Below are 72,089 nucleotides of genomic sequence, written 5' to 3'. Positions count from 1 at the left end.
ACCTAAATATGAGGCAGGAAGCCATCAGAAGCCTAGAGGAGAACATAGCAGCAACCTCCTGACCTTGGCTATAGCAACTTCTTATTAGACTTCTCTCCAGAGGCAAGGGAAATAAAAACAAATATGGACTATTGGGACTTCATCAAGATAAAAATCTTCTGCACAGTGAAGGAAACAATCGACAAAACTAAAAGGCAGCCTATGGGATGGATGAAGATATGTGCAAATGATACATTGGGTAAAGGGTTAGTATCAAAAATATGGACAGAACACGCAGAAAATAAATAATCCAGTTAAGAGACTGGCAGAAGACATGAATAGACACTTCTCCAAAGAAGACATACAAATGGCCAACAAACACATGAAGAGTTGCTCAACATCATTCATCATCAGATAATACAAATCAAAACCACAGTGAGATATCACCTCACACCTGTCAGAATGGATAAAATGAGTAATTCAAGAAACAAAAGATGTTGGGAGGATGTGGAGAAAGGGAAACCTTCCTACACTGTTGGTGGGAAGGAAAACTGATATAGCCACACTGGAAAACAGTGTAGAGGTGCCTCAGAAAGTTAAAGATGGAACTACCCAATGTCCCAGCAATTGCACTACTAGGTAATTTCCAAAGGATACAAAAATACTGATTCAAAGGGGCATATGCACCCCAATGTTTATAGCAGCACTATCAACAATAGCCAAATTATGGAAAGAAACCAAATTCCCATAGAATGATGAATATATAAAGAGGTGGTATATATGTGTGTGTGTGGAATGTGTGTGGAATGGAATATTACTCAGCCATCAAAAAAGAATAAAATCTTGCTATTTGAAATTACATGGATGAAGCTAGAGTATATTGTTATGGAAAATAAGTCAGAGAAAGAAATATATGATTTCACTTATATGTGGAATTTACGAAATGAAACAGATGAACATAGGGGAAGGGAAGGAAAAATAAAATAAGATATAAACAGAGAGGGAGGCAGACCATAAGAGACTCTTAATGATGGAGAACAAACTAAGAGTTGCTGGGGGGGAGGTGGGTGGGGAGATGGGCTAAATGGGTGATGGGCATTAAGGAGGGCACATGTTGGGATGATCCCTGAGTGTTATATGTAAGTGATGACTCACTAGGGTCTACTCCTGAAACCAATACTACATATATGTTAACTAACTTGAATTTAAATCAAGTCTTAGAAAAAAATCCTTAAGTAAAAGCATGCATCATTCTTTGGAGGTGGAGTGATAAGATCACACCTGCAAAGTTTGACTTTCTCATACAGATATCCTTCCTTTTATTCAGTAACTACCAGTGGAGAAGAATTTGTTTATAGTGTTAACTCCCAGAGAAATTTATGACCATGTTATACCTTTATATTGTGCTGCAATTCTGAAGTACAAAGTAGATTTATACTTCCTAAGAAACTCAGTTATATAAAAAGAGTTCAGCTTTTCCTAAAACAATTTAATTTCTTAAAACTATCCCATGATGTAGTGAGGGTTATTTATGATGATGATGGGCTTGGGGTACCTGGGTGGCTCAATTGGTTAAGCATCTGACTCTTGGTTTTGGCTCAGGTAATGATCTTACAGTTTCATGAGTTCAAGTCCCCCTTCAGGCTCTGTGCTCACCGTGTGGAGCTTGCTTGGGATTCTCTCTCTCCCTTTCTCTCTGCTCCTCCCCTACTCACCTGTCTCTGCCTCTCTCAAAATAATAAATTTTTTAAAAAGTTAAAAAAAAGACATGGTGGGCTTTATTGTAACAATTCCCTAACCAAAATTAATGAATTCTCTAGAAAAGTATCTTGTTCATATCTTATTAAGATAGGTTGCAGTAGGAACATAGTTCACTGTGACTTCTGATTTATATTTTATGAGCAGGTATTTCAGTCCTAAAGACTTTCCTTAGGGCAGTCTTCATTTCCTTGTTCCTTAGGCTGTAAATTAGAGGATTACAGAGGGGTGTTATCACAGAATAAAACAAGGTCACAATTTTCTGCACTTGCACTGGGTGTCCTGATCTAGGACTAACATACATCACCATAATAGAGCCAAAAAACAGGATCACCACTGCCAGATGAGAAGCACAAGTGGAGAAAGCCTTGCGTTTGCCTGCTGCTGAGGGCATCCTTAGCACAGCCACAATCACCAGAGCATAGGAACAAAGAACAAAGAGAAAGGTTCCAATCATGAAAACAGCATTGAAAGTAGAGTAAATGAACTGTGTTGTGGTGTCTTCAGAACAGGACAGCATCATCAATGGGGCAGGATCACACAAGAAATGGTTGATGGTATTTGGGCCACAGTAGGGTAACTGTGAAATGAGAACAACTGGGGTTAGGAAGAGGACGAACCCGCACGACCAGCCAAAGATGGCAAGGCCAGTGTACAGCTGTTTCGTCATAATGCGTGGGTAATGCAGAGGACGACAGATGGCAAGGTACCTGTCAAAGGCCATGATGCAGAGGAAGAAGCCCTCATCACACCCCAGAGAGAAGAAGAAGTAGAACTGTGCAAAACAGTTCACAAAGGAAATGGACTTGCTTGAGGACAGGAAATTGGCCAACATGTTAGGGACGGTCGTGGTGACATAACATATTTCCAGGAGAGAGAAATTCCCCAAGAGGATGTACATGGGCGTGTGAAGACGCCGTTCCCACCGCACTGCACAGACAATGGCTGCGTTCCCCATAAGAGTCAGCGTGTAGACTACTGAGAAGAGCCCGAAGTAGAGGAGCTGCATTTCTGGGCTTGAGGGAAAGCCCACGAGGATAAAGTGGCTAACGGAGTTGGTGGTTTCTGTGCCGGACACATTCATTGGTCTGGAAGACATGGAGATGACTTTGTTATAGCACTCTTAATGGAGTATGCTGGTTCTCTCAGAAAACACCAAATTCTTGAACATTTTTTGATAAAGTAACAAACCATGAGTTTTCTGTTAAGCAACAAAGCTGTGATCATCACAACATGTTCTCCAAAGCATGACTTCATTTTGATAAGATGTAAGTAATAATATAAATAAAAACATGGTGTGGGACTATCATTAAACTGGGTCAGGAGACTGGATTACATATTAGTGCAAAATTGATATTTCTTTCTAAAGAATAATGTAAAATTAATTTATTGGAATTAGTAATGTTGATAAGAACAGTAAATGAAATCCTATTTATATTAAGACATTCCAAAAAGTTCTTTCTCACTGAGATAGAAAGTGAAAGGGCACAGGGAATATTGCTTTTTGTACTTGTTTGTGATGACCAAAATGGCTCTCTGGTTCCACCATAGATGATTCACTACATGACTAGACAGACATGTTTGGTACATAAAAAATGCTTTCTCTCTATCCAGCCTCTTGGATTGAGCTTCATAGCATGGGGAAAAGCCTTACACTTTGGCACCTAAAAGTCCTCCCAGTTTGTTGTTGAATCACAGCTTAACTTGTACATGTGTTATTTCCTTAGAAATCTACTCTTGGCTATCACATTTGGCATCTAATGTGGAAGGACTGCTTTTTATGTATACTTGTTGCCCATGGGGCTGTGTAGACTGTGTCAAGTCTGAATGCAACCTGGTGGTTCAGTCCATTTGTTTTCCATAGCAATCTTATGTCATATGGCAGTATAGGGCAGGTAGAGGAAATTCTCCAATTACAGAAGTTGTGTGTGTGTGTGTGTGTGTGTGTGTGTGTGTGTGTGTGTGTGTGTGTTTTCCCCCTGTCCTGGAAGACAGTGTTTCCCTTGATTTGTTGTGAATATATAGTAAGATTAAAAAAATTTTTTTAACGTTTACTTATTTTTTTGAGACAGAGAGAGAAGAGCATGAACGGGGGAGGGTCAGAGAGAGAGGGAGACACAGAATCTGAAACAGGCTCCAGGCTTTGAGCTGTCAGCACAGAGCCCAACGTGGGGCTCGAACTCACGGACCATGAAATCATGACCTGAGCCAAAGTCGGATGCTTAACCGACTGAGCCACCCAGGCACCCCTAGTAAGATTTAAAAAAAAGTTTATTTAGGATTTTTATCCTGAAGAATGGTATGATTTTCTCATTGAGTTTGTTGTATAGGATCTGAGAAAGAATTAAGCATCATCTTTTATAGAGACAGCAAGGTATGGAACTTGTGAGTCTTGGCCATTCACCTAGAAATGAAAAATAGAATTCCTTTAACTTAACTACATTTAAATTGTACTTAGGTATAGTGAGGACAAAATATGCAGAAGCAAAGACAAAAAGCATAATATTACTATTAATGTAACAGGCATTAATATTCTTATGTTTCAAAAATACTCTTACCAATGGGATGCCCACAAATTATTGTGCTGCATTCTTTTGAAGAAAAGACTCTCTAATATACCCATTGGGTCTTAGTGGTTATCTGCATAACTCATTCAACTGAATTTCTAAAACTATTTTTGTCCTTTTTACTCTGGCCTGTATCCTGATACATTGGTATCTTACTCTAAGCCATTTTCATTAAGATTTTGATTGACAATGGGACACTAACAGTGGTATATCAAATCAGTATCAATACTCACCCTATTTGTGTCTCCCGTTACAGTATTTTTTGGGAATACTAACTGTATAAAGTCGAAATCCAAAGAAGAACCTATAAATGCAAGAAACAGCACACAGATGCTGAATGGTTTTGTCATTAAAGGAAATTATTTCACATAAAATCAAGGCATATTAGTAAGATTGAGAGCAATATATGATCTAGATAGTGTATCAGTGGAATCATAGATTTGGTATATTTTCTCTATTGAACAAGCAACAGAATTCATCATTCACCTACCTCCAGTAGTTTATTAATTATACATTTTCACACAAAATCCTCAGGCCCCTCTTGTAAATAATACTTATCTGTATTTTAAAGGGATAAGAAATCTAGATAAATATATTTCCCTATGCTGGGGTAAACAAGAGAAAAATTAATATTTTCATACTTTTCCATCTGAAGTTTATTCTAATCAGATATTTTTATTTTCAGAGCAAACAGAAAGCACTTGCCAACAAATCCATTTCTGCAGAAAACTCAGCATTTGTAATAGGGAACACAATTTTAATTCCTTGGATATGTACTAAGAAAAATAAATGTGAGAGGGGAAATAAAATACTACCAGAGAGTGAAAATCCTGTGAAGAACTTTAGAACAGTTGAAGAATACAGGTGGTAACCTGCCATGAATTGCAAAGAGTAAATTTTAAAAGATTTTTTCTCCCTAGCTGCAAAACTCATGTTTATGGTTAAGATAAAGCCTAGGTGAAGGTATGATCTATATTTATTTCTTTGCATCATAGTCTTTTGAGATTTGGGACTCTCTCCCATGATATTTGTAGAGTATTTGTTCAACAGATGAGCTTGTTTTGAATTTTATTTATCTCCAATGAAATCCCAGCCCCTACTATTCCCTGAGGATTGGTGTATTGCAGAACTAGGTTCTTATCTTTTTTTATGCTTTTACTAAATAGGCATTGCAAAATGTTCCTGGGGACTAATTAAATAGTAATAGAGCTTTCTGGAATAACTATAATATGAACATGCACCTTTGAATTCCCTGTTTCTATTTTGAAGAAAGAAAATTCTTCGCTTGTCAGTATTAGTTCTCAAAAAAATTGTTAGAGACGTTTCAGTCACAATTTTATTATATCCATTAGTGGTAAAACTGGTATGAGGATATTTAACAAATATTTATTGAGTGCTTACCAGGCACTGGGAATATATCTAGGCAAACAAAATAGAAATAAGTTCCTACCTACATAGAACAATTCAATGGGGTAAGGAAAGAAATAGAAGACAAACAACATCAGTAAATGAACAATAATTTTTTTCATTTGAGAAGAATAGTGTGGGAATGGAATGGATCAGAAATAGGGCAGGACTTGTATTGTATTGTATTGTATTGTATTGTATTGTATTGTATTGTATTTTAGTTTAGTTTAAATTCTAGTTAGTTAATATACAGTGCAATATTAGTTTCAGGGGTAGAATTCAGTGATTCATCACTTACATACAACACCCATTGCTCATCATATCAAGTACCCCCCTTAATACCCATCACCCATGTAGCCCATCTCATTCCCAACTAGCTCCATCAACCTGCAGTTTGTTCTCATAATAGTCTCTCATGTTTTGTTTCCCCTTTCTCTTTCCCCCATCCCATATGTTCATATGTTTTGTTTCTTAAATTCCACATATGAGTGACATTATGTGGTATTTGTCTTTCTCTGACTTATTTCACTTAGCATAACACATTCTAGCTCTATCCACATCATTGTAAGTGGCAAGATGTCATTCTTTTTGCCGGTGGAGTAATATTCCATGGCATATATATACCACATCTTCTTTATCCATTCATCAGTCAATGGACATTTAGGTTCTCTCCATATCTTGGCTATTGTTGATAGTGCTGCTATAAACATTGGGGAGGATGTACCCCTTTGAATCTGTACCTTTGTATCCTTTGGATAAATACCTAGTAGTCCAACTGCTGGGTCATAGGGTAGTTCTATTTTTAACTTTTCAAGGAACCTCCATATTCTTTGCCAGAGTGTCTGCACCAGTTTGCATTCCCACTAACAGTGTAAGAGCGTTCCCCTTTCTCCACATTCTCACCAGCACCTGTTGTTTCTTTTGTTGTCAGTTTTAGCCATTCTGACAAGATGTGAGGTGGTATCTCACTGTGGTTTTGATTTGTATTTCCCTCGTGATGAGTGATGTTGAGCATCTTTTCACGTGTCTGTTAGCCATCTGGATATCTTCTTTGGAAAAATGTCTGTTCATGTCTTCTGCCCATTTCTTACCTGGATTATTTGTTTTTTGGGTGTTGAGTTTACTAAATTCTTTACAGGTTTTCTGTACTAGCCCTTTATTTGATGTCATTTGTAAATATCTTCGTCCATTCCATGGTCTGCCTTTTACTTTTGTTGATTGTTTCCTTCGCCGTGCAGAAGTTTTTATTTTGATGAAGTCCCAATAGTTCATTTTTATTTTATTTCCCTTGATTCTGGTGACCATGTCGAGGATGAAGTTATTATAGCTGAGGTCAAAGAGGTTGCTACCTATGTTCTCCTCTAGGATTCTGATGGTTTCCTGTCTCACATTCAGGTCTTTCATCGATTTTGAATTTATTTTTGTATATGGCATAAGAAAATGGTCCAGTTTCATTCTTCTGTATGTTGCTGTCCACTTTTCCCAACAACATTTGTTGAAAAGACTGTCTTTTTTTCCCCATTACTTGTAATTTTAAACAAGGTCTTGAACAAAGCCTAATGGAGATACTAATATTTGAGCAGATGCTTGAAAAAGTGAGGGGAAAAACCAAGAGTGTATCAAGAAAGATTCCAGGCAGAAGGAACAGCTGATGCTAGGAATATGTTAAGTTATGTCAGGAAAAGAGCAAGGTGGTCAGTGTGCTGCAGTTGTGTAAACTGGGGAGATGGTCTCTTTCTGGCATCCACTCCTGTTATCTGAATTTCTTCTTTGTTTCACATCTGTACTTCAGTGTAGTCTTTTTTACTTAAAATTTTTTTCACTGGATTTAGTGGGCTATATTTGACATATAATACATAGTAACAATATGTAAGTTTAACGTATACAATGTACTGATTTGACACATTCACATATTGTGAAATGATTACCACCATAATATTAGCTAACAGCTTCATCACCTTGCATAAATATCCTTTTTCTCTTGTGGTGAAAACAGTGAAGATCTACTTTGTTAGCAACTTTAATTATATAGTATGGTGTTGTTGACAGTAATCACCATGATGTACATTAGATATCCAAAATGTATTTATTCTATAACTGGAAATTTATATCCTTCGACAAACATCTTCCCCATTTCCCCTACCTCACAGCCTCTGGCAACCACCAATCTTTTCTCTGTTTCTAGTTCACATTTTTGAAATTCTACATACAAGTAATGTACAGTATTTGTCTGACTTACTTCACTCAGCATCACACCTTCACGGTCCCCCTGTGTTCTCACAGATGGCAGGATTTCCCTTTTTCTTATGGCTGAGTAATATTCCATTATATATATAACCATATATTCTTTATCCATTCATCTGTAGATGGAAATTTAGTTTGTTTCTGTATCTTGGGTATCGTGAGTAATGCTGCAGTAAACATGGGAGTGCAAATATCTTTGACATAGTGATTTCATTTTCTTCACATAAATACCCAGAAGTGAAACTGATGGATCACATGATAATTCTACTTTTTATTTTTTGAGGAGCCTTTATACTGTCTTTTATGGTGGCTGTACCAGTTTGCATTGCCACCAACAATGAACCAGGGCTCCCCTTTCTTTTACATTCAAACCAACACTTGTTATCTCTTGCCTTTTATTTTTATTTTTAATTTTTATTTATTTTTGAGAGAGAGAGAAGAGAAGAGAAGAGAGAGAATACAATCAGGGGTGGGGCAGAGAGAGAGAGGGAGCCACAGAATCCGAAGCAAGCTCCAGGCTCCAGGTTTCAAGCTGTCAGTGCAGAACCTGATGCAGGGCTTGAGCTCTCAAATTGTGAGATCATGAACTCAGCTGAAGTCAGACACTTAACAGACTGAGCCACCCAGGCACCCCATCTCTTATCTTTTTGATACTAGCCATTCTTACAGACATGAAGTATCTTTTATGGTTTTGATTTGCATTTCCCTGATGATTAGTGATGTTGAGTAACTTTTCATGTACCTGTTGGCCATTTGTATATCTTTTTTTGAAATCAGCCTATAAAGATCCTGAGCCCATTTTAAGTTTATTTATATGTATTTACACTTTGTTTTATAGTTGTATGAGCTCCTTATATATCTTGGATATTAACCTTTTATCACATAAACAGTTTGTAAATATTTTCTCCCATTCTCTGGGTTGTCTTTGTATCTTAGTTAATTGTTCCCTTACTGTACAAAAGCTTTTAGTTTTATATAGGTCCACTTGCTAAATTTTGCTTTTGTTGCCTGTGCTTTTTTTTTTTATTTATCAAACCCAAACCCCCAAAATCATTGGTAAGACTATGAGGGAATTTTTCCCTGTGTTATCATCTGTGAGTTTTATAGTTTCAGGTCTTTTGTTTAAGTCTTTCATCTGTTTCAAGTTGATTTTTGGGTATGGTGTAAGAGAGGGTCTGCTTATTCATTTGCATGTGAATATCTCGTTTTTCATTTTATTAAAGAGACTGTCTTTTCCCCATTAGGTATTCTTGGTACCCTTATCATAGATTTGTTGACCATATATGCATGATTTTATTTCTGGGGTATGTATTCTGTTCCAATAGTCTATGTGTATGTTTTTATGTCAGTACCATATTGTTTTGGTTACTATAATTTTGTAATGTAACTTGGAACCAGAGAGTGTGATGCTTCTAGTTTTGTTCTTCTTTCTCAAAATTGCTTTGGTTATTTGGGCTCTTTTGTGGTTCCATAGAAATTTTAGGATTATTTTTTCTATTTATGTGAAAAGTGCCATTGGAGTTTTGAGAGGGATTTCATTAACTAGCTTGCTTTGAGTAGTCTGGACATTTTAACAATATTGATTCTTACAATTCACAAACATGGGTTATCTTTCTATTTATTTGTGCCTCTTTCAATTTCTATCATCAGTATCTTACAGTTTTCAGTGTAGAGATCTTTTACCTCCTTGGTTAAGTTTATTCCTTTGTATTTTATTCTTTTTGATGCTCTTGTGAATGGAGTTGTTAATTTCTTAATTTCTTTTTTGGACATCTTAGTGTATAGAAACACAACTTGTTTTTTGTATATTGATTTTGTATTTTGGAACTTTACTGAATTATTAGTTCTGCAGTTCTACAGTTTTGTGGGATTGTAGTTCTATGGGATTTGAGCCAGGTCATGTGGCTGCTGCTGGGTCTGCAATGGAGTTTGATGTCAGGACTGCTTGCAGGGTTTTGGGCAGGTGTGGATCCTTTCTGATTCTTGGATGGGGGAGTCACCTCAGGACCATGGTCCATAGGGCTGGTGCTGAGACAAGTGCCAGATGCAGGGACAAGGTTTCTCTCACTGGGTCCCTGAAAGGGCCTCTGCCAAGTCTCTGGGTGGGTACGTAGGCAGGGAGGATTAATGTAAAAAAAATAGTAGAGAGGGTCTATAGCCAAATCACAGGGCTAATTCAGTCTCTGCAATTAAGATGGAGATAAGCCAGCAGGCCTCTGGGAGCATCCATGGGCATGTCTCCTGCCAGTTCCCTGAGCAGGCAGAATTGCTTTCAGACTAGCTGGGAAGAGATAGAGCTTTCAGACAGGCTGCCTCAGGTCCATATCCAGGATCATGTCGAGATTAATTTTCTGTGCCAGATGTATTTTTGAAGAGCAGCTTAACATAATCTAAGTAAATATTATGTAGACACTGATCTGTTCTTTCCCACATTATCAGAAAAACACAAATCAGAAAGAATTTCTACTCACATGGAACAGGTTACATGGCTATGTTCCTCCCATCTGCTATGACAGTATTGTCCAATAAGACCTTGAATGGTAGACATCCTGCAGAACATCACACTAACCCACTATGTCAGTGACATCATGCTCATTGGATTGGATAAGCAAGAAGTGGATAGTTTATTGGAAACTACAGAGGGTGGGATAAAGCCCTGTGAGGATGCAGAGTTCTACCATATTAGTAAAATGCATGTTTTTTTCTAAAATACTGGCATAAATAGCACCAATGCTGTCCCTTAGTGACATCAGCACAGCATCAGGTGGCTGGTATCCCCTTCTGAGAAGTCTGATTTTCAGCTTCAGAGCTGAAATAAATAAATAAATAAATGAATAAATGAATAAATGAATAAATAAATAAATAAATAAATGTGTGTGTGTATACACACACACACACACACGAGACAAAAGAAAAAAATAGATTATATAATATTTATTATATAAATATATAATTCCAAATTTTCCCCTTTGTTGCCCCGGAACTAAGAGTGGCATCTGGCTCATGCAATTTCCGGCTTAGTATTCCCTGTTTCCTTTCTTTTCTTTTTTTTTGGGGGGGGGGGCATTTCTTTATTACCTTAGTAATCTCTTCTTTTTTTTTTTTTATTTTTTTTTTTTTATTTTTTTTTTCAACGTTTTTTATTTATTTTTGGGACAGAGAGAGACAGAGCATGAACAGGGGAGGGTCAGAGAGAGAGGGAGACACAGAATCGGAAACAGGCTCCAAGCTCCAAGCCATCAGCCCAGAGCCCGACGCGGGGCTCGAACTCACGGACCGTGAGATCGTGACCTGGCTGAAGTCGGACGCTTAACCGACTGCGCCACCCAGGCGCCCCAATAATCTCTTCTTTATATTAAGTTATTTGTGTTACAATAATCTGAGGGTTTTATTTATTTTTTTAATTTATTTAAAAAATTTTTTTTAACGTTTATTTATTTTTGAGACAGAGAGAGACAGAGAATTAATGGGGGAGGGTCAGAGAGAGGGAGACACAGAATCTGAAACAGGCTCCGGCTCTGAGCTGTCAGCACAGGGGCCCTATGCGGGGCTCAAACTCACGGACCGCGAGATCGTGACCTTAGCCGAAGTCGGCGCTCAACCGACTGAGCCACCCAGGCGCACCTAATCTGAGGGTTTTATATCTACTGACTGGACCTTTCTGATGCAGAAGTTGGTGCCAGGAATAGTCCCTGGAAACATCCTCAACAGTGGTAGTTTGGGACTACTTTGGTTTTGTTTTGTGGCTTAACACGGTGCTTACTAACTTGTCCATTCTAGTAAAATTCTAGTAATCTATAGGTAGTATTTAATGACATAATATTTAATAGGGTTGTTTTCAATAAATTGTGCAGGGACAGTTAGATATTCACATGCAAAAGAATGAAATTCGTATGCACAATCTCACACTACATACAAAAATTAACTCAAAATGGATCATACCTAAAAGCAAAAGTTTATACTATAAAACTCATAGAAAAAAATTATAAATTTAAGTATTTGTTTAGGCAAATATTTGATTAGGCAGTGGTTTCTTACAACATTAAAAGCACAGGAGACAAAAGAAAAAATAGATTTGACTTACTCAAAATGGGAAATTTTTGTATTTCAAAGGATACCATCAAGAAAGTGAAAATACAACCCACAGGAGAAAATATCTACAAATCATATATCTGATAAGGAACTTATATTCAGAACATGTAAAGTACTTTTACAACTCAACAATAAAAAGACAACCCATTTTAAAAATGGTCAAAGAATTTATGTAGTTTTCTAGTGAAGATATTCCAGTAGTCAATAAGCACATGAAAAGTGCTCATTTTCATTAGGGAAATGCAAATTGAAACTATAATGATGCCAATTCACACCCACTAGTTTGGCTAAAAAACAAGTGATTCAAAATAACTGGTGTTGGCGAGGATATGGAGAAATTGGACTATCATATATTCCCAGTGGGATTGTAAAATGCCATAGCCAATGTGGAGAATAGTTTGTAAGTTCTTCAAAATGTTAAGCATAGACTTAGTATATGATGCAGAAATTCTACCCCTAATATATATCCAAGAGTATTTGAAATATGTGTGAATAAAAAGTTGGAAAAAAAAAGAAAATGAGTCCACAGAAAAACTTGCATGAGAGTTTTCATGGTAGCATTATTCACAATAGCCAAAAAGTAAAACAATTCACGTGCTCAGCAACAGATAAATAGACAACTGAAATGTTGTGGCATATCCGTACAATGGAGTATTATCTGGCATTACAAAGGAATGCAGAGAAAGCGGAACACTTTTGCACTCCTGGTGGAATGCAAACTGGTGCAGTTTCCACTCTGGAAAACAGTATGGAGGTTCCTCAAAAAATTAAAGCTTAGAACTACCCTACAACCCAACAATTGCACTACTAGGTATTTATCAAAAGGTGTATCTGTACAAAATACAGATTCAAAGGAGTACCTGTTCCCTGATGTTTACAGAAGCAGTATCAACCATAGCCAAGCTATGGAGAGAACCCAAATGTCCACTGACTGATGAATTGATAATGAAGAGGTGGTGTGTGTTTGTGTGTGTGTATGTGTGTGTGTGTATATATATATGTATGTATACATATATATATACATATGTATATATGCATGCTATATATATGTGCATGTGTGTGTATGTGTGTGTATATATACACACACATATACACACACGCACATATATATATATATATATATATATATATATATATGCATGCCACAATGGAATATTACTTGGGGATCAAAAAAAAATGAAATCTTGCCATTTGCAGTGACGTGGATGGAGCTAGAGTATATTATGCTAAGTGAAATAAGTCAGAGAAAGATAAATATATTATTTCACTCATATGTGGAATTTAAGAAACACAATAGATGAACATAGGGTAAAGGAAGGAAATATAAAAAAAGAGAGGCAGGAAAACCATAAGAGGCCCTTAAATACACAGAACAAACTGAGGGTTGCTGGAGGGGAGGGGAGGTGTAGGGTGTAGGGATGGGCTAAATGGGTGATGGGCATTAAGGAGAGCACTTGTTGGGATGAGTACTGGGTGTTATATGTAAATGATGAATCACTAAATTCTCCTAAAACTGACACTACACAGTATGCTAAATAACTTGAATTTAAATAAATATTTTTTTTAAAAAAGGAATGAAGTACTGATAGATGTACAACATGGATGAATCTTGAAAATATTATACTGATTTTGAAAATATCATACTAATCTTGAAAATATTATACTAAGTTAAAGAAGCCAGTGAAAAAGACAGAGTGTAGATTAGTGGTTGGGTACAGAGTTTCATTTTGTCATGTTGAGAATGGTCTAAAATCAGTGATGATGGTTTCATGACTCTGTGAATATACTAAAACCACTGAATTGTATACTTCAAAAGGGTAAATTTTTTAGTAAGTGAATTATATTTTAATAAAGCCTTTATAAAAAATAAAAGTCAGAAAACTATAAAAAATAAGTTGTCACTTGTTGGCTGTAATTAAGTGCCTTTGTCAAGCAAGTGGCTTCTGAACTTGACTATTATGGCAGCAATGATGACTCTAAGAACTGTGGCATGGGATGGCTTTCTCTGAGTGTACTGGAGCATTGGTAGAAACAAAAGGATAAGGTCAGATCTTTAAAATCCAAGTTGAAGTCATGGTCAGTGAAACAGAGTTTCTATAGCAGCCATATCTTATTTCTGATAGCCACGGTGCTGATCTTGCTGTAAATGAGATGCAAAATTGTGTCAATGTCAGGATTATAAAATGAGTTCAAAGTCTTGCCAGTGTCTTACAAGCAAGTCAGCATGCTGGTTGGGAGAAATACCACCAGTTTGGTCTAAAACAGAGACAGTTCAAATTTAAAAGATACTTCTCTGCCTCCAAACTTTTATGAGGAGGAAACAGCTAAGAAAGCTACTTCGTTATAAACCACATGGTCTTTGTTAAGTTTCTCAGGATCCACATAAGAGTGAACACATATGGTATCTGTCTTTCTCTGTGTGACTTATTTCACTTAGCATAACACTCTCCAGTTCCATCCACGTTGCTACAAAGGGCCATATTTCATTCTTTCTCATTGCTGTGTAGTACTCCATTGTGTATATAAACCACAATTTCTTATCCATTCATCAGTTGATGGTCATTTAGGCTCTTTCTGTAGTTTAGCTATTGTTGAAAGTGCTGCTGTAAGCACTGGGGTACAAATGCCCCTATGCATTAGTACTCCTATATCCCTTGGGTAAATTGCTAGCAGTGCTATTTCTGGGTCATAAGGTATATCTATTTTTAATTTTTGGAGGAACCTCCACACTGTTTTCCAGAGTGGCTGCACCAGTTTGCATTCCCACCAACAGTGCAAGAGGGTTCCCGTTTCTCCACATCCTCTCCAGCATCTATAGTCTCCTAATTTTTTCATTTTGGCCACTCTGACTGGCGTGAGGTGATATCTGAGTGTGGATTTGATTTGTATTTTCCTGATGAGGAGCGACGTTGAGCATCTTTTCATGTGCCTGTTGACCATCTGGATGACTTCTTTAGAGAAGTGTCTGTTCATGTTTTCTGCCCATTTCTTCACTGGATTATTTGTTTTTTAGGTGTAACTTAACAGAAGACCATGGGGGAAGGGAAGAAAAAAAAAGTTAGGGAGGGAGCCAAACCATAAGAGACTCTTAAAAACTGAGAATAAACTGAGGGTTGATGGGGGGTGGGAGGGAGGGGAAAGTGGGTGATGGGCATTAAGGAGGGCACCTGTTGGGATGAGCACTGGGTGCTGTATGGAAACCAGTTTGACAATAAATTTCATACTTAAAAAAAACCAAATCATTTCTTTTTTTTTCAATATATGAAGTTTATTGTCAAATTCGTTTCCATACAACACCCAGTGCTCATCCCAACAGGTGCCCTTCTCAATACCCATCACCCACCCTCCCCTCCCTCCCACCTCCCCATCAATCCTGTTTATTGTCAGTTTTTAAGAGTCTCTTATAGTTTGGCTCTCTCCCTCTCTAACTTTTTTTTTCCTTCCCCTCCCCCATGGTCTTCTGTTAAGTTTCCCAGGATCCACATGAGAGTGAAAATTTATGGTATCTATCTTTCTCTGTATGACTTACTTCACTTAGCATAACACTCTCCAGTTCCATCTGTGTTGCTACAAAAGGCCATATTTCATTCTTTCTCATTGCCAAGTAGTATTCCATTGTGTCTATACCACAATTTCTTTATCCTTTCATCAGTTGATGTACATTTAGGCTCTTTCCATAATTTGGTTATTGTTGAGAGTGCTGCTATAAACATTGGGGTACAAGTGCCCTTATACATCAGCACTCCTGTATCCCTTGGGTAAATTCCTAGCAGTGCTATTGTTGGGTCATAGGGTAGATCTATTTTTAATTTTTTGAGGAACCTCCACACTATCTCCCTTCTTTTAAATTTTTTTTTTGTTTATGTATTTAATTTGAGAGGGAGAGGGAGCGAGAGAAAGAGCATGAACAGAGGAGGGACAGAGAGAGCAGGAGAGAGAGGATCCCAAGCAATGTCTGTGCCACCAGTGTAGAGCCTAACATGAGACTTGAACCCACAAACTGGCAGGTCATGACCTGAGCCAAAATCAAGAGTCCAACCCTTAACCAACTAAGTCATCAGGTGCCCCAGTCCTCCTTTGTTTTTTTTTTTTTTTAATTTTTTTTTTTCAACGTTTTTTATTTATTTTTGGGACAGAGAGAGACAGAGCATGAACGGGGGGAGGGGCAGAGAGAGAGGGAGACACAGAATCGGAAACAGGCTCCAGGCTCCGAGCCATCAGCCCAGAGCCTGACGCGGGGCTCGAACTCACGGACCGGACCGCGAGATCGTGACCTGGCTGAAGTCGGACGCTTAACCGACTGCGCCACCCAGGCGCCCCGGTCCTCCTTTGTTTTAAACAGAAATGAATATTGCAATTATCTTGCCAGGTCACTGTACCCAGGAACTTCATGCATCATTTTAAGTGATCAGATTCTGCACTAATGCCTGATACCATAAGGGGAGAACATTTGGGGGAGGAGTTGAATATATTTAACATGTGGAAGTGATGTGATTGGTTAGGATCAGAGAGTAGACTCTCTGGTTGATTGTGTTTTCAAAGATGTCCCAAAAAACATCACTGTCTTACATGCTCTTTATTTTTTTATTTTTATTTTTATTTTTCCAATATATGAAATTTATTGTCAAATTGGTTTCCATACAACACCCAGTGCTCAACCCAACAGGTGCCCTCCTCAATACGCATCACCCACTTTCCCCTCCCTCCCACCCCCCATCAACCCTCAGTTTATTCTCAGTTTTTAAGAGTCTCTTATGGTTTGGCTCCCTCCCTTTTTTTTTTCTTCCCTTCCCCCATGGTCTTCTGTTAAGTTACACCTAAAAAACAAATAATCCAGTGAAGAAATGGGCAGAAAACATGAACAGACACTTCTCTAAAGAAGTCATCCAGATGGTCAACAGGCACATGAAAAGATGCTCAACGTTGCTCCTCATCAGGAAAATACAAATCCCCCTCCCCTCCCTCCCACCCCCAGTCAGCCCTCAGTTTGTTTTCAGTTTTTAAGACTCTCTTATGTTTTGGCTCTCTCCCACTCTAACCTCTTTTTTTTTTTTCCTTCCCCTCCCCAATGGGATCCTGTTAAGTTTCTCAGGGTCCACATAAGAGTGAACACATATGGTATCTGTCTTTCTCTGTATGGCTTATTTCACTTAGCATCACGTTCTCCAATTCCATCCACGTTGCTACAAAGGGCCATATTTCATTCTTTCTCATTGCCACGTAGTACTCCATTGTGTATATAAACCACAATTTCTTTATCCATTCATCAGTTTATGGACAGTTAGGCTTTTCCCACAATTTGGTTATTGTTGAGAGTGCTGCTATAAACATTGGGGTACAAGTGCCCCTATGCATCAGTACTCCTGTATCCCTTGGGTAAATTCCCAGCAGTGCTATTGCTGGGTCATAGGGTAGGTCTATTTTTAATTTTTTGAGGAACCTGCACACTGTTTTCTAGAGCGGCTGCACCAGTTTGCATTCCCACCAACAGTGCAAGAGGGTTCCCGTTTCTCCACATCCTCTCCAGCATCTATAGTCTCCTGATTTGTTCATTTTGGCCACTCTGACTGGTGTGAGGTGATATCTGAGTGTGGTTTTGATTTGTATTTCCCTGATGAGGAGCGACGTTGAGCATCTTTTCATGTGCCTATTGGCCATCTGGATGTCTTCTTTAGAGAAGTGTCTATTCATGTTTTCTGCCCATTTCTTCACTGGATTATTTGTTTTTCGGGTGTGGAGTTTGGTGAGCTCTTTATAGATTTTGGATACTAGCCCTTTGTCCGATATGTCACTTGCAAATATCTTTTCCCATTCCATTGGTTGCCTTTTAGTTATGTTGATTGTTTCCTTTGCTGTGCAGAAGCTTTTTATCTTCATGAGGTCCCAGTAATTCATTTTTGCTTTTAATTCCCTTGCCTTTGGGGATGTGTCAAGTAAGAAATTGCTGCGGCTGAGGTCAGAGAGGTTTTCTCCTGCTTTCTCCTCTAGGGTTTTGATGGTTTCCAGTCTCACATTCAGGTCCTTTATCCATTTTGAGTTTATTTTTGTGAATGGTGTGAGAAAGTGGTCTAGTTTCATCCTTCTGCATGTTGCTGTCCAGTCCTTCCAGCACCATTTGTTAAAGAGACTGTCTTGTTTCCATTGGATATTGTTTCCGGCTTTGTCAAAGATTAGTTGGCCATACTTCTGTGGGTCTAGTTCTGGGGTTTCTATTCTCTTCCATTGGTCTATGTGTCTGTTTTTGTGCCAATACCATGCTGTCTTGATGATTACAGCTTTGGAGTAGAGGCTAAAGTCTGGGATTGTGATGCCTCCTGCTTTGGTCTTCTTCCAAATTACTTTGGCTATTCAGGGCCTTTTGTGGTTCCATATGAATTTTAGGATTGCTTGTTCTAGCTTTGAGAAGAATGCTGGTGCAATTTTGATTGGGATTGCATTGAATGTGTAGATAGCTTTGGGTAGTATTGACATTTTGACAATATTTATTCTTCCAATCCATGAGCAGGGAATGTCTTTCCATTTCTTTATATCTTCTTCAATTTCCTTCATAAGCTTTCTATAGTTTTCAGCATACAGATCTTGTACATCTTTGGTTAGATTTATTCCCAGGTATTTTATGCTTCTTGGTGCAATTGTGAATGGGATCAGTTTCTTTATTTGTCTTTCTGTTGCTTTATTATTAGTGTACAAGAATGCTACTGATTTCTGTACATTAATTTTTTACCCTGCGACTTTGTTGAATTCATGTATCAGTTCTAGCAGACTTTTGGTGGAGTCTATTGGGTTTTCCATGTATAATATCATGTCATCTGCAAAAAGTGAAAGCTTGACTTCATCTTTGCCCATTTTGATGCCTTTGATTTCCTTTTGTTGTCTGCTGATGCTAGCACTTCCAACACTGTGTGAAACAACAGCAGTGAGAGTGGACATCCCTGTTGTGTTCCTGATCTCGGGGAAAGTTCTCAGTTTTTCCCCATTGAGGATGATATTAGCTGTGAGCTTTTCATAAATGGCTTTTATGATGTTTAAGTATGTTCCTTCTACCCCGACTTTCTCGAGGGTTTTTATTAAGAAAGGCTGCTGCATTTTGTCAAATACTTTTTCTGCATCGTTGACAGGATCATATGGTTCTTATCTTTTCTTTTATTAATGTGATGTATCATGTTGATTGATTTGTGAATGTTGAACCAGCCCTGCATCCCAGGAATGAATCCCACTTGATCATGGTGAATAATTCTTTTTATATGCTGTTGAATTCGACTTGCTAGTATCTTCTAGAGAATTTTTGTATCCATATTCATCAGGAATATTGGCCTGTAGTTCTCTTTTTTTACAGGGCCTCTGTCTGGTTTAGGAATCAAAGTAATACTGGTTCATAGAAAGAGTCTGGAAGTTTTCCTTCCATTTCTATTTTTTGGAATAGCTTGAGAAGGATAGGTATTATCTCTGCTTTAAATGTCTAGTAGAATTCCCCAGGGAAGCCATCTGGTCTTGGACTCTTATTTGTTGGGAGATTTTTGATAACTGATTTAATTTCTTCGCTGGTTATGGGTCTGTTCAAGCTTTCTACTTCCTCTTTTTTGAGTTTTGGAAGTGTGTGGGTGTTTAGGAATTTGTCCATTTCTTCCAGGTTGTCCAGTTTGTTGGCATATAATTTTTCATAGTGTTCCCTGATAATTGCTTGTATCTCTGAGGGATTGGTTGTAAGAATTCCATTTTCTTTCATCATTTTATCTATTTGAGTCATCTCTCTTTTCTTTTTGAGAAGCCTGGCTAGGGGTGTTTATTTTTTCAAAAAACCAACTCTTGGTTTCCTTGACATGCTCTACAGTTTTTTAGATTCTATATTATTTCTGCTCTGATCTTTTTATTTCTCTTCTTCTGCTGGGTTTAGGGTGTCTTTGCTGCTCTGCTTCTATATCCTTTAGGTGTGCTATTAGATTTTGTATTTGGGATTTTCTTGTTTCTTGAGATAGGCCTGGATTGCAATGTATTTTCCTCTCAGGACTGCCTTTGCTGCATCCCAAAGCGTTTTGATTGTTGTATTTTCATTTTCGTTTGTTTCCATATATTTTTTAATTTCTTCTCTAATTGCCTGGTTGACCCACTCATTCATTAGTAGGGTGTTCTTTAACCTCCGTGCTTTTGGAGGTTTTCCAGACTTTTTCCTGTGGTTGATTTCAAGCTTCATAGCATTGTGGTCTGAAAGTATGCATGGTATGATTTCAATTCTTGTATACTTATGAAGGGCTGTTTTGTGACCCAGTATATGATCTGTCTTGGAGAATGTTCCATGTGGACTCGAGAAGAAAGTATATTCTGTTGCTTTGGGATGCAGAGTTCTAAATATATCTGTCAAGTCCATCTGATTCGATGTATCATTCAGGGCCCTTGTTTCTTTATTGACCGTGTGTCTAGATGACCTATCCATTGTTGTGAGTGGGGTGTTAAAGTCCCCTGCAATTACCACATTCTTATCAATAAGGTTGCTTATGTTTGTGACTAATTGATTTATATGTTTTGGGGCTCCAATATTCGGCGCATAGACATTTATAATTGTTAGCTCTTCCTGATGGATAGACCCTGTAATTATTATATAATGTCCTTCTTCATCTCTTCTTACAACCTTTAATTTAAAGTCTAGTTTGTCTGATACAAGTATGGCTACTCCAGGTTTCTTTTGACTTCCAGTAGCATGATAAATAGTTCTCCATCCCCTCACTCTCAATCTAAAGGTGTCCTCAGGTCTAAAATGAGTCTCTTGTAGACAGCAAATAGATGGGTCTTGTTTTTTATCCATTCTGATACCCTATGTCTTTTGGTTGGCGTATTTAGTCCATTTACATTCAGTGTTATTATAGAAAGATATTGGTTTAGAGTCATTGTGATGTCCGTAGGTTTCATGCTTGTAGCGATGTCTCTGGTACTTTGTCTCACAGGCTCCCCCTTAGGATCTCTTGTAGGGCTGGTTTATTGGTGACGAATTCCTTCGGTTTTTGTTTGTTTGGGAAGACCTTTATCTCTCCTTATTCTAAATGACAGACTTGCTGGATAAAGGGTTCTCAGCTGCATATTTTTTCTGTTGATCACGTTGAAGATTTACTGCCATTCCTTTCTGGCCTGCCAAGTTTCAGTAGAGAGATCAGTCACGAGTCTTATAGGTCTCCCTTTATATGTTAGGGCACGTTTATCCCTAGCTGCTTTCAGAATTTTCTCTTTATCCTTGTGTTTTGCCAGTTTCACTGTGATATGTCCTGCAGAAGATCGATTCAAGTTTTGTCTGAAGGGAGTTCTCTGTGCCTCTTGGATTTCAATGCCTTTTTTATTCCCCAGATCAGGGAAGTTCTCAGCTGTTATTTCTTCAAGTACACCTTCAACACCTTTCCCTCTCTTCCTCCTCTGGAATACCAATTATGCATAGATTATTTGTCTTTAGTGCATCACCTAGTTCTCTAATTTTCCCCTCATACTCCTGGATTTTTTTTTTATCTCTCTTTTTCTCAGCTTCTTCTTTTTCCATAATTTATCTTGTAGTTCCCCTATTCTCTCCTCTGCCTCTTCAATCCAAGCTGTGGTTGTCTCCATTTTATTTTGCAGCTCATTAATAGCATTTTTTTAGCTCCTCCTGGCTGTTCCTTAGTCCCTTGATCTCTGTAGCAATAGATTCTCTGCTGTCCTGTATATTGTTTTCAAGCCCAGCGATTAATTTTATGACTATTATTCTAAATTCACTTTCTGTTATATTGTTTATATCGTTTTTGATCACTTCGTTAGCTGTCATTATTTCCTGGAGGTTTTTTTTGAGGGGAATTCTTCCCTTTCGTCATTTTGGATAGTCCCTGGAGTGGTGCAGAACTGCGGGCACTTCCTCTGTGCTGTCTTGAATAACCTGCGTTCGTGGGCAGGGCCGCAGTCAGACCTGATGTCTGCCCTCAGCCCACCACTGGGGCCACAATCAGACTGGTGTATACCTTCTCTTGTCCTCTCGTATGGGCGGGTTTCACTGTGGGGTGGCGTGGCCCCTCTGGGCTACTTGCACACTGCCAGGCTTATGGTGCTGGGGATCTAGTGTATTAGCTCGGGTGGACAGGCAAGGTGCACAGGGGCGGGAGGGGCAGGCTCAGCTCACTTTTCCTTCGGAGGTCCACTTCGGGAGGGGCCCTGTGGCACTGGGAGGGAGTCAGGCCCACTGGAGAGATGGATCTGCAGAAGCACAGTGTTTGGGTGTTTGCGTGGTGCAAGCAAGTTCCCTGGAAGGAACTGGTTCCCTTTGGGATTTTGGCTGGGGATGGGCGAGGGAGATGGTGCTGCCAAGTGCCTTTTTCCCCTGCCTAGCTGAGCTCTGTTGCCCAGGGCTCAACAACTCTCCCTCCCGTTGTCCTCCAGCCCTCCCACTCTCTGATCAGAGCTGTTAACTTATAACCTTCCAGATGTTAAGTCCCGCTTGCTGTCTGAACACACTTTGTCCGGCCCCTCTGCTTTTGCAAGCCAGACTTAGGGGCTCTGCTTTGCCAGCGGGCTGCCCCTCTGCCCTGGCTCCCTCCCGCCAGTCCGTGTAGCGTGCACCGGCTCTCCGCCCTTCCTACCCTCTTCCGTGGGCCTCTCATCTGCGCTTGGCTCCAGAGACTCCATTCTGCTAGTCTTCTGGTGATTTTCTGGGTTATTTAGGCAGGTGTGGGTGGAATCTAAGTCATCTGCAGGACGTGTTGAGCCCAGTGTCCTCCTAATCCACCATCTTCCCAGAAGCCTGCCCCCCCCCTCAGTTGCATTCTTATACACTAATAATGAAGCAACAGAAAGACAAAGAAACTGATCCCATTCACAATTGCACCAAGAAGCATTAAATACCTAGGAATAAACCTAACCAAAGATGTAAAAGGTCTGTATGCTGAAAAGTATAGAAAACTTATGAAGGAAATTGAAGAAGTTATAAAGAAATGGAAAAACATTCCATGCTCATGGATTGGAAGAACAAACATTATTAAACTGTCAATACTACCCAAAGCCATCTACATATTTAATGCAATCTCAGTCAGAATTGTACCTGCATTCTTCTTGAAGAATGCTTGAAGCTAGAACAAGCAATCCTAAAATTCATATGGAACCACAAAAGGCCCTGAATAGCCAAAGTAATTTTGAAGAAGATCAAAGCAGGAGGCATAACAATCCCAGACTTTAGCCTCTACTCCAAAGCTGTAATCATCAAGACAGCATGGTATTGGCACAAAAACAGACACATAGACCAATGGAAGAGAATAGAAACCCCAGAACTAGACCCACAGAAGTATGGCCAACTAATCTTTGACAAAGCCGGAAACAATATCCAATGGAAACAAGACAGTCTCTTTAACAAATGGTGCTGGAAGGACTGGACAGCAACATGCAGAAGGATGAAACTAGACCACTTTCTCACACCATTCACAAAAATAAACTCAAAATGGATAAAGGACCTGAATGGGAGACAGGAAACCATCAAAACCCTAGAGGAGAAAGCAGGAAAAAACCTCTCTGACCTCAGCCGCAGCAATTTCTTACTTGACACATCCCCAAAGGCAAGGGAATTAAAAGCAAAAATGAGCTATTGGGACCTCATGAAGATTAAAAGCTTCTGCACAGCAAAGGAAACAATCAACACAACTAAAAGGCAACCAATGGAATGGGAAAAGATATTTGCAAGTGACATATCGGACAAAGGGCTAGTATCCAAAATCTATAAAGAGCTCACCAAACTCCACACCTGAAAAACAAATAATCCAGTGAAGAAATGGGCCGAAAACATGAACAGATACTTCTTTAAAGAAGACAATCGGATGGCCATCAGGCACATTAAAAGATACTCAACGTCCTCTTCATGGAAATACAAATCAAAAACCACTCTGAGATATCACTTCACACCAGTCAGATTGGCTAAAATGAACAAATCAGGAGACTATAGATGCTGAAGCGGATGTGGAGAAATGGGAACCCTCTTGAACTGTTGGTGGGAATGCAAACTGGTGCAGCCGCTCTGGAAAACAGTGTGGAGGTTCGTCAGAAAATTAAAAATAGATCTACCCTATAACCCAGAAATAGCACTGCTAGGAATTTACCCAAGGGATACAGGAGTGCTGATGCATAGGGGCACTTGTACCCCAATGTTTATAGCAGCACTTTCAACAATAGCCAAATTATGGAAAGAGCCTAAATGTCCATCAACTGATGAATGGATAAAGAAATCGTTGTTTATATACACAATGGAATGCTATGTGGCAATGAGAAAGAATGAAATATGGCCTATTGTAGCAATGTTGATGGGACTAGAGAGTGTTATGCTAAGTGAAATAAGTCACACAGAGAAAGACACATACCATATGTTTTCACTCTTTTGTGGATCCTGAGAAACTTAACAGAAGACCATGGGGGAGGGGAAGGAAAAAAAAGTTAGGGAGAGAGCCAAAACATAAGAGAGTCTTAAAAACTGAGAACAAACTGAGGGTTGATGGGCGGTGGGAGGGAAGGGATAGTGGGTGATGGGTATTGAGGGCACCTGTTGGGATGAGCACTGGGTGTTGTATGGGAACCAGTTTGACAATAGATTTCATATTAAAATAAATTAATTAAATTAAATTTTTAAAAGAGAGCATAGGTGTTAACTGTTCCTTAAATGTGTGTTAGAATTCCCTTGGAAAGCCATCTGGCCCTGGACCATTGTTTTTTGGGTGATTTTTGATTATTAATTATATTTCTTTACTGGTTATGGGTGTGTTCAAATTTCTGTTTCTTCCTGTTTCAGTTTTGGTGGTTTATATGTTCCTAGGAATTTGTGTATTTCTTCCAGATTGCCCAATTTATTGGTGTACAGGATCTCATATTATTCTCTTATTATTGTTTGTATTTCTGTTGTTTTGGTTGTGATCTTTCCTCTTTCATTCTTGATTTTAGGATTTGGGTTCTTTCCTTTTTCTTTTTGATTAAACTGGCTAGTGGTTTATCAATTTTGTTATTTCTTTCAAAGAACCAACTTCTGGTTTCATTGATCTACTTTTTTTTTTTTGTTTTTTGGGTTTTTTTTTTGTTTCAGTGCATTAATTTCTGCTCTAAACTTTATTATTTCCTGTCTTCTGCTATATTTGCTGTTGTTTTTCCAGCTCTTTAGGGTGTAAGGTTAGGTTGTGTATCTGAGACATTTTTTCCTGTTTAGGAAGCCCTGGACTGCTATATGCTTTCCTCTTATGACTGCCTTTGCTGCATCCCAGAGGAGAAAATAAATATTTTAAAATTTTATTCATTTATTTTTTTATATTCCAGTATTATGAGGAGCACTGAGTAATGTATAGATGTTGAATCACTGTATTCTATACCTGAAACTATTTAACACTGTATGTTAACTACATAGGAATTAAAATAAAAACATATTTAAAAATTGAATAAAGAGACGGAACAAAAGAAAATGTAAAGTTGTGTTAACCTTATAATTGAACATAGAGATATTTACATACATCAAAGGCTAACCATAGGGAAATGTTGATGGATCAATATAATTTTGGTTTATCTTTGTAATATGCCATAACTCACTGAGATAGGTCACTAATAAAATATATTGAGAAAGAAATTCTAGTGTAATTAACATATAGTGTTATATTTGTTTCAGGTGTACAATATAGGGGTTCAAAAAACTCTTAATTCCATACACCTCATTCACCCATCCCTCCACTTACCTCCCCTTTTTCAACCACCAGTTTGTTCTTTATTATTTAAGGATCGGGTTTTGTTTGTTTTTTTGTTTTGTTTTTGGTCTCTTTCTTTGTTCATTTGGTTCTTAATTTCCACCTATGAGTGAAATAATATGCTCTTTTGTCTTTCTCTGTCTGACTTTCTTTGCTTAGCATTATATTCTGTAGGTCCATCCATGTTATTGCAAATGGAAAAATTTCATTCTTTTTATGGTTGAGCAATAGTCCATTGTATGTGTATGTATACATAGACATATCTATCTTCTTTATCTTCCATATGTTCTTTATCTATTCATCTATGGGTGGGCATTGGATTGCTGTCATATGTTGGCTATTGTAAATGATGCTACAGTGGACTTGGGGTGCCTGCATCACCTCAAATTAGCATTTTCATTTTCTGTGGGTAAATATCCAATAGTAGAATAACTGGATCATATGGTAATTCTATTTTTAATTTTTAAGGAACCTCCATACTGTTTTCTATGGTAGCTGCACCAGTTTGTATTCCCACCAACAGTACATGAGTTTCCTTTTTCCTCCACATCCTTGCCAACGCTAGTTTCTTGTGTTTTTTATTTTAGCCATTCTGACAAGTGTGAAGTTTATGGAAATAGTTTTAAGATGGTTATAGCATTAAAATAAGTCACACAGTGCTAAAATTAAACCACACATGGTACCAGAAACTGTTGTTTAACTGTATTTACCCCAAGCTGAGTTACACCTTGAGTAATGTCCTGGACTTTATGTTTAGCTCTTATCTTTACCGTATTCTAGGTAGCTAATACACTGTAAATTCCTAATCCTTGTCCTGTGCCCTCTGAAAAATCATTAATATTCAGCTAAGGCTATTAGTCTGTTTCCTTAAAGATGCATACTTTGACAGGGTAGACTTCCTTCAAATTTGCATCTTCCTTCTCAGTAAGTATGTCTCAGTGGAGAATTATTGGCTTACAGTGTTAATGCCCAAAGCAATCTGTGCTCTCTATTACATGTGTATCAGTTGTTTCAACTCAGTAATGCAAAATAGACCTCTGTCTTTTTAGAAATTGAATTACATATAGAGGGACTAATGGGCTTAGATACTAAAATTTCACTTACTTGATAAATAGCTTCAAAACAAAATTGAATCCACTTGCTAAAATACATTCTTTTTTTTTTTAATTTTTTTTCAACGTTTTTTATTTATTTTTGGGACAGAGAGAGACAGAGCATGAACGGGGGAGGGACAGAGAGAGAGGGAGACACAGAATCGGAAACAGGCTCCAGGCTCCGAGCCATCGGCCCAGAGCCCGACGCGGGGCTCGAACTCACGGACCGCGAGATCGTGACCCGGCTGAAGTCGGACGCTCAACCGACTGCGCCACCCAGGCGCCCCTAAAATACATTCTTAAATAAGACTACTACAATTTGTGGTGAGTGGTGTTTAAGATGATAATGGGCTTTCATTTTAGTAGTTTTGAAATACAATTTAGTGAATTTTCAGACAAATATATCACTCATGTTTTGGTAAGGGAAGTTACACTCCAGTGATGGAATTTGACTCTGATTTACATTTTATGAATACCATGCGCAGTGCCAAAGATTTTCTTCAGAGCAGTCTTCATTTCCTTGTTCCTAAGGCTATAGATTAGAGGATTACAGAGGGGTGTTATCACAGAATAAAGTAAGGTCACAATTTTCTGCATTTTCACTGGGCGTCCTGATCCAGGACTAACATATATCACCATAACAGAGCCAAAAAACAGGATCACCACTGCCAGATGAGAAGCACAAGTGGAGAAAGCCTTGCGTTTGCCTGCTGCTGAGGGCATCCTTAGCACAGCCACAATCACCAGAGCATAGGAACAAAGAACAAAGAGAAAGGTTCCAATCATGAAAACAGCATTGAAAGTAGAGTAAATGAACTGTGTTGTGGTGTCTTCAGAACAGGACAGCATCATCAATGGGGCAGGATCACACAAGAAATGGTTGATGGTATTTGGGCCACAGTAGGGTAACTGTGAAATGAGAACAACTGGGGTTAGGAAGAGGACGAACCCGCACGACCAGCCAAAGATGGCAAGGCCAGTGTACAGCTGTTTCGTCATAATGCGTGGGTAATGCAGAGGACGACAGATGGCAAGGTACCTGTCAAAGGCCATGATGCAGAGGAAGAAGCCCTCATCACACCCCAGAGAGAAGAAGAAGTAGAACTGTGCAAAACAGTTCACAAAGGAAATGGACTTGCTTGAGGACAGGAAATTGGCCAACATGTTAGGGACGGTCGTGGTGACATAACATATTTCCAGGAGAGAGAAATTCCCCAAGAGGATGTACATGGGCGTGTGAAGACGCCGTTCCCACTGCACTGCACAGACAATGGCTGCATTCCCCATGAGAGTCAGCGTGTAGACTACTGAGAAGAGCCCGAAGTAGAGGAGCTGCATTTCTGGGCTTGAGGGAAAGCCCACGAGGATAAAGTGGCTAACGGAGTTGGTGGTTTCTATGCCGGACACATTCATTGGTCTGGAAGACATGGAGATGACTTTGTTATAGCACTCTTAATGGAGTATGCTGGTTCTTCCTGAAAACATTAAATTTCTTTATTTTTTATTTCATAAAGTAGTAAACGGACTTTTGCTTAAACAACAAAACTGTGACTTACATTACTCAGCCCTGAACATATATTATTTAAAAAGGCGCAGTACTAGAAAAGAAGGAAAACATGAGTTGGAGACAAATTTTTCCCTTTCTAAGAATGCTAGACTAGATACTAGGAATGCAATCTTTTGATTCTGATAAATTACCGGTATTAGTTTACTTTTCATATGTTTACCTGCACTATTGATACTATATTTCTGTGCATGTGAATATATTTCAACAGTCTATGAGTACTTGATATTCTATGATTTATAACTGACTTAATAAAAAGACTAAATGAAGACACCTAAGAATCTAAGGGTAGTGCCATGACAGGACACAAACTAATATTTATTTTCATTTTCAGTTCCTCCAGGTTACTCATGGAGTTTTAAAGTAACCTAAAAAAACCTCTATCATTCCAGGATTTATTCATTTTTTTAATGATACTTAAGTATTCATACCAGTGTTTAGTATAAAAATGCTTCCTTTACTTTTTTGGCAACTGAATGCACTATATATTGTGAGAAAGAGCCCTATACCTTGGCCTCTAAGTTGCTCTGGCTAAATATTTTGATGTGTTTCTGTGTCGATATATGTACCACATATGCCCGTAATGGCAATTGACCTGAGGGAAAGCAGCTAGTTTGAGTCACAGTGACCAAGTTCATTGTCCCTATACTTGTACCCGTGGTCAAGTTGGCTGTAAGAAAATTGGAAAAATAGGTTTCATACTTTTGTGAGAATTTCCATAGTATTTTTTTTTACCTCCTTCCCACCCCCAGTCCTTGCCCACATGTTCTTTTTTTCTCTTTTAGACAGAACTTTCATATCTTTTTACATCTCACTAAGCCCCATCTAGGCCTTTCATGTCTGGGCAAATGAGAAACAATGAGCTTTGCACTTCTCTCTGGGTACTTCCATACCAAGTAGTTGTTCCTAAATCAAAAAAAAACTCAGTTCTCCTGTTTCCTCAGTACCTTTACTCTGACCTTTTGCATTAAGCAAGGTAATTCATTCAAAAATACTTATTAAACTTCTTCATTGTATCAAGTTGTCTTTTAAGTGCTGAAGAAACAGCTGTGGGTATGCCAGATCTTGCACTTATGGAACTTATAATCAAGAGATTAACAATATATTTTAATACATTTTTTGCTTAATTTTTTTTTGTTTTACTCTCCTGGAAATATTTTTTACATTTTATAAGGAATAATCTAATAAATCAAAGAAGATTTTTCAAAGTAGAAATCCAAGACTCTAAGTCAGGGAAATCCTGGACTTACTTGTGTAAAGGTCAGACCACATAGATGGCTGACTCTTTTATTTGACCGTTGAGATGGCATCTAGATTGGAAGGACTACTATTTATAGATTCTTTTTGCCTTGTAATTGTATATATGGTTATAGAAGGTCAGGTCAGCCAAATCCTTGGCTCTATTGGTTTTCTAAAACACTTTATTAATGTTTTTAAGAACAGAATTTACTCATTTACACAGGGATTTTGAGAAATCATGTCCCTAAATTCCTTTTTGAAAGATTTTTTATTATTATCATTGAGGTATAGTTGACATACAACGTTCTATTAATTTCAGGTGTACAACATAGTGATTTGACATTTTTATACATATTGGAATGCTTGCCACGATAAGTGTAGTTACCATGTTACCAAATATGTTATAATATTATTGAGGATATTTTCCACATTGTACTTTTTTATATTCCAATGGATTGTCCTTTTGTCCTTTAGGCATTCCTGTGGTCCTGTTTACTCAGCACCCTAGTGTCATCATCTCAGTTTAATTATTAAGAGGTAGGTCGTTGACAAAGGATTTGTTTCAAATCATTATTGACCCTTAGCCCCCTTATTTTAGAATATTTCTTGGAGATAGTAATTGTCCAAAGCCAGAGTTTAGGGTACATCCTGTATGATTAACAAAAATAACAATAAAAACTCAACATGCTGGAAACTTTTGTTACTTCAAAAAGAATCCCCATTGAGGAGTTCCGGAAGATGGCGGCGTAGGAGGACGCTGGGCTCACCGCGCGTCCTGCTGATCACTTAGATTCCACCTATACCTGCCTAAATAACCCAGAAAACCGCCAGAGGATTAGCAGAACGGAGTCTCCGGAGCCAAGCGCAGACGAGAGGCCCACGGAAGAGGGTAGGAAGGGCGGCGAGGCGGTGCGCGCTCCACGGACTGGCGGGAGGGAGCCGGGGCGGAGGGGCGGCTCGCCAGCCAAGCAGAGCCCCCGAGTCGGGCTGGCAAAAGCGGAGGGGCCGGACGGACTGTGTTCCGACAGCAAGCTCGACTTAGCGTCTGGGAGGTCAGAAGTTAACAGCTCTGCTCAGAAAGCAGGAAGGCTGGAGGACAAAGGGAGGGAGAGCTGCTGAGCCCCCGGACGGCAGAGCTCAGCTTGGCGGGGAACAAAGGCTCTCGCCAGCACCATCTTCCCCGCCCATCCCCCAGCCAAAATCCCAAAGAGAACCAGTTCCTGCCAGGGAACTTGCTCGCTCCGCGCAAACACCCAACTCTGTGCTTCTGCGGAGCCAAACCTCCGGCAGTGGATCTGACTCCCTCCCGCTGCCACAGGGCGCCTCCTGAAGTGGATCACCTAAGGAGAAGCGAGCTAAGCCTGCCCCTCCCGCCCCCGTGCACCTTGCCTAACCACCCCAGCTAATACGCCAGCTCCCCAGCACCACAAGCCTGGCAGTGTGCAAGTAGACCAAACGGGCCACACCACCCCACAGTGAATCCCGCCCCTAGGAGAGGGGAAGAGAAGGCACACACCAGTCTGACTGTGGCCCCAGCGGTGGGCTGGGGGCAGACATCAGGTCGGACTGCGGCCCCGCCCACCAACTCCAGTTATACACCACAGCACGGGGGAAGTGCCCTGCAGGTCCTCACCGCTCCAGGGACTATCCAAAATGACCAAACGGAAGAATTCCCCTCAGAAGAATCTCCAGGAAATAACAACAGCTAATGAACTGATCAAAAAGGATTTAAATAATATAACAGAAAGTGAATTTAGAATAATAGTCATAAAATTAATCGCTGGGCTTGAAAACAGTATACAGGACAGCAGAGAATCTCTTGCTACAGAGATCAAGGGACTAAGGCACAGTCACGAGGAGCTGAAAAACGCTTTAAACGAAATGCAAAACAAAATGGAAACCACGACGGCTCGGATTGAAGAGGCAGAGGAGAGAATAGGTGAACTAGAAGATAAAGTTATGGAGAAAGAGGAAGCTGAAAGAAAGAGAGATAAAAAAATCCAGGAGTATGAGGGGAAAATTAGAGAACTAAGTGATACACTAAAAAGAAATAATATACGCATAATTGGTATCCCAGAGGAGGAAGAGAGAGGGAAAGGTGCTGAAGGGGTACTTGAAGAAATTATAGCTGAGAACTTCCCTGAACTGGGGAAGGAAAAAGGCATTGAAATCCAAGAGGCACAGAGAACTCCCTTCAGACGTAACTTGAATCGATCTTCTGCACGACATATCATAGTGAAACTGGCAAAATACAAGGATAAAGAGAAAATTCTGAAAGCAGCAAGGGATAAACGTGCCCTCACATATAAAGGGAGACCTATAAGACTCGTGACTGATCTCTCCTTTGAAACTTGGCAGGCCAGAAAGGCTTGGCACGATATCTTCAGTGTGCTAAACAGAAAAAATATGCAGCCGAGAATCCTTTATCCAGCAAGTCTGTCATTTAGAATAGAAGGAGAGATAAAGGTCTTCCCAAACAAACAAAAACTGAAGGAATTTGTCACCACAAAACCAGCCCTACAAGAGATCCTAAGGGGGATCCTGTGAGACAAAGTACCAGAGACATCACTACAAACATAAAACATACAGACATCACAATGACTCTAAACCCGTATCTTTCTATAATAACACTGAATGTAAATGGATTAAATGCACCAACCAAAAGACATAGGGTATCAGAATGGATAAAAAAACAAGACCCATCTATTTGCTGTCTACAAGAGACTCATTTGAGATCTGAGGACACCTTTAGATTGAGAGTGAGGGGATGGAGAACTATTTATCATGCTACTGGAAGCCAAAAGAAAGCTGGAGTAGCCATACTTATATCAGACAAACTAGACTTTAAATTAAAGGCTGTAACAAGAGATGAAGAAGGGCATTATATAATAATTACAGGGTCTATCCATCAGGAAGAGCTAACAATTATAAATGTCTATGCGCCAAATACCGGAGCCCCCAGATATATAAAACAGTTACTCATAAACATAAGCAACCTTATTGATAAGAATGTGGTCATTGCAGGGGACTTTAACACCCCACTTACAGAAATGGATAGATCATCTAGACACACAGTCAATAAAGAAACAAGGGCCCTGAATGATACATTGGATCAGATGGACTTGACAGATATATTTAGAACTCTGCATCCCAAAGCAACAGAATATACTTTCTTCTCGAGTGCACATGGAACATTCTCCAAGATAGATCATATACTGGGTCACAAAACAGCCCTTCATAAGTTTACAAGAATTGAAATTATACCATGCATACTTTCAGACCACAATGCTATGAAGCTTGAAATCAACCACAGGAAAAAGTCTGGAAAACCTCCAAAAGCATGGAGGTTAAAGAACACCCTACTAACGAATGAGTGGGTCAACCAGGCAATTAGAGAAGAAATTAAAAAATATATGGAAACAAACGAAAATGAAAATACAACAATCCAAACGCTTTGGGATGCAGCGAAGGCAGTCCTGAGAGGAAAATACATTGCAATCCAGGCCTATCTCAAGAAACAAGAAAAATCCCAAATACAAAATCTAACAGCACACCTAAAGGAAATAGAAGCAGAACAGCAAAGGCAGCCTAAACCCAGCAGAAGAAGAGAAATCATAAAGATCAGAGCAGAAATAAATAATATAGAATCTAAAAAAACTGTAGAGCAGATCAACGAAACCAAGAGTTGGTTTTTTGAAAAAATAAACAAAATTGACAAACCTCTAGCCAGGCTTCTCAAAAAGAAAAGGGAGATGACCCAAATAGATAAAATCATGAATGAAAATGGAAATATTACAACCAATCCCTCAGAGATACAAACAATTATCAGGGAATACTATGAAAAATTATATGCCAACAAATTGGACAACCTTGAAGAAATGGACAAATTCCTAAACACCCACACTCTTCCAAAACTCAATCAGGAGGAAATAGAAAGCTTGAACAGACCCATAACCAGCAAAGAAATTGAATCGGTTATCAAAAATCTCCCAACAAATAAGAGTCCAGGACCAGATGGCTTCCCAGGGGAGTTCTACCAGACATTTAAAGCAGAGATAATACCTATCCTTCTCAAGCTATTCCAAGAAATAGAAAGGGAAGGAAAACTTCCAGACTCATTCTATGAAGCCAGTATTACTTTGATTCCTAAACCAGACAGAGACCCAGTAAAAAAAGAGAACTACAGGCCAATATCCCTGATGAATATGGATGCAAAAATTCTCAATAAGATACTAGCAAATCGAATTCAACAGCATATAAAAAGGATTATTCACCATGATCAAGTGGGATTCATTCCTGGGATGCAGGGCTGGTTCAACATTCGCAAATCGATCAACGTGATACATCACATTAACAAAAAAAAAGAGAAGAACCATATGATCCTGTCAATCGATGCAGAAAAGGCCTTTGACAAAATCCAGCACCCTTTCTTAATAAAAACCCTTGAGAAAGTCGGGATAGAAGGAACATACTTAAAGATCATAAAAGCCATTTATGAAAAGCCCACAGCTAACATCATCCTCAATGGGGAAAAACTGAGAGCTTTTTCCCTGAGATCAGGAACACGACAGGGATGCCCACTCTCACCGCTGTTGTTTAATATAGTGCTGGAAGTTCTAGCATCAGCAATCAGACAACAAAAGGAAATCAAAGGCATCCAAATTGGCAAAGATGAAGTCAAGCTTTCGCTTTTTGCAGATGACATGATATTATACATGGAAAATCCGATAGACTCCACCAAAAGTCTGCTAGAACTGATACATGAATTCAGCAAAGTTGCAGGATACAAAATCAATGTACAGAAATCAGTTGCATTCTTATACACTAACAATGAAGCCACAGAAAGACAAATAAAGAAACTAATCCCATTCACAATTGCACCAAGAAGCATAAAATACCTAGGAATAAATCTAACCAAAGATGTAAAAGATCTGTATGCTGAAAACTATAGAAAGCTTATGCAGGTAATTGAAGAAGATATAAAGAAATGGAAAGACATTCCCTGCTCATGGATTGGAAGAATAAATATTGTCAAAATGTCAATACTACCCAAAGCTATCTACACATTCAATGCAATCCCAATCAAAATTGCACCAGCATTCTTCTTGAAACTAGAACAAGCCATCCTAAAATTCATATGGAACCACAAAAGGCCCCGAATAGCCAAAGTAATTTTGAAGAAGAAGACCAAAGCAGGAGGCATCACAATCCCAGACTTTAGCCTCTACTACAAAGCTGTCATCATCAAGACAGCATGGTATTGGCATAAAAACAGACACATAGACCAATGGAATCGAATAGAAACCCCAGAACTAGACCCACAAACGTATGGCCAACTCATTTTTGACAAAGCAGGAAAGAACATCCAATGGAAAAAAGACAGTCTCTTTAACAAATGGTGCTGGGAGAACTGGACAGCAACATGCAGAAGGTTGAAACTAGACCACTTTCTCACACCATTCACAAAAATAAACTCAAAATGGATAAAGGACCTGAATGTGAGACAGGAAACCATCAAAACCTTAGAGGAGAAAGCAGGAAAAGACCTCTCTGACCTCAGCCGTAGCAATCTCTTACTCGGCACATCCCCAAAGGCAAGGGAATTAAAAGCAAAAGTGAATTACTGGGACCTTATGAAGATAAAAAGCTTCTGCACAGCAAAGGAAACAACCAACAAAACTAAAAGGCAACCAACGGAATGGGAAAAGATATTTGCAAATGACACATCGGACAAAGGGCTAGTATCCAAAATCTATAAAGAGCTCATCAAACTCCACACCCGAAAAACAAATAACCCAGTGAAGAAATGGGCAGAAAACATGAATAGACACCTCTCTAAAGAAGACATCCGGATGGCCAACAGGCACATGAAAAGATGTTCAACGTCGCTCCTCATCAGGGAAATACAAATCAAAACCACACTCAGATACCACCTCACGCCAGTCAGAGTGGCCAAAATGAAGAAATCAGGAGACTATAGATGCTGGAGAGGATGTGGAGAAATGGGAACCCTCTTGCACTGTTGGTGGGAATGCAAATTGGTGCAGCCGCTCTGGAAAGCAGTGTGGAGGTTCCTCAGAAAATTAAAAATAGACCTACCCTATGACCCAGCAATAGCACTGCTAGGAATTTATCCAAGGGATACAGGAGTACTGATGCATAGGGGCACTTGTACCCCAATGTTTATAGCAGCACTCTCAACAATAGCCAAATTATGGAAAGAGCCTAAATGTCCATCAACTGATGAATGGATAAAGAAATTGTGGTTTATATACACAATGGAATATTACGTGGCAATGAGAAAAAATGAAATATGGCCTTTTGTAGCAACGTGGATGGAACTGGAGAGTGTGATGCTAAGTGAAATAAGCCATACAGAGAAAGACAGATACCATATGGTTTCACTCTTATGTGGATCCTGAGAAACGTAACAGAAACCCATGGGGGAGGGGAAGGGAAAAAAAAAAAAAAAGAGGTTAGAGTGGGAGAGAGCCAAAGCATAAGAGACTGTTAAAAACTGAGAACAAACTGAGGGTTGATGGGGGGTGGGAGGGAGGGCAGGGTGGGTGATGGGTATTGAGGAGGGCACCTTTTGGGATGAGCACTGGGTGTTGTATGGAAACCAATTTGACAGTAAATTTCATATATTAAAAAAAAATAAATAAATAAAAAAAAAAAAAAAAAAAAAAAAAAAAAAAAAAAAAAAGAATCCCCATTAAACCAGGGCTTATTAATGTGATGGGACTGAAAAGTAATAAATGGGTTTTGGAAAGAAGATATCACTGGAGAGAGAAATTTGCCATATTTATTCACCAAGCAACAAAAATCATCAAAATAAATCCTTCTCCAGCAATTGTCAGTTAATATACCTCTTCACTTAAAATCCTAAGCCCTTGTATGTATCTCTTATTTATCTTTTAGAGTGATACACAAACTAAGTGAAAAATATTCCCCAGAATTCAGGGAAACAAGAAGGAAATTAATATTTTTAGGTTTTATTTATTTGTCAGCATTTCAGTCTAATGAAATATTTTCAGCTTTTTTAAAGATAAAAAATTTCTTATGAAATTATTTTTGCAAAAACTTTGAGTACATGTGGCTCACATGTTAGACAATTTCCACTTACTCCTTGGATGAATGCTGAGAAGAGGGTCAGAGACCAGACATAAAATATTACTCCATGGAGCAACAGGCATGTGAAGGACTTCCAAGAAATTGGATGATCCAGTTTGTAATCTCTCATGGATTGCAAAGAGTAAGCCCTACAAGATACTTTTTCTCTAGTTTGAAAGCACATGTTTATGGTAAAAATGAAAGCCCAGAAGAAGGTATTATATATGTCTACTTTCTTGCATCATGACCTTTTGGGATTTGGGATTTATCCTCTTGATGATTTGACAGTATTTGTTCAAAAGAGGAGATAATTTTTGAATTTTCACTTATTTATAATTAAACACCAAGTCTTAGTATTCCACAAGGAATAGTGAAGATAAAGAATCAATTCTATCTTTTCTTTTTTCTCTAGTAGTCATATATCATTGAAGGTTTTTGGGGAATAATTAGTCATAATAGGGATTGTTATAATAGCTGTAATAGCAAGCTCATAGGAATTCCTTTGTCTATTTTGAAGAAGAAATCATTCTTTGACCACCAAATGTCTGTACTTAGGTAGTTTGTTAGAGATATCTGGGGTGCATTTTATTTATTTATTTATTTATTTATTTATTTATTTATTTATTTATTTTTTTGTTGTTGTTTCAATATATGAAGTTTATTGTCAAATTGGTTTCCATACAACACCCAGTGCTCATCCCAACAGGTGCCCTCCTCAATGCCCATCACCCACTTTCTTCTCCCTCCCACCCCCCATCAACCCTCAGTTCTCAGTTTTTAAGTCTCTTATGTTTTGGCTCCCTCCCTCTCTAATTTTTTTTCCTTCCCCTCCCCCATGGTCTTCTGTTAAGTTTCTCAGGATCCACAAAAAAGTGAAAACATATGGTATGTGTCTTTCTCTGTGTGACTTATTTCACTTAGCATAACACTCTCCAGTTCCATCCACGTTGCTACAAAAGGCCATATTTCATTCTTTCTCATTGCCACATAGCATTCCATTGTGTATATAAACCACGATTTCTTTATCCATTCATCAGTTGATGGACATTTAGGCTCTTTCCATAATTTGGCTATTGTTGAAAGTGCTGCTATAAACATTGGGGTACAAGTGCCCCTATGCATCAGCACTCCTGTATCCCTTGGGTAAATTCCTAGGAGTGCTATTTCTGGGTCATAGGGTAGATCTATTTTTAATTTTTTGAGGAATCTGCACACTGTTTTCCAGAGCGGCTGCACCAGTTTGCATTCCCACCAACAGTGCAAGAGGGTTCCCGTTTCTCCACATCCGCTTCAGCATCTATAGTCTCCTGATTTGTTCATTTTCACCACCCTGACTGGCCTGAGGTGATATCTGAGTGTGGTTTTGGTTTGTATTTCCCTGATGAGGAGCGACGTTGAGTATCTTTTCATGTGCCTGCTGGCCATCTGGATTTCTTCTTTAGAAAAGTGTGTATTCATGTTTTTCTGCCCATTTCTTCACTGGATTATTTGTTTTTCAGGTGTGGAGTTTGGTGAGCTCTTTATAGATTTTGGATACTAGACCTTTGTCTGATATGTCATTTGCAAATATCTTTTCCCATTCCATTGGTTGCCTTTTAGTTGTGTTGATTGTTTCCTTTGCTGTGCAGAAGCTTTTTATCTTCATGAGGTCCCAAAAGTTCATTTTTGCTTTTAATTCCCTTGCCTTTGGGGATGTGTCAAGTAAGAAATTGCTGCGGTTGAGGTCAGAGAGGTTTTTTCCTGCTTTCTCCTCTAGGGTTTTGATGGTTTCCAGTCTCACATTCAGGTCCTTTATCCATTTTGAGTTTATTTTTGTGAATGGTGTGAGAAAGTGGTCTAGTTTCAACCTTCTGCATGTTGCTGTCCAGTTCTCCCAGCACCATTTGTTAAAGAGACTGTCTCTTTTCCATTGGATGTTCTTTCCTGCTTTGTCAAAGATGAGTTGGCCATACGTTTGTGGGTCTAGTTCTGGGGTTTCTATTCTCTTCCATTGGTCTATGTGTCTGTTTTCGTGCCAATACCATGCTGTCTTGATGATGACAGCTTTGGAGTAGAGGCTAAAGTCTGGGATTGTGATGCCTCCTGCTTTGGTCTTCTTCAAAATTACTTTGGCTATTCGGGGCCTTTTGTGGTTCCATATGAATTTTAGGATTGCTTGTTCTGGTTTCGAGAAGAATGCTGGTGCAATTTTGATTGGGATTGCATTGAATGTGTAGATAGCTTTGGGTAGTATTGACATTTTGACAATATTTATTCTCCCAACCCATGAGCATGGAATGTTTTTCCATTTCTTCATATCTTCTTCAATTTCCTTCATAAGCTTTCTATAGTTTCCAGCATACAGATCTTGTACATCTTTGGTTAGGTTTATTCCTAGGTATTTTATGCTTCTTGGTGCAATTGTGAATGGGATCAGTTTCTTTGTCTTTCTGTTGCTTCATTATTAGTGTATAAGAATGCAACTGATATCTGTGCATTAATTTTGTATCCTGCGACTTTGTTGAATTCATGTATCAGTTCTAGCAGACTTTTGGTGGAGTCTATCGGGTTTTCCATGTATAATATCATGTCATCTGCAAAAAGTGAAAGCTTGACTTCATCTTTGCCAATTTTGATGCCTTTGATTTCCTTTTGTTGTCTGATTGCTGATACTAGCACTTCTAACACTATGTGAAACAACAGCAGTGAGAGTGGACATCCCTGTCGTGTTCCTGATCTCAGGGGGAAAGCTCTCAGTTTTTCCCCATTGAGGATGATATTAGCTGTGGGCTTTTCATAAATGGCTTTTATGATGTTTAAGTATGTTCCTTGTATCCCGGCTTTCTCGAGGGTTTTTATTAAGAAAGGATGCTGAATTTTGTCAAATGCTTTTTCTGCATCGATTGACAGGGTCATATGGTTCTTTTGTGCTGTCTGGAGTAACTTGTGTTGGTGGGCAGGGCCACAGTCAGACCGATGTCTGTCCCCAGCCCACTGCTGGGACCACAATCAGACTGGTGTGTACTTTATCTTCCCCTCTCCCAAGGGCAGGACTCACTGTGGCTGGTTTGGCCCCTGTCTGGGCTACTTGCACACTGCCAGGCTTGTGGTGCTGCTTTGATGGGATCTGGTGTGTTAGTCGGGGTGGATCTCCAAGGTGCACAAAGGCGGGAAGGGCAGGCTTAGCTCACTTTGCCCTAGGTGGTCCCCTGTGGGAGGGGCCCTGCATCACCAGGAGGGAGGCAGGCAGACCCGTCGGAGGGATGGATCCACAGAAGTGCAGCGTTGGGTGTTTGCAGGGTGCAAGCAGGATCGGTGCCGGGAACTGGTTCCCTTTGGGATTTCGGCTAGGGGATGGGAGAGGGAGATGGCACTGGCCAGTGCCTTGGTTCCCCACCGAGCTGAGCTCTATCTTCCAGGGCTCAACACCTCTCCTTCCCAGTGTCCTCTCTCCCTCCCGCTCTCGGAGCAGAGCTGTTGAGTTTTCACATTCCGGATGATAAGTCCCATTGGCTGTCAGAACTCACGCATTCTGGCCCCTCTGCTTTTGCAAGCCAGACTCAGGGATTCTGCCTTGCCAGGCGGGCTGCCCCTCCACCGCCCTGGCTGGCTCCCTCCAGTCCGTGTAGTGCGCACCGCCTCTCCGCCCTTCCTACCCTCTTCCGTGGGCTTCTTGTCTACACTTGGCTCTGGAGAGTCCGTTGTGCTAGTTCTGGCAGTTTTCTGGGTTATTTAGGCAGATGTGGGTGGAATCTAAGTGATCAGCAGGATGCAGTGAGCCCAACGTCCTCCTATGCCACCATCTTCTCCCTCTGTTCTTTTTCTGTAGATCAGAAAGAATTGGCAGCTTAAATTTATAGAGACAAATTTAGAATGGGGATTCTGGGACTGGGAGATGAAGGAAATGAGGTGATGTTGGTCAAAGGGCACAAACTTCTGGCTCTAACATGAATAAGTTCTCATTAGAACACTAGTACAGCATGGTGGTTATAGTTCACAATTCTACATTATGTACTTGAAAGTCACTAAGAAAGTAGATTTTAAGTGGTCTCACTGCCAAGAAAAAAAAGTAATTATGGAGGTGATAGAGGTGTCAACTAACCTTATTATGGTAATCATTTCACAATATACACCTGTATAAAATCCATATTATAATGTTATACACCTCAAACTTAGAAAGTATTTTTTAATATAATTTATTGCCAAATTGGCTTTCATACAATACCCAGTGCTTATCCCAGCAAGTGCTCTCCTCAGTGCCCATCACCCACTTTCCCCTCTTCTCTACCTCCCATCATCTCTCAATTTGTTCTCTATATTTAGAAGTCTTTTATCATTTGCCTTCCTCTCTGTTTGTAAATTTTCCCCCCTTCCCTTCCTCCATGGTCTACTATTAAGTTTCTCAAGATCCACATATGAGTGAAAACATGGTATCTGTGTTTGTCTGACTGACTTATTTCACTTAGTATAACATCCTCCAGTTCCATCCACATTGCTACAAATGGCATGTTTCATTCTTTCTCATTGCCAAGTAGTATTCCATTGTGTATATAAACCACATCTTCTTTATCCATTCATCAGTTGATGGACATTTAGGCTCTTTCCATAATTTGGCTATTGTTGAAAGTGTTGCAATATACATTGGGGTATAAGTGCCCCTATGCATCAGCACTCCTGTATCCCTTGGGTAAATTCCTAGCAATGCTATTGCTGGGTCATAGGGAAGTTCTATTTTTAATTTTCTGAGGAGCCTCACCCTGTTTTCCAGAGTGGCTGCACCAGTTTGCATTCTGACCAACATTGCAAAAGCGTTCCCCTCACCAACATATATTCTACATCTCTCTCGGCATATGCTTGCAAGAATTTATGTTGCATATCCATGAAACTGCTGGATTCCAGGGAATGTATATATTCAACCGTAACAGATAATGTTAGAGAGTATTCCAAAGTGGTTGCCAAAATGTACACTCTCATGAGTAGTATATGATAATCCTCATTATTCTGTTTATTTTTTATTTTTATTTTGGTCAGTTTTTGGTTTTTTTGGTTTTCAAAAAACATTTAGGAAAACACATTCTGTTTTATATTTGTATATACTTTTTTTTAAAATAATGACTTTTCAAGAGTCTTGCTCTTTTTTAAACTGGGAATTTGTTAATACTTTAAAGATTTAAAAAATATATTCTGAAAGCAAGCCTTTAATCAGTTATATGTATTCCAAATATTTTCTCTGGTTTATGCAGGCTTATTTTTCTAGTCTCATAATTTCTTTTTAATGAAAAGAAGTTCTTTTTAAAAAAAATTTAATTCCAGTGCAGTTGATAAACAGTGTTATATTCGTTTCAGGTATACAACGTAGTGATTCAACAATTCTATACATTACTCAGTGGTCATCATAATAAGTACCCTCCTTAATCCCCTTCACCTAGTTCACCCATTCCCCCACCCACCTCCCTTCTGGTAACCAGAAATTTGTTCTCTGTGGTTGAGTCTGTTTTTTATTTATTGCTCTTTTCTTTTCCCCTTTATTTATCTTGTTTCTTAAATTCCACATATGAATAAAATCATCTGGTATTTGTCTTTCTCTGACTGGTTTATTAATGAGCAGAAATTCTTATTTTTAATGCACCTGATTTATCAGTCAAGTTTCTTTCTTTTTTAAGTTTATTTATTTATTTTGAAAGAGAGAGAGATGGAGAACTCTGAAGGGGCAGAGGGAGAGGGAGAGAGAGATTGCTAAGCAGGCTCTGCACCATCAGCACAGAGCCCAGTGCAGGGCTTGAAGTATAAACTGTGAGATCATGACCTGAGCCCAAATCAAGAGTTGGTTGTTTAATGGACTGAGCCACCCAGGTACCCCTCAATCAAGTTTCTTTATAGCTAGTTCTTTTTGCTTATTTCAAGGTTATGAAAATATTATTTAGAAGTGTTAATATCTTTCAAATTTAAAATCTGCAATTATACTGGTCATAGTTTTTATGTATGGTACGAAATATAGGTCAAATTTCAGTTTTCCACATGAGAATCCATTTGACCTAGAAATTTTCTTTGTTAAACCTGTATTCTATGCCTGCTGTGTAGTCCTATTTTTTTTTTTACCATAAATTAAATGTCCATATATGCATGGGTTGGTTTCTGCATTCTCTATTTATTTCATCTTTCTTTTTGTTCCTATTGCACCAATAGCACATTTTCCTAATTATCGTAGCTTATAATGAGTCTTGATATCTAAAATAGGTAAGTCCTACCAATTTCTTTCTCTTCAAACTCTTTTTGCCCATTGCCTTTCCATATAAATTTAGAATTCTTTTGTCATTTGCACAACAATTATTTCTGGAATTCGATTGGGATTGCTTTGAATGGGGAGGTTAATTGTCATCTACACAATAATTACTCTTACAGTCCATGGGCTTGGCATATCTTCCTATTATATCTTCGTGAATTTCTTTCAACAAAGTTGTATTGTTTTCTGTATAGAAGACTTGCCAAATATATATATATTTTTCCTTTTTCCCTCTGATCCCCTTTCCCATTGTTTGCCATTGTTATAATATAGAAGGATAGCTTTTGGGGGCAAATTGTAACATGGGAATCTGTAGCCAGTTGCAAGGCCGTTTGTGAAATTGTGGACTGGCTTGTTGACCTCATTCCAAACTTGACCAGTTTGAAGTCAATTTCTTACCAACTCCAGTTGGGGATCTTTTTACTAGATGAAGCAGTAAAATCAGAGAAGTGGGGAGGTCTAAGCTTCTTCTACAGCTATCTTGCTATCTTAAGTCCCCTGAATTTCTGGGTCTTTTAACCCCCTTCCTCTGGTTCCTCTCTGTTTGACTAGGGTCCCCTCAGTCTGTTTTCCTCCCAATTTTATTGAGAAATAACTGACACACATCACTGTATAAGTTTAAGTTGTATAGCATAATAATTTGATTTACATGTGTTGTGAAATGATTACCACAATAGGCTTAGTTAACCTCCATCATCTCATATAGAAACAATGAAAAGAGAGAACTTCTTGAGATGACAACACTTAGTGTCTACTCTCTTAATAACTGTAAGTCTCTAAGGTCTGTGAGTATTTTGCACTTCTTTATTTCTCCAAACCTGGGCTCAATACTTAGCACATAGAGGACACTCAGTAAAAGTTTGGGAGATGAATATATAAAAAAGTGAGTAAATGAGTGAAGGAATGTTTCAAAGGAGGAAAATAAAATTGTCGGAAAATACATCATAGTACAGTATCCAAATAATAGATCCTGATAATTTAGTTTTAGTATCTTTGAGTGTGTTTGGGATGAGGAAATAGTGTGGATTTTGTCAGAAGTAAACCCATGGCTTGGGGAATTTCTATAAGAATAATGTGAACAAAATTTGGTTTCCGGGGTGGAATGTAGTTTCAGGATCAATAAAACCATTAATCTGGGCCTAAGATCTTAAAGACAGTGTAGGACATATTGTGTTAGGAGATGAAATTCAAGAGGAAATTCAGGAAAAATTCCTGGCTAAATTGATAGGGAAGCCTGAGAAAATATGGGGAAAGCTCAAGGCACAACTATTGAAGAAATTAAGCTTGTCAAAACACACAGATCAGGTCACTTTTCCATACACAGGGCCGATAGTTAGAACCCCGGGAAGATAACTGTTTTAGGGAGACAACTTTGAAGATCTGAGAGTTGCCTGCCTAAATCTGTTCCAGAATATTTCTTCTAGTGCACTCTCGTCTCAGAAATAGCACCTTTAATAGCTTTTGCACTTATATAAAGATTTTTATCATTTTAAGTTGCAGACCACTGTAGGACATTTGCTCTTTGACTTGTTACTCATCATTTACACCCTGCCAGAAAATTATATACATTTTAAATGACTATTTAAAAATTTCTTTTTAATGTTTATTTATTTTTGAGATAGAGACAGAGCATGAATGGGGGAGGGTCAGAGAGAGAGACACACAGAATCTGAAGCAGGCTCCAGGCTCTGAACTTCAGCACAGAGCCCGACGCAGGGCTCGAACTCACGGACTGCGAGATCATGACCTGAGCTGAAGTTGGCCGCCCAACCAACTGAGCCAACCAGGAGCCCCTAAATTACTATTTTAGAAAATAAAATGAAAAGAAAAATGGTAAATGTGAAAAAAAATTATTAATGGCATTACTAGTGCCTCTAAATCAAACTGTTAGTAGTACATTGTTTTATTTCCTCATATCTCCTATTTCTAGTTTATTCTTAATCATTCCACAGCATTTTTTTTGCATGTCTTTATAAAAGTTTTTTAAATTTATTTTTTTATTGAAGTATAGTTGACAATGTTACATTAGTTTCAGGTGTACAACACAGTGATTCAATGACTATACATTATGCTATGCTCACCACAAGTGTAGCTACCAACAATTAGCATACATTGCTATTGCAGTACTATTGGCTATGTTCCCTATGCTGTAGCTTTTATTCCAAAGACTTCCTCATTCCATAATTGGAAACCTGCATCTCCCACTTTCCTTTACCCATTTTGCATTTCCCCTTACCTTTTTCCTCTGACAAGTGGAAGTGCTGGACTGTGGTATTAATATTTTAAATTTTTTGAGGAACCTCCATACTGCTTTTCACAGTGGCTATACCAATTACATTCCAGCCAATGGTGCACAAGTGTTCTCTTTTTCCCACATCTTCACCAACACTTGTTATTTCTTGTCTTTTTCATGCTAGCCATTTTGACATGTGTAAACTGCTATCTCGTAATTTTGATTTGCATTTCTGTGATGATGAGTGATATTGAGCATCTTTTCATGTGTTTATTGGACATCTGTATGTCTTCTTTGGAAAACTATTTAGATCCTCTACCAATTTTTTAATCAGATTTTGTTTGGTGTTGAGTTGTATAAGTTCTTTATGTATTTTGGGTATTAACCCTTTATTGGATGCATCATTAGCAAATATCTTCTCCCATTCACTAAGTTGCCTTTTTCCTTTGCTAATGGTTTCCTATGCTGTGCATAAGTTGTTGTTGTTGTTGTCTTTAATTTTGGTATGGGCCCAATAGTTTATTTTTGCTTTTGTTTCCCTTGCCTTTGGAGATATATCTGGAAAAATGTTGCTAAGGCTGATGTAAAAAAATTACTGCCCATGTTATCTTCTAGGAGTTTTATGGTTTTAGGTCTCACATCTAGGAGTTTAGTAAATTTTGAGTTTATTTTTGTGTATGATGTAAGAAAGTGGTCCAGTTTCATTCTTTTGCTTGTAGGTATCCAGTTTTCTCAACACCATTTATTGAAAAGTAGTCATACTATCTTATTTCTAGCCTTAGACTCATATGCACTATTCTCTTTGCATGGTTTGTATTAATTCTAGTACATATAGGGAGAAAAACCTCTTTAAAATCATGAAGCATTTAAAATATGAATTATTTTCTGATTAAGTTTCTTACAGGTAGTCTTTTTTCCAGGTCTCACCCTGTTTCAGTACATATATTCTTTTGTACTGAGTGGTACTGGGTGGTACTAAGATAAGGAAAATAATGAGTTATAAGGACCCTAAAACAACCCAAAAAAGTAAACATTTGGAAAAAAACCCACTATTTTCACAAAGTCCTATTTAAGAATTAAGTTTGCTGAGGAGAAATTTTTTGAAGAGTCCGAAACTGCCAAGGACCTACATATGGAAGACAGTTATTCTGAATAAGAAAGGGAAGGATGTTCTGGTCATTCTGGTGGGTGGTGGGAAGAGGATGAGGAAGGAAGAAGAAGAGGCAGACCAGGTATAATATGAGAAACTGACTGGGTGTTCAGCACGGTGGCCTTTCCTATGACTCTCCCTAACCCCAGCTGGTAGTCAGGTTAATAAACCCACACAAAAATGGAATTACTTTGGTTTTGGATAAAATGTTGAAGGAGATGAGTCTCACATCCAGACTGGTGTGATCAAAATAAGACAGGATGTAGATTCAGGGATTGGAAGAGAAAAACACACACGAGCATGTTTGATGGTGTGTGTGTGTGTGTGTGTGTGTGTGTGTGTGTGTGTGTGTAGGGAGAGAGTGATGGGTGCTTTAGACACCTGAGCATTGTGAATCTGGGGGTCAGGGACAAATTTACCTATATCTGCAAAAGATAGAAACTGATCTGTTGACACCTGGGTTATATATGATTTTTCTGCAAAAAGGCCTGAAAATGTCTCACATTTTCCTGTTTGCATGCAAGGTGCACAGGAATATTAATACATTATAGCCTAGTACAAATGATTTATGCAAGGTCTTGTAAGATCTTGTTTTCTATTTGCTTCATTGAAATGTATTTCTAAAAATATTCCCTGGGATATGGGAAACATATCTGTCTCTCAAATTTGCATAAGACCATTAACCTCCTATAATTTTATATCACTATATGTCCAACACATATATGGATTCTAGTTCTTGAGAGGCTGTCTTTGACCAAGTCTCATAATCCTAAATAGTTTTCTCAGGGCCTGCTTCATCTCCTTATTCCGGAGGCTATAGATCAAGGGATTGAAAAGTGGAGTCATCACAGAATAAAATAAAGTCACAATTTTCTGAATCCCTGCTGGATTGCCTGCTGTTGGACTCACATACATCACCATGATGGAGCCATAGAACAGGGACACCACAGCCAGATGGGAGCCACACGTGGAGAAGGCCTTATGCCGACCTTCTGCTGAGGGGACCCTCAGCACAGCTCTGATCACCAAGGTGTAGGAGCTGGTAATGAAGAGGAAGGTGGAGAAAATGAGGACTGAGTTAAAGATGGCACAGATGATCTCAGTGGCAGGAGCTGCCACACAAGACAGATTCATAAGGGGTCCTGGATCACATAAAAAATGATCAATTGTATTGGGACCACAAAAAGGAAGCTGGGAGATGAGGTAAACTGGGAGGAGAAAACAAGAGAAGCCACACACCCAGCACCCAGCTCCTATTCTGATGCAGCGCTGAACTGTCATGACAGCGGGGTAATGCAGGGGCCTGCAGATAGCAAGGTACCTGTCAAAGGCCATGGCAGACAAGAAGAAGGTCTCAGTGGTGCCCATGGAGAAGAAGAAGTAGAACTGGATGAAGCAGCCATAGAAGGAGATGGAATTGGTCTCGGAGAGAAAGTTGGCCAGCATATTAGGGACAGTAGAAGTGACATACCAGATCTCCAGGAAGGAAAAATTGGCCAGTAGGATGTACATGGGAGTGTGGAGATGGTCATTCCACCACACTGCACAGATGATACACAGATTTCCCATTAATGTCAGGACATAGATCACAAAGAAGATTGAGAAGAGGAGGATCTGGACCTCCCAGGTGCAAGGGAAGCCAAGAAGAATGAATTCACTGACAGGGTCAGAGTGGTTGTTTTCAGCTGGGATTTTCATGTTTCTCTCCCTCAAACTGCAATAACAAGACATTACCATGTTACAGATGACTTTGCAGAAGTTTTCTCATTAAGGTAGTCTCTGATTTTCTTTACAATTCAATTAGCACAGTTTAGGTTAAACATTTTCAGCATTCTTTGACCTAGTGATATTGGGAGGAATAAGGCACTTGGAGATGTGGATGCTTATTACAGCTTTACCATCATGATCACCATGCCCATCGTGGGCCATTAAACACCTGCCTTTGTTTAGTGTCCTTAGCACTATATAAAATTAATTAGATGCTTTCTTGTCATTGAGAGGCTTCAACCTAGGTCAGAAACATCAACTTAAAAGCAGTTATTTATTTTGAGAGAGAGAGAGAGCACAGGCAAGAGTAGGGGAGGGACACAGAGAGAAAGAAAGAATCCCAGGCAGCCTCCATGCCCAGCATGGAGCCTGACGCGGGACTCGATCTCACAACTGTGAGATGATGACCTGAGCTGAAACCAACAGTCTGATGCTGTACGGACTGAGCCACGTAGGTGTCCCAGCAACCTCAACTTTTAATCAATGATGGCTTACAGCAAATTTTCTCTCCATATTTAGTGACATATGCAAAATTCTTCAAAGTACTCCTCATTTTTAACTTGGTTCTCTTTGCATTTAAAAAATTGTTGCTGAAGAGGAGTAAGTTTCTTATATTCTCACCTTGAATAACATTTTAAATGAAATTGGTATGAATGAATGAGGTTCAGACTAAAGACTAATGATTCTTTTTTAACAGAGATTTTCCCTAACTAGAATACACAAGCTTCAGTCCTCAGCTGAAATTTATCACATGCAGGGAAAGTACCTCACAGTGACAGTCTATATACATTTTGCCAGGTAAACTAAAAATAATTATAGTGTTATGTCACTGAAAGCATTCTGAGATTTAAACAACAATTCGAGATCTGTGCATAGACTGTTTGGTTTCATTTCTCCTTATATATTATTTCAGGCTTCTATGTCAGAGTTCCTCCTGATTGACCTGACCTGTATATGTTTTTTTCAGGACATAATCCTTGATATTTTTCCTTCTCCAACTATACTCTTTCTGTAAGTGACCTGACACTAGCCCCTTGATATAAAAACTATGTGAGATAAAGCCAGATTTTTCTCTCCCTAGCTATGAAATCTCTTCTGCAACCTGGATTTTTCTACCCAATTTCTTACTTAACATCTCCATTTGATATCTAATGTAACATGCCTATGACTGAACTGTTTTTTGATTATTCTCCCCTCAGACTAGCCAATCCTTCTTTCTCTGCCATATCACTACATGGCACCTCCATTCACTCAGTTGCCCGGGCCATACACTTTGGCCACATCACTTCTATCCCTCTCACTACTCTACATCCAAAACCATCAGCAAATACTCTAGGCCTCATATTCAAAACATTCAGAATGTGCACAATTTTTAGCATTCTTATCAGCTTTCACCCTGGTGCACCCTACCACGGAATTCTCATTTTGACTACTTACAAGAACCTCTTAAATTGCTTGTTTCCATTTTTATATGCCAAGACTGTTAGCCACATAATAGCTAGATGACAGTTTTTTAAAAACCTGATCATGTCAACTACTTGCTCTCAATCTTTTAAACACAGTTAACATACCTCCCAATTCCTTTCCATGGCTAAGAAGACCAGTAAGGCCTTCCTCCATGTCCTAATTTCCTACCACTTTTCCTCCTATTAGCCCCACTCCAGCCATACTGATACTTGATTATGCTATGTGTGGCCCATATCAAGGCCTGGAACGTCCCTATCTCAGTCCTTCTCTCTGCTCTGCCAATATTCACATGTCTTAATTTGTTACTCGATTCCAGATTTCTGGTAAAAATCAGGAGGAGGACATTACTTAGCTCACCAACATATTCCCAGAAACTAGGACACTATCTGGTATGAGTGTTTATTAAACATTTGTTGTCTTAATCAATGAACATGCCTAATAATAACCAATTGGGGAAATAATTATCTATAGCCAGAGGAAAAAAGTTAAATGCAAATACTAGAAAACTCCAGTTGGCTAAAAACAAAAGCAAGACAACAAAGATTTAGTTTGTTATGAGGATGCACCATCAGTCCAAGTAAACAGGAGGACATCCATGACCGGAGCCATCTTAAGACAACCCTATTTGAATCATCTTTCTTTAGGTCTCTCTCATCCACTCTGTTTTGTGTTGTGAGCTTTCTTATTGTTGCTAAGTAATAATCATGCTGTAAGGATGTGTGTATTGTGTGTGTATACTGTTTCTTGCTGTCTTCTCTCTCAGTCTCTAATTGTCCCTATCTTTAAATGTTTTTATTAGATGGCCTTTACAATATTTCCCTCTCATTTTTAAATAGGTATGTGAATTGTTTTAAACTATTCCCTCTTAAAGGGAATGTGTTTATAGTCTATAAATGACATCCCCCCCCCCACCATGTCCTTTAATAGAAAAAATGTCCTGGTGTGCCTGGGTGGCTCAGTCAGTTAAGCATCTGACTTCAGCTCAGGTCATGATCTCACCGTTCGGGAGTTTGAGCCCCACGTCAGGTTCTGTGCTGACAGCTCAGAACCTGGACCCTGCTACAGATTCTGTGTTTCCCTCTCTCTGTGCCCCTCCCCAGCTTGCACTCTGTCTCTCTCAAAAATAAACATTAAAAACAATTTTTTTAATAAAAAAAGAAAAATGTCCATCTCTTGCCCCATATTCAGGGGCAGGAAATCTGGTATATATAATCTGAATAAATAATAATGTATACAATGAAGTTTTCATTTCACAATTTATTCTTGGCCCATGTGGTTCAGCTAACATCTCAAGTAAAATACTGTTATTTTTATTAACTATATTTACTGATATATTTATAAATAAAACACATGTGACCTACGATTTATTTAGACCAGTTCTGATGCTGGAGGCTATGTTATGTAGTTGAGAATGTAACCACTGTCTATTAGGAGGAAGCTATTTTAACTCACATTTTCATATGGAGAAAACACAAGACAGGGTTAGAGAAAAGTGAAAAAGACATTACAAAGAAATCTGAGCTATGCCTTACCTAAAGCTGTTATGCGAGGATTATAGAATCTGGTAGAGGGGAGATGTTCTCTCTCTCCTGGAGTCAGTTTCAGCCTCTTTGTTCTCTCATTTCAGTAGGAGAAAGTGTGCAGCCAAACTAATCACAGTGGTGCTTGCATCCACATTCCTTAGCAGGCTTCTGAAAGAGGGTGAGTGTTGGAAGGTAATATTATCAAGAATAGGGTCACCTGGGTTGCTTAGCCCATTAAGCATCTGACTCTTGATCTCAGCTCAGGTCATGATCTCACAGTTCGTGAGTTCGAGTCCCAAGTCAGGCTCTGAGCTGACAGGGTGGAGCCTGCTTGGGATTCTCTCTCTCCTTCTCTCTTTCTCTCTCAAGATAAAAGAATAAATATTTTTAAAAAGTTATCCAGAATAGCAATTATTTGAAGCCCATACAGTGACTGTATTGACCTTCTCAAGCTGGTTATATGCAGTTGGAAAGGGCACTGTGGTCTCTCCTGATTTGGGAATGAGTGATTACACCCCTGCTTCTAAAGGAGGGTATATAGAAAACCCATTCTGAGCCATGATTATTCCATTCTCCACAGTCCATCTTGGAGGTGTGGTGATCCAGAACACTGTGTGTGCACTCAGGCCTTACTTTCAGCTGCATTGTACTTTTGAATATATGTGCCAAGGTTTGCTTCTGACCCTTCTGGATTATCTGACTTTTCCCAGAGGACTCATCTAGGAATAATAATGATAAAGCTTTGGCTAGATCTCAGAAAGCATTTCTTTAACTGAGGTCTAAATTGATCCAACCTCTAGGGGAAAAGAGGCCTGAATCTAAGCTGAAGAATAAGTTGGCCTTAAGCCTTGGATCAGAGTGTTAAATATAATCAGAAGCATCTGTGTATATGTTTATAGTAATGCAGCTGTGTTTTCTCGCAAAAAGACACTGAATTTAAGGATGAAAATGTAGGAGCAAAGGGTTCTACTTTTGAGGCAGTACCATATTGTTTTGATTACTAACACTTTGTAGTATGCTAACACTTTGCAGGTCTCCTTGAAATCTGAAATTGTGATGCCTCTGGCTTTGTTCTTCTTTTTCAAGATTGCTTTGGCTAGGGAGCTTGTACTTTCATGCACTTTTTCTGGGAATCTGTTATATTTTTCCTTTAGAAAAAATTATTGGAAACAGATCATATGTGCACATTTTTAAGATGTTTGGCACACAATTTCGTATTTTGATTTGATGGTCTTTCCACTAAAGAAGTCCTCAGGTGGGGCTGAGGAAACATTTCAAGTGAAGTTTCACCATTGAGTTTATGTTGAGTTTATGAAGAGAGTCTCTTGGGGCGCCTGAGTGGCTCTGTCGGTTAAGCATCCGACTTCGGCTCAGGTCATGATCTCACAGTCTGTGAGTTCAAGCCCCATGTCGGGCTCTGAGCTGAGCGCTCAGAGCCTGGAGCCTGCTTCCGATTCTGTGTCTCCCTCTTTCTCTGTCCTTCCCCCACTCATGCTCTGTCTCTCTCCTTCTCTCAAAAATAAATAAACATAAAAAAAAATAAAAAAAATATGAAGAGAGTCTCAAAATTTAGTTCAGGCAAGATATAAAGACAGTAGAGAAAGTTGAACTGGAGGATGAAGCAGAGGAAAAAGCACTAAAACAAAAAATGAAGTCTTGATAGTTTTGTGTTCAGAATATAGTGATGGAGGTAGGAAGTTCCATTGACCCTTACTGCTTTCTTATTCCTCTCCTATGGTAAGGCCTCCAGTTCCCCATTATTAAGTGAGCAGTAACCATATGTCTCCCTTGTAGGTCTCAGAGAAGATAGAAAAAGGCAGGAGACCAGTCGGGTGCTCTGGCAGAGAGAGATGTCAGCAAACCACAGTGAAAGGCCTGTGTGGACAACCACAGTGATTGTCCTCCTGACAGGGTCTGGCTTATTCAGTAACTCAGGCCTTTGGGCAAAGGAGGATTTGGTATTAAAAGATACTTTACCTTTTAAAAGCCCTTGAGAGCTTTTCTGTCTTCCACTTGAGTTTGCCCTGTGGATAACATGCCTGGGAGATCACATAAAGCTGGCTCTGGAAGCAATGAAGCTCCCTTTCCTTGAGCACCAGACTTGTGTATGCTTCAGAGTTCAGAAGAGGCTGGAGAAAGGCCAGGGGATTCGTTGTCAAGATGACTTGACCTTGCAAAACTGTCAACCTCATTGTGAATGTTACTCAACATACTTGATACTGAGTCCGTCTATTTCTATGGCTATTCCTTTGCATTTATTTATTTATTTATTTATTTATTTATTTATTTATTTATTTATAAATGAAAGGTAGCTGTTTCATTGCTGAGAGAAAAATGTAAGCAAGAAAGTCTACAATTCTTTTTACTCACGCACTGCTTTTGTAGTAAAGTTCCAGATATCAACTTTAAAGGTACTTACTTATAAGGGTAAATTCTTCTTAACATATGACCATTTACTGTGCGGTGGACATTTTTTCATAGAAATAATACACAGAAGTGGAATATATTCTTATAGAGTACAAGAAGCTTAAAGCATGGTATTAACAGAAAATGATACTGTATTTTACTGTAAAATATTATAAAAGTGATACAATTTTTTGGCTCATAAATGTTTACTTGATTTGGACAAGGGAATGAAAAAAACAGCAAGACAGTCCTGGCCTTAAGATTTCTCTGTATTCTGGGCACCTAGGTGGCTCAGTGGGTTAAGCGTCCAACTTCGGCTCAGGTCATGATCTCGTGGTTCATGTGGGGCTCTGTGCTGACAGCTCAAAACCTGGAGCCTGCTTCAGATTCTGTGTCTCCCTCTCTCTCTCTCTGCTCCTCCCTTGCTTGCACTTTGTCTCTCTCAAAAATATTTAAAAAAAAGATTTCTGTGTATTCATTTTTCTTTCACATTACTTTAATTAGCTGATACACATAAGTGACAACTGTAGAAGCCTGGATATCCATCAACACAAATGACGGAATAATGTTTGTTTCCAAGGCATTATATGCCCCAGTGGCAGAACCTGAGTTATTGTAAAATTTATTTTCATGCTCAAATGCTTCAAATTTGTGTGTGTGTCTCAAGATATGGATATTCACATCAAACTCCCTCTGCAACAGGGCTAAAGTGGCCATATTCCCCATAGAGTAACATGATACCCATGGATCAAATTAATTTTGAACTGCCAACAGTCACAACTTTCTGTTCTGGATAATTCAGATTCTCATTGAAGTCTCCTGTCACAACATGAACATCACTGACCAGAGTCTTGAGATAGTCTTAACTCTCTTTGGGGCAAAGGTTTCCAGTACAGAGAATGTGTTGACTCTTTCCTGGGACCTGCAGTTTTTTTAAATGTAGCCAGCAAACTTGTTGGACTGGTATGGAATGTGTAGGTCTCCTAATACCAACACCAAATGAAGAGAGAATAGTCTTCATCTTTAGACAGGGATTCTTTCAGATATAGATTGGAGTACTTGGTTAATGTGGGAAGCATCCTGTCACTGGGCTCAGCTTAGTCACCACAACTGCTGCTGCCTTCTTTCTTGGGCTCCTCTGCAACCCTCTTGCATTTTAGAAAAGCCCTTCTTTCCTTCCTTCCTTCCTTCCTTCCTTCCTTCCTTCCTTCCTTCCTTCCTTCCTTCCTTCCTTCCTGAAAAAGTTTTTTAGTGTTTATTCATTTTTGGGAGAGAGAGTGAGCATGAGCAGGGGAGGGGCAGAGAGAGAGGGAGAGAGAATCCAAAGCAGCTCTAGGCTCTCAGCTGTCAGCATGGAGCCTGATGTGGGGCTCAAACCCATGAACCCATGAGATGATGACCTGAGCCAAAGTTGGCCATTTAACCAACTGAGCCACCCAGGTACCCCAAGAAAAGCTGTTTCTTAAGCTCACACTACATTCCATCACTGTCAGTCCCTGACAGGATGACAGGATGTCCTGTTATTCTTGGTCTTCCCTCTCTATTCTAGTATCTAGGAGATTTCAAATTCTGTAATAGATCTCAGACCAAAGAGACACAATGTCACTGGGCAGAGATCCTAGGAATATAGACTAATTCTAGACTGTGGAGTGAACATTCTTTGTCTTTAGGAAATTAATTTTGATGGCATTATCTGAGTCATCACTCAGATTTTCCACAAATGACAGTTCCTCATTTGGCCAGTTAAATTGTGGCAAGCTTTAACCCAGATGTTTCCCCTTAATCTCTGCCTAGCCCCTGTCTAGCTTGAGGCCTCTCTGGCTTCCCCTGGAGAAGGCCAGGATCTCTATGTAGGGAGAGTCTCCATTTTTTGCTTTCTTCCTTATCACTTTCTACTACTCATTCTTCTACTTTGTCCAGAAAACTTAAGTTGTAGTAGGGTAGCAGTTAATTTACCCTTAAGCAGAGGAAATGGAGCTCAGTGGAGACAGAGTTGAAATTTCTTAGGAAGGATTCTCCTGTAACAAAGATAAAAAGCCTTTCTTCTGTGATTCTTTCTTCTATATTGGCCTCTTCACTCTCACACATAGGTGTGACACCTCTGTTAAGTTAAAGGTGGGAAGAGCCAGGGCAAAGGGAAGAGTGCTTTGTTAACTTCTTCTCCCAAATATGCATTTTTTTCCTAATTTCCCTCTTACCAACACTTTCTACTTCATGATTTCCTCTTTTCTAGTCTGATTTGGGGGTTTCAGTTCTCACTGCATTTGCATTATATCCTTCTGACATTTGAAAGAGAAAGACCCTTCTTCATTTTCCAGGAGAATTTTCTTTCTTCCTTGCAATAAGAGCAACCCACTATGTCCATCATTTCTATCTCTTTCCTCTCCATCTTCCCAGTAGTCTTAACATTAAGCTCCTTTGTAGCAGGAAATTGAAGAAGACCCCATAATATTATAAGAGAGAATTTGACCTATACACTGAGGAAGTTTTGAAATGAGAGCCAGGACTGAGTTTGGGTCATTTAGTATCCCAAAGATAGAAAGGTTTCCCACACTCTGAGTCCTATCATGCTTACTTTGATTGAAACTCTCTAAATTTTTTTGCCTGTTTTTGGAGTAACAATTATATAAATTTTATTATAGAGATATTAAAATATTTTTTCATCTATCTTCCCAATAATTCATTTTTCTTAAGTACTACATGAGGTACTTTTGTTTGTTGAAGTTTGGGAAACAAATTTATATTTAATTTTTCCATACACATTCATGAGTTTTGATTAAATTCTTAGGCAGTGTGGTGCCTCATGTTTTTTGTTGTTGTTTCTGTTCTTTTTTTAAAAATTTTTTTTAACGTTTATTTATTTTTGAGACAGAGAGAGACAGAGCATGAACAGGGGAGGAGCAGAGAGAGAGGGAGACACAGAATCTGAAACAGGCTCCAGGCTCTGAGATGTCAACACAGAGCCTGACACAGGGCTCGAACTCACAGACTATGAGATCATGACCTGAGCCGAAGTCAGACAGACGCTTAACCGACGAGCCACCCAGGCGCCCCATGTTGTTTCTGTTCTTAACATTTTTGTTTTTCAAGACTTTTCTCTTGAATCAGTTTCTCTTGCTGTTCATTTGGATATGAATATTTGCTTGAATATCAACCTCCTAAAGTGGTATAATTGAGAAAAGGGTATATTTCTAAATTTCCATCACTGTAGTCATTTTCTCCTTTTTTGCTCAATCCATGCATGGCAGAGATACATTAGCTTCATACTTACTACTTACTATCCATTTTTCTTATCTTTCTGCCTAATACAGTCTTCTATTCTGGTGGCAATGTGCTCAGCTTGAGAAATCAAATGGTGTAGTCTCCTTTATATAGGGGTCATTGAGTGGCACACTTCTGTTCAGAGTTATAAGTGGAGTAGAGACTGGCCTCCTTCTTGAAGTCTGCCACTTTAGCTCCTATCTTAAGACAATAAGGTGATTTGGGGGATGAAAATACTAAGAAGGATTTATCAAAAAGCCAGGAGAGGTTGAGTCCCTCAGGACATCTTGGAACTGCCTACCTCTGAACTGGCATAGACTATCTATCTCTAGAAGTATATATGTAAGGGAAAAAAACCCCAAATATTTACCTTGTATAAGTTGCTGTTACTTGGATTTCTGTTATACACAACTGAATCTAAGGCTAATATATTCAACCATTCTGGGTTCCTGGGTAGATCTTGAGTTTCCTTTTTGTTTTCATCACTCAAGTGGGTAAAATCTGGAATGATTGAATTACCTAATAAAAAGTAATTATTGCTTCCAACTTTTAAAAATGGAAATATAGTTGACTTACAATATTGTATTAGTTTTAGGTATACAACATAGTGATTTAAAATTATATACATTATTCAATGCTCAGCATAATAAGTATAGTTACCATATGTCATGATACAGGTTATTACAGTATTATATTGACTGTATTCCAATTCTTTCATTCTGGATTATCTGCTTCTTTTTGAGATAGTTGAATGATCATTTTAAAAAATGGCTCTATTTTTATTATGATGACTTAAAGTATATATTTTGACAGAGAAAGAAATGGCCTGTGTTCTTTAAAAGAGATGGACATTTGAAACAGGTTGTTTTAAAAAAACAGAAGTGCATAAAAGGCAAGTGTTGAAAGCATAATAATTCAAGCTCTCTTTTAATGAAAAGTTGTTCTTATACTAATAATAAGCAGGGGCTTATGTGAGAGATAGAAAAATGTAGAGGGGAAGTCCCCAGGGAAGATTTTCCTCTTTTTGAAGATTCACTTGATTGCATGGTATGTCTATTTCCTCCATTTTCTTTCTGTTCTGAGCATCTAGAACAAAAACTGCAAAGCCAGAGTTTGCTGCCAAGAATCTCTTTACAGAAAGAGCTGATTTTGAGTGAAATAGAAGCATGAGGAAGCCAAATTTACTTCTCTCCACAATGTGACCCCACATGGAAGTCTTTGAGTAGCTCTGGAAAGGCACCTGTTATAAGGCTTACCAAAGACAGTAGCATTATCCTTCCTTAATGCACAAAATAGAAACCTTAGGTTAAAATATCTAAAGGAGTTGCTCTAAGTTATATATCCCTTTATAAACATTGATTTTTTAAACTGCACATCCTTTGTAAATTAGATGAAGTATACATGCCTATCATGGAAAAATTAGGAAATAAACAGTAACATAAAAGAAAAAAAAAGAATCTAAACCACCCATAATACCATCACTCTATTTAAGTATGCTTATGTAATAATAGTGTTTCATGATCCGCCTTTTCATTCAGTAACATAATATTTTACCTATTGAATATTTATTACATAAGTCTTCATGTAATGTGTGTAGTTACTGTCTTAAAACAATTGAGGAGAAATTCCTATAAGCATATCTCCTACATGCATATCTCTTCTACAGTATTCATTTCCTAGATAAATCCAGCTTTTTGACCTGCATTGCCATGAAGTTCTGAAGGTAACTACACAGGACACAGCCAGGGTTTCCAGGAGAGGAGGTACGGCACAGCAGAATTCTTACTGATCTGGAAGTCAGCACAACTGCTTCCTTCACTTCCTTGTGTGACCTTGGACAACACACTTGCTTTCACTTGGTCTCATCTATGGAATGACTATGAGAATGTCTACCCTAATTCTGTCACAGAGTGTGTGAGGTTGAATTGAGAGAGTATGTCAAAGTATTTTGTAAATGATAAAGAGCTTTCCAAGTGAAAAGTATTAATATTAACTGAAATCAATCAATCATATATACTATGTATAAGATTCTATTCTAATTAATCTCCTTTATTCATGACAGCCTTTCTGTGAGGGAAGTATTATCATTAGCTCTAGTCTATAGATTTAAAAAATCAAGAAAGAAAGGATAACTTGGGTAAGCTCACACAGTTAGCGATAGTACTTAAATTTGTAACCAATTTATTTTTCAGAGTGTTGGCCCTTCTCCTTGATAGTAGCAGGAAAGTGTGGGCCTTGTAGTTAGCCCACCTGGGATCCAAATACTCTCTCTGACTATGTAAGTTTCTCCTTGTGCCTGTTTCATTATTGGAAAATCAGAGATACTGTAACACCGACCTGACCTCTTTGGGTTGTTCTGAGTAGAAAATAAAGACTTACTTGTAAAGGACTTGGAACAGGTGCCAGGCCCCAAACAAGTGACTCAAAATGTTAATTATTATTCTTGTCAATAAGGATAACCCTTTCCATAAGAGCAAACCCTGTGGTGGTGAATTTGCACATCTAAACTTGTTAAAGTAATAAATGCACTTTCTATTTTCCTATGATATTGTTTCCCCACGTGTCCATGCTCTTACTTTTCCTAAAATCTTGAACATACATAATTTTTGGTTTTATGAATAGCTTTTACTTTGTGAGGAAGTTAGTTACAGTTGAGGGATATTCAACATTTAGCTTACCAAGGGTTTAAAGGCAGTTAGTAAACATCACGACTACATTTGAAAGTAAAAACTAGACATGTTTTTTTTTCATTTTTCCCAAGAAAACTAACAATAGGTTTTTAACTATGATCTTGCTTTTTTTTTTTTAATTTTTTAATGTTTATTTATTTTTGAGACAGAGAGAGAGAGAGAGCATGAACAGGGGAGGGTCAAAGAAAGAGGGAGACACAGAATCTGAAACAGGCTCCAGGCTCTGAGCAGTCAGCACAGAGCCCGACGCGGGGCTCGAACTCACGGACCGTGAGATCATGACCTGAGCCCAAGTGGGACGCTTAACTGACTGAGCCACCCAGGCGCCCCAATCTTGCTTTTTTTTTTTAAGTTTAAATGCTCAGAAAAGAAAGAACACTATCTTTATACTGCTCTCCCTAAAACCGTTTCTCTCTCCCTCTCTTTTTGGGATGCAGTTTGGCTTTGAGAAAATATTGTATAAAATGGTAGTGGTATATCAAATAATTTAATACTATGGAAAGGATTGTGAACCAATCATAATATTTGGAATTGCAAGAAGGGATCATTGAAGAGTTAGTGGCTGTGTAAATGTATTAACTGAATAAACCCAAAGTGGAGATTTTTAACATTATGGTAGAAATATTTTCTGGCTTGACTACCTATTCTTCAGCTCTTTGATTTTCGTATCTCAGGAAACTGAAAAGTCACATATCCTGGGAAGGGGTATAAATTAGAAAACATCCTCAAAGAACTGGTTAAGTGAGAGATACATGGCAGGGTTCTGGTAAGTAAAATTGACTAAGGAGCTCAACAATTTCTCATATCAAAGGGAAAAATAATTGTTCTATCTAGAAAGTCTGTTTCAAAAATCACAAATCCATAATGTGCAAATCTTTCGAACTGAGTAATCCATTTCTTTACCAGGAAACTGTTCTAAGATAAAAACCCCAGAGGGAAAATTGATATATGCATATAGTAGTCTTACATCCTGGATTTTATGGGGGCAGTTTTTGGATTAGATGATGAGTCCAATCCAGTTCGAAAACATCATTATGGCAAATCTTTATGAAGATTTAATTGAGGTATTAATTTTTACACTAAAATAGTGGAAATACTGTAATGTATAATGAAAGGATTGGTGGTAGATGGAAGGAAGATCTGAATCCCTGGATAATAATGAAGTGGTCATTATTGCATAATGGTGGCATTCATTTTTCTCCTAATCCCCCTTCTGGAAATTCCCTTTCTTGCACAAGTCAGCTTCAAGCTACTTGGAAGGACAATCCTCCTTCTAGGAAAATATTCATCTCACCACGTAAAAAATTACAATCCATACTGTATTAGTATGAATGGAATGTTATAGTTCCTAAAAAACAATAATTATAAAAACTTGCTATAGTATAGGAACGAGTTTGATGTTATAGTAAGCAAAGCATATGTATAAATGAAAATACCTTACAGGGATTGAATTCTAGATGCTTTTCTTCTTTACTGATTTTCCTTAATGTTATTTTTACACTGTTTTAACAACAAATAACAATGAACTGTCACTTATTTTTTTAAACTTAGGTAATTTATTATAAAGTAGATCATTTCCCTCTCCAGTTTTAGTAGGAGATATCCTATCATCTAAAACCTAACTAATTGACTAATTAAGCTTTTGGTAGCACTTTGTCTAGGTAAAAGTATTGGCAATCAGAATACTGTATTTTGGAGTATTTTGATTGATGTTGTTAGAATTAGAATTTGCTCTTTAAGGAGCTTAGAAAGAGGTAATGTGTAAGGAAAACAAATGACATATGTCTAAATGTCTTTAGGCTACCATAGCATTACTGTCCCATAGAAATTTTGGATAATTGATTTTAACGGTTTATTTGCCAGGGGTGACCACATCACCAAAATAATACAGTCAAATATGAAAAGAATGACAAACAGAAAAAAATACATTTTCTTCTTTTATTTACAATCAGACAACTAAAAAAACAAAATGACATAATTTTATTGATCCCAGAACTGTTAATCTAAATTATCAAATAGAACACAGATATTTTCATATGAACACTCCAGAAAACACCTAGATGTGTACATTCCTTAGGTCATATACACTCTAAATGGCAAAGTGGAACCCAGTACTTCCATGTATTTATATATAACCTGGCCACTTTATGATTATAAGTGGCCTCATAGATGCTTAATTTCATAAGCTGATATAGTTAATATCACTAGACTTATATTTGAAGATTTGAATAACTGTATAATCCTGACTGCTTTTTGTGAGACTATACTGACCTGATAATGGAGGGATCATCAAGTGTATCTTGGATTATGTTGAGATGCCCCAGAACTTTCCTCAGGGCTGCCTTTATCTCCTTATTCCGGAGGCTGTAGATGAGGGGGTTGAAGAGTGGGGTTACCATAGCATAGAACAAAGTTGCAACCTTCTGTATACCAGCAGAATGTCTGAGTCTAGGGCTCACATACATGACCATCAAGGAGCCATAGAAGAGTGATACCACAGCCAAATGAGACCCACAGGTAGAGAAGGCCTTATGTCTCCCAGTGGCAGAAGGCATACGCAACACAGCTAATAAGACAAGCATATAGGATCCAAGGATGAAGAGGAAGTTACCAAATATAACTAATGAGCTTAGAGTGTAGCAAAGCTGTTGGGTTGTTGGGGCAGAGGCACATGCCAATGCAAACAGTGGCCCTGGGTCACACACAACATGGTCAATAACGTTCGGACCACAGAAGGGCATCTGAGAGATGAATAAAATGGGGATCACGAACCACAGAAATCCACAAACCCAGCAGATAATGACCAGTTTGGTACAGAAATGCCCAGTCATGATATTAGGGTAGTGCAAGGGACGGCAGATAGCAAGGTACCGATCAAAGGCCATGACGGCCAAGAGGAAACATTCAGATGTTCCCAAAGAGAAAAAGAAATAAAATTGGAGGAAACATCCAGCAAATGAGATGGTCTTTTTATCTGAGAGGAAGTTGACCAACATCTTGGGGACTGTAGAAGAGACATACCAGATCTCTAGAAAGGAGAAATTCCCCAGGAATCTGTACATGGGGATGTGGAGTCTCCATTCACACCACAGAGCACAGACAATGGCCCCGTTCCCTGTTACAGTCAAAGCATACATTGTAGTAAAGAGTGAAAATAGGAGGATCTGAATTTTCCACTCACAGGAAAAACCTAAGAGTATAAATTCTCTTACAGAAGCAAAGCTGGAATATGGCTCAGAGACATTCATTGAGTCACTAACCTGCAAGATCAAGAGACATATTGTTATCAGTTAGGACTGGTTTCAAATGTGCTCCTTTTTCAGGGTAAAGAGAAGACAATGAACATGGGGTCATCAGGAAGAGAATGTAGTCTACTTGTTCTTGGCTATATACTCTGAGTTTTGGGCATAGTAGGTAGCTGGCTGCACAGAAACAAACTTTTGCCTGCTTCTGAATCTCTCCCTCATTATGCCACCATGATAGAACTAGGCAAAATTAAACTCACTTTGTAAAGCTTGTTATTTTTGGGTGGGGAATGATCTATGATAGTTTCTGAGTAGCATATAACACAGAGTTAACACTTAGTTTCTTATCCTAAACCCATTTTATAGTGCAAGAGACTCAGTAAAGAAGGTTTTAATTTTACCATTAACATCTCAATTAAATATATTACTTAACATATCATTTAAATATGAAAAGAAATGGACATATTGTATAGCAATTTGGCAGTAAGTTTAAAGCCAATATCCCTGTATTTTGGTTGTTACTGCTGTTAACTTAAGCATCGTAAAAATGTAATTCTATAATTTTACTTACCAACACTGACTTTTAATATTGCAGTTCTTCAGTGTCTTCTGTAGGAAGCAGTGGCTTTAAGTTTTCACTTAATCTTTCACCTGTAAAAGTTTGCAAAATAACAGCTAGGTATGGGGCTTTTTTTGAAGTCTTTCTTTCCATAAAATTTGGGATTGATTTTTCTTATATGCTTGTTTAAATTAAAAATTTGTACCAGATGGGGTGCCTGGGTGGCTCAGTTGGTTAAGTGACTGACTGTGGCTCAGGTCATGATCTCGCAGTTTGTGAGTTCGAGCCCCGCGTCAGGCTCTGTGCTGACAGCTCAGAGCCTGTAGCCTGCTTCAGATTTTGTGTCTCCCTCTCTCTCTACCCCTCCCCTGCTCATGCTCTGTGTCTCTCCATCTCTCAATAATAAATAAATATTAAGAAAACTTAAAAAAATTGCACCAGAAAAGAGAAGTCAAATACTTTTTCTTTAAGTACACTTACTTTATCCTACATTCTCATGGAAAAGGTGTCAGGGATCTGAGTTTCCCGAGTGTGTGTGCGTGCATGTGTGCGTGTGTGTGCGTGTGTGTGTGTGTGTTGTGTGGCAATATGCAGGGATGTGAGTTCTGAAAGTTGTAAAGGCTTACATTTGGGTCACAAACACAAAATTTTCAAAAACAAATTTGCTTCTAAACTATTGTCCATACCAGTGCTCTGAGAAGTCTTTTATAATGATTTGGTGGAAGCTGTCTTTGTGCTTTTAGTAGCATGTATCTATTTTTTAAACGTTCCCAAACAGGAATATTAATATTAAAATTAAGAAATTCTGGAATGAAAGAGAATTGACACAGAGGTGTCATGACTTTCTGCAGTGCTCAAAAGGTAAAAATACCATAGTTTTGACATCTACCAAATCTCTAGGGGACCTGGGTGATGAACCATATACTTCTTTGGATAAAGAGTTTTATTGCTTCACAAAAATTAAGAATGTACTTTCTTTATCACACGTTCTCCTGGGACTTGGTCTCTATGGCATTAGGAAAGTTCTTCTCTAAGCTGATGGATACTTAAAAAGTTAATGATTGCATGTTCTCTCAGGAGTCAGTAAAGAGTGACAACTTCTCTGAGGCACTATTATTTACAAATAGTTTGCCTACCTGGAATATAGATTCTAAAAAGTTTTTAGAAGACAAAATTTGAGGAACAATAAAGCAAAATGTGTCATCAAAAGTTTTTTTTTTATTTTTTTAATGTTTATTATGATAGAGGGAAACAGAGCATGAGTGGGGGAGGGACAGAGAGAGACGGAGACACAGAATCCAAAGTACGCTTCAGGCTCTGAGCTGTCAGTACAGAGCCCGATGCGGGGGTCGAACTCACAAACTGCCAAGTCATGACCAGACCTGAAGTTGTACACTTAACCGACTGAGTCACCCAGGTGCCCTTACCAAAAGTTTTGATATGAGTTTCAGGAACACTTCTAATGTCTGTGCACATGTTGGAAGATACAGAAATGAAGTACAGTGAGCTTGATGAGGAAAATGTCGAGGTATAGAACACTGTAGGACATTGACAATAAAATTTGTAGAAGTTAGAAGTAACTTTTAAAAGGACAGCTTGTCAGAATTGTTTAGGTAGGAGAGAAAAGAGCAAGAAGTGTCAGTTTTTTTTTTTAACGTTTTTTATTTATTTTTGAGACAGAGAGAGACAGAGCATGAATGGGGGAGGGGCAGAGAGAGAGGGAGACACAGAATCGGAAGCAGGCTCCAGGCTCTGAGCCATCAGCCCAGAGCCCGACGCGGGGCTCGAACTCACGGACCGTGAGATCGTGACCTGAGCTGAAGTCGGACGCCCAACCGACTGAGCCACCCAGGCGCCCCTGAAGTGTCAGTTTTTTAAGGTAACTGACTTCAATACTACAGAGGAACATGTGGCTTCCCAGTTAATATGAGAGGAGTATTTGATGTCATTGATTGGTGTCCCCTTTTTACCTTATGGCATATGAAATTTATGTAGTATGACTAAAACCCCCAGGTGGGAATGATGCTCATACCACATGGTGTAAACTGATAGAGAACATCATGATTGTATTCCATAGGAACGCGGGTCTGTGGACCACAGAATGAGGAATATCTAAAAACAAACTCCTCACATGGAAAGACTAAGGAGGAAAAATGGTACTTAGACCTTTATTACCTCTTAGTTATACTACTTCAGGACTTAGAAACTCCTAAAACATAGCCTTGATCTTATTACTTGCCTGATAAAAAACATCAATGGTTTTATTCAGAAATTCTCAAGTTATCCATAAATTGGTATCAATTTTCTTATCTTTCCTTACTCCCTTTTATACATAGATTGGACAGCATTTTATTCTCTAGATAGCTTTGAATTTCCCATATTCATTTCTTTGTGGTCTCTCTGTTTAGAATCTTCATTACTTCCATATACACCTGCAAAAACCCCATCTATCCTTCAAGGTCTATTTCAAATGACATTTTTCCGTAATGCTTTTCCTTATTCCCCTAACCAAAGCAACTTTTCCATCTCTGAATTTTTATTTAACCATCTTTGTATCTTTCCTAAAACATTTGTCACAAGCTGCTGTATGTTATCGTTATTTGTGTACTTATCTTTTCTCTCCTCCCACATTGTTAAGTCTTTTGAAGTTGAGAACAAACATCAATCAACTTAGAATTAATCAAGGTGAAAAAATACATGCATCTACTGGTCCTCATTAAATATTTGTCATATAAATGACATTTTAAAAATTATATGAGTTTTATTATTTGTAAAAACAACACCTGGCATACCAAAGTTAATAAAGACAATTCCAAGGTGCATGACTGCATTATCCTGTATTTACAGATGTGAAAGAAATTTGGAGGAAGGGAGAAATCTATACAGTTTAAAACTCCCTATGACAGACATCTTAGTTCATTGAAGAGGGCTTGAGGTATGACGTAGAATAATGCTACTCAAAGTATGGTCAGTGCACCAATGCAGTCCTCAAATTGTTACCAGTCCATGATAAATACAGAAATCAAGAGTAAGCATTTAAACACACACACACACACACACACACACACACACACACACACACACACACAATTATTAACAATAGACTAATTATGGAAAGAACCCAAATGTCCTTTACTGATGAATGGATAAAGAAGATGTGATATACATACACAAGAACTATTACTCAACCATAAACAAGAATGAAATCTTGCCATTTGTAATAACATGGATAGAGCTAGAGAGTATTATGGAAGAGAAATACGTCAGTCAGAGAAAGACAAATAGCATATGATTTCACTCATATGTGGAATTTAAGAAACAAATCAAACTAACATGGGGAGAAAAAAGAGAGGCAAACCAAGAAACAGACTCTTAACTATAGAGAATAAACGTATGGTTACTAGAGGGGAGGTGGGTGGGGAATGGGTTACATAGATGATGGGGATTAAGGAGGTCACTGGTGATGAGCACTGGGTGTTGGATGGAAGTGTTGAATCACTATATGGTACACCTGAAACTAATATCACACTGTATATTAACTAACTGTAATGTCAATAAAAAGCTGAGAAAGAAAACACTGAAAAACATTTATGGGAAACAAGTTTTATGTGTGTTTAATAATACAGAATGGGCTATATATATGTTTTTATATTTCAGTTTCTACTTATTTTTACCTTACAAAATTGTCAATTAATGAATTGGAATTGGAAAAAAAAGCTAGGCTTCACTTAAGGTAGTTTCACAAGTATTGAATTAGAGGACAAATTGAATTGAATTTACTTTTATTTTTTATTTTTTAATACTTTTTTCAAAATTTTTAATTATTTTCATTTTGAGTATAGTTGACATAATGTTACATTAATTTCAGGTGTACAAATTAGTGATTGGACAAGTTTACATATTATACTGTGTTCTGCACACTTATAGCTATAATCTGTCCTGTTACATTGCTACTACAGTATCACTGAATGTATTCCTTATGCTCTGCTTTTTATTCCTGAGTTGTTAAATCCGTATCTGGAGACCTGTTTTTTAAGATTCTGTTTATGAGTAGAATCATATGATATTTGTCTTTCCTGGTCTGACTTATTTATACTCTCTAGGTCCACCAATGTTGTCTCAAATGGCATAATCTTTTGCATCCTTTTTATGGCTATATAATATTCCTGTGTGTGTGTGTGTGTGTGTGTGTATGTGTGTACGCACCACATTTTCCTTATCCATTCATCTCTTGATGAACACTTAGGTTGCTTTCTTAGGTTGTCTTGACTATTGTAAATAATGGTACAATAAACATAGGAGGCACATATATCTTTCTGACTTAGTGTTTTTGTTTTCCTGGGTAAATACCCAATAGTGGAATTATTAGATCATATGGTATTTTTACTTTTAACTTTTTGAGGAAACTCCATACTGTTTTCCACAGTGGCTATACCAATTTACATTAATAACCATTGTTGCATGAGGGTTCCTTTTCTCCTCATCCTTGCCACCACTTACTATTTCTTGTCCTTTTTATTTTAGTCATCCTAACAGATGTGAAGTGACATCTCATGGTGGTTTTGATATGCATTTTTCTGATGATTAGTGATGTTTAGCATCTCTTCATGTGTCTGCTGGCCAACTGTCTTCTTTGGAAAAATGTCTGTTCAGATCCTTTGCCCACTTTTAAATTTGATTATTTTATTTATTTATTTATTTATTTAATTAAATTAATTAATTTATTTGATGTTGAGTCGTGTAAGTTCTTTATAGATGTTGGATATTACCCCCTTATTGGATATATCATTTACAAATGTCTTCTTCCATTCAGAAAGCTGTCTTTTTATTTTGTTGATGGTTTCCTTCTCTGTACAAAAGGTTTTTATTTTGACATTGTTCCAGTAATTTATTTTTGCTATTGTTTCTCTTGCCTCAGGAAAACTATCTAGGAAAATGTTGCTATGGCCAATGTCAGAGAAATTACTGCCTATAATCCCTTCTAGGAGTTTTATGGTTTCAGGTCTCATGTTTAAGTCTTTAGTTCATTTTGAGTTTACTTTTGTATATGGTGTAAGAAAGTGTTCCAGTGTCATTCTTTTGCATGTAGCTGTCCAGTTTTCCCAGAACCATTTATTGAAAAGACTGCCTTTTCCCCATGGTGCATTCTTACCTTCTTTGTCATGGATTAATTGACCATATAAGTATGAGCTTATATCTGGGTTCAATCATGTTCTATTTTTTTTATTTTTCTATTTTATTTATTTTTTAAAGCTTTTTTTATTTTTGAGAGAGAGAGGGAGGGAGAGAGCAAGCGAGTGAGAGAGAGAGATGAGTTAGTGCATATGGGAGAGGCAGAAACGAGGAAAAGAGAGAGAATCCCAAGCAGGTTCCATACTGTCAGCACGGAGCCAATTTCGGGGCTCAGACTCACAAATTGTGAGATCATGACCTGAGCTGAGATCAAGAGTTGGGTGCTAACCTGACTGAACCGCCCAGGTGCCCCTCTATCCTGTTCTATAGATCTATGTGTGTATTTTGTGCCAGTACCATATTGTTGATAACTAGTATATCTTGAAATCTGGATTTGTGACACCTCCAGCTTCATTCTTTCTCAAGATCGCTTTGGCTATTTAGGGTCTTCTGTGTTTGCATATGAATTTTAGTATTCTAGTTTGGTGAAAAATACTGTTGGTGTCTTAACAGGTATTGCTTTGATTTTGTAGATTATTTTGGGTAGTATGGCCATTTTGAAAATGTTAATTCTTTCAATCCTGAAGCTTGGAATATTTTTCCATTTGTTTGTGTCTGTGTCATATTGAATTCCTTCATCAGTGTTTTATAGTTTTCAGAGTACAGGTTAAGTACTCACCTCTTGGTAAGTTTATTCTTAGGTATTTTATTCTTTTGTTTTTACTTTCTTTTCTTTTTCTTTCAAGTTTTTATTTAAATTTTATATTTCAGGTGTAGAATTTAGTGATTCATGAGTTACACAAAACATCCAGTGCTCATCACAACAAGTGCCCTCACCTCTAGTAACCCTCAGTTTTTTCTCTATACTTAAGGTTTCCTTCCTCATCTGTTTTTTGGAATAGTTTGAGGAGAATAGGTATTAGTTCTTCTTTAAAGTCTGGTAGAATTCACTTGTGAGTGCATCTGGTCCTAGACTTTTATTTTTTGTTTGTTTTTTTGATTACCAATTCAATTTTGTTACTTATAATTGATCTGTTTAGATTTTCTATTTCTTCCTGGGTCAGTTTTGGGAGGTTATACATTTCTAGAAATTTATCCATTTCTTCTAGATTGACCAGATTGTTGGCATATAATTTTTCATAGTATTCTCACAATCCTCTGTATTTCTGAGGTGTCAGTTGTCATTTATCTCTTATTACTGATTTTATTTATTTAGGTCTTTTCTCTTTCTTTTCTTTTTTTTTTTTTTTTTTTTTTTTTTTTTTTTTATTTTTGAGACAGAGAGAGACAGAGCATGAACGGGGGAGGGGCAGAGAGAGAGGGAGACACAGAATCGGAAACAGGCTCCAGGCTCCGAGCCATCAGCCCAGAGCCTGACGCGGGGCTCGAACTCACGGACCGCGAGATCGTGACCTGGCTGAAGTCGGACGCTTAACCGACTGCGCCACCCAGGCGCCCCTCTCTTTCTTTTCTTGATGAGCCTGGCTAAGGGTTTTTAGTTTAGTTCAGTTTTTTTTTTTTTCCAGAGAACCAGCTTTTGGTTTTGTTGATTTTTTTCTGTTGTTTTTTTAAGTCTTTACATCATTAATTTCTGCTCTGATCTTTAGTATTTCCTTTCTTCTACTCATGTTTGACTTTATTTTTTCTTTTTTTTCTAGTTCCTTTAGGTGTAAGGTTAAACTGTTTAAGTTTTTTCTTGTTTCTTGAGGTAAGCCTGTTTGCTTTATATTTCCCTCACAGAACCACTTTTTGCTGTGTCTCAATGATTATTTGGACTGTTGTATTTTCATTTTAATTTGTCTCCATGTATTTTTCGATTTCTTCTTTGCTTCATTGATCCATTGGTTGTTTAGTATCATTTAGTCTCCATGTGTTCGTGTTTTTCTTAGTTTTTTTTTTTCTTTTGTGATTTATTTCTAGTTTCATAGCGTTTTGCTCAGAAATCATGCATGGTATGATCTCAATCTTCTTAAATTTATTGAGGTTTATTTTATGACCTAATATGTGATCTAGTCTGGAGAATTTTCCATGTGCACTTGAAAAGAACATATATTCTGTTCTTTTGGGATCGAATATTTTACATGTATATGTTCTGTTCATCTGGTGCATGTGTTATTCAAAGACATTATTTCCTTATTAATTTTGTGTCTGAATGATCTATTCATTGATGTAAGTGGAATGTTAAAGTCTCTTACTTTCATTTTATAACCATCAATTTCTCTCTTTATGTCTGTTAATATCTGCTTTATGCATTTAGATATTACAGTGTTGGGTGCACAGATATTTAAAATTGTTATCCTCTTGCTAGGTTGATCCCTTTATCATTTAATGCCCTTCTTTGTCTCTTGTTACACTCTTTGTTTTAAAGTCTATTTTGTCTGGTCTAAGTATTACTACCCCAGCTTTTGTTTCCACTTCTATTTGCATGGTGAATGTCTTATCATCACTTCACTTTCAGTCTGTTTGCATCCCTAGGGCTGAGATGAATCTTTTGTAGGCCGTATATGGATGGGTCTTATTTTTTTTTATCCATATCACCACTCTATGTCTTTTGATTGGAGAATTTAAGATTCTCCATTTAGATTTAAAGTCTTTATTGATGGGCATGTACTTATTATCATTTAATCTAAAATTTGTTTCCTGATTGTTTTTGTAGTTATTTTTTGTTCGTTTCTTCTTCTTCTCTTGCCCTCTTTCTTTGTAATGGATGAGTATCATAGTGTTTTGTTTGGCTTTCTTTCTCTTTATTTTTGTGTGTCTGTCATAGGTTTTGGGTTTGTAGTTATCATGAGGTTCAAAGAGAACAGTGGAACTCACCTGAATGAGGAGGGCATTCTAGCTAGGAGAAACTGTGTATAGAGAACCTTAATGGAAAGGGTGGTTTAGCTGTGATGTGAATTTTTGGGATGCTAGGAGGGGGAAGGGAGAGGATGGGAGTGGGTAAGGAAGAAAGCCTTACAGTAAGGAAGCTACTTTGGATGAACCAGAGAATGAAAAAGAAATAGGCAGATTAGAGACCCATCAAGTCAGCAAATTGCTTCTCTCAAGTAATGTCAATCTAAAAATTTTTTGTTTTCATGATCCATCCCCTCAGACCTTGTGTCCTCCATCTATTACAAGTTCCTAAAACAACAAATAGCTAGAGGACTAGTTTAAATATTAATAATGTCACTACCCACATCTACTGCAATTAGTTTCTTTTCTTCATTCTCTAATATGCTTTGCCTTAAGTCTGCCCAAACTCATAGGATCTCTTTCCCTTATTGTTGTCTCAGTATTTGTTTTACAGTATTATCAGTGAGAAGACTTACGCTCAAAGCAGGAAAAACAAATAATGGTGATTTAGATTAATTTGATTTTAATTGTCCATTTTAGTAAATGAAGTGATTGTGTTGAGATGAGTTTATTTTCATTTATTTTTAAAAATTTTTAACTTTTTTTTATTTAAGAGAGAGAGAGTACATGAGCATGGGAGAGAGGCAGAGGGAGAGAGAGAATCTTAAACAGGCTCCATGCACAGCACAGGGCCTGACATGGGCCTTTATGCCATAACCCTGGGATCATGACCTAAGCCGAAAGCAAGAGTCTGAT

At 38.2% G+C, this 72,089-nt stretch overlaps 4 protein-coding genes and 1 pseudogene across 4 annotated transcripts; all 5 read right to left on the bottom strand.

Annotated features, from left to right (window-relative positions):
• Window positions 1-1,867: 1,867 nt before the first annotated feature.
• On the bottom strand, window positions 1,868-2,821 carry LOC131516829 (olfactory receptor 11G2-like). The gene has a single exon (XM_058738342.1). It carries the CDS (start codon window positions 2,819-2,821, stop codon window positions 1,868-1,870), a length of 954 nt encoding a protein of 317 aa, XP_058594325.1.
• A 24,355-nt stretch (window positions 2,822-27,176) lies between these two features.
• LOC131516828 (olfactory receptor 11G2-like) lies at window positions 27,177-28,260 on the bottom strand. The gene has a single exon (XM_058738341.1). The coding sequence runs from the start codon at window positions 28,258-28,260 to the stop codon at window positions 27,307-27,309; it is 954 nt and encodes a 317-aa protein (XP_058594324.1). The 3' UTR covers window positions 27,177-27,306.
• An 18,877-nt stretch (window positions 28,261-47,137) lies between these two features.
• On the bottom strand, window positions 47,138-48,106 carry LOC131517944 (olfactory receptor 11H6-like). Its single transcript, XM_058740569.1, has one exon. It carries the CDS (start codon window positions 48,104-48,106, stop codon window positions 47,138-47,140), a length of 969 nt encoding a protein of 322 aa, XP_058596552.1.
• A 5,951-nt stretch (window positions 48,107-54,057) lies between these two features.
• Window positions 54,058-56,140, bottom strand: LOC131517943 (vacuolar protein sorting-associated protein 29-like; annotated as a pseudogene).
• A 5,549-nt stretch (window positions 56,141-61,689) lies between these two features.
• LOC131516835 (olfactory receptor 11H12-like) lies at window positions 61,690-62,797 on the bottom strand. The gene has a single exon (XM_058738349.1). It carries the CDS (start codon window positions 62,768-62,770, stop codon window positions 61,784-61,786), a length of 987 nt encoding a protein of 328 aa, XP_058594332.1. The 5' UTR covers window positions 62,771-62,797; the 3' UTR covers window positions 61,690-61,783.
• Between the last annotated feature and the right edge of the window lie 9,292 nt (window positions 62,798-72,089).

Source organism: Neofelis nebulosa, chromosome 7 (genome assembly GCF_028018385.1).
Source record: "Neofelis nebulosa isolate mNeoNeb1 chromosome 7, mNeoNeb1.pri, whole genome shotgun sequence".
NCBI classification, from domain to species: domain Eukaryota; kingdom Metazoa; phylum Chordata; class Mammalia; order Carnivora; family Felidae; genus Neofelis; species Neofelis nebulosa.
Note: the sequence above shows the minus strand (reverse complement) of the source record. Positions and strands in the feature narration are given on the sequence as shown.

Coding starts and splice junctions, on each gene's coding strand:
- LOC131516828 (XM_058738341.1), bottom strand. CDS start 28,260: ATGAATGTGTCCGGCATAGAAACCACCAACTCCGTTAGCCACTTTATC.
- LOC131516829 (XM_058738342.1), bottom strand. CDS start 2,821: ATGAATGTGTCCGGCACAGAAACCACCAACTCCGTTAGCCACTTTATC.
- LOC131516835 (XM_058738349.1), bottom strand. CDS start 62,770: ATGAATGTCTCTGAGCCATATTCCAGCTTTGCTTCTGTAAGAGAATTT.
- LOC131517944 (XM_058740569.1), bottom strand. CDS start 48,106: ATGAAAATCCCAGCTGAAAACAACCACTCTGACCCTGTCAGTGAATTC.